Here is a 72,089-nt window from a genome sequence, read left to right as displayed (position 1 = left end):
CGGCTGTTAGGGGCTAGGCAGTAGCCTGACGACCTTCATTCTATGCATTTTAAAAAATTTAAATTGTCAGCCTACTAAGGATTTCAGTTAGGCTGTTGTCAAGTACAAGAATACTATTTTTTAAGATATTTTTGTAAGAACTCTCTTTGCTTCTCAATTCTTGGCATTTAAATTTTGATACTTAAAAAATATGTTCCAAGATTAAGTTTTAGGTCTCTAGGTCTCTTGTACCTAACGAGCTTCAAATAATTTCATATTTGAATATACTTGAAGTACTTACAAAGCGTGTCTTATAGACTTTCATCTTTTCATTTTGTGAACTCCTTGAAGTCTTCTTATATGAAGTTGTTGCTTTGAGTTCTCTTAGTCCCGAGTTTTATTGTTCTTCAAGCTTTCATTCTTGATCACTTGAATTGAAGTAAGCTTTTGAAAACATTTCATGTGATCATTTTCTTCAAGCTTTATTAAATCATCCTTGAATCCATGCTTTAGGCTTCATATGATCATTCTCCATTGAAATATAAGCTTTCATGAATTCTTCTAAATACTTGACCTTGCCTTTTCATGATTGTGTCCTGAAATGTCATCACTTAACCAAATATGTTAAATTTCACTTGTTTGTTAGTATCAAAACAGGACATTAAGCCTTGTAAGACCAACATATATATATATATATATATATATATATATATCTGTGTGTGTGTGTGTGTGTGTGTGTGCGTGCGCGCGCGCGCGCATAAATGTATGTACTTAGTATATACGTATGTATTGGTCAATATGTATTTGTATGTGTATATAAGTATATGTATGTGTATAAGTCTATGAACTTGATATATATGTATGCATGTCAATGTTTATACGTATGTGTGTATATATGTAAGCATGTAGGTAGTATATATATGTATACACGCTAGTTTGTATATGTAGGTGTGTATATTGTAAGTATATATGTGGTATATGTATACATGTATTGGTATGTATGTATTTGTATATAGTATGTGTATACATGTTGGTGCATGTGGTATATGTATACATTTTTTTTTTTTTAACTAAAAGAGGGCAGTACCTCCATTTATTTATTAATATACCCTCACTTTTGGAGGAGGAATACCGTGGTTGCAAGTTAAAACAAACCAACCAAATTAAGACAAACAAAATTAAACAAAACTAACAAAGGAGATAAAAACATAAAAAACAACCAAAATCAAAACAAAATACACCAAACGAAACTCTAGAGTTGAACTAACGACGAACGGAAATGAGACTCCACCTATCCATCCGAAGTATACCTTTCAGATAACTTCGTAGAAGGTGTTGTTCTTCGTAGGTTACATCTTTTCCCATTTCTCCTTCTTTAGCAAGAAAATCAGTCACACTATTGCTTTCCCTATATTGATGGATCACCATGACATTCACTCCTTCTAACTCTGCCACGAGCTCCTCCCAAAATTCCTAAAGATACCACAAAGTACATCTACCTTTCCGAAACCAATCAACTACAATTCGTGAGTCACTTTCAATAATCACATTAACATAATGCAAACATTTACACAAATGAATTCCTTCCCTAATTGCTTTTAATTCCGCACTATTATTCGTACCATTACCAAAATAACTTGAAAAAACCGCTTTTACCATGCCATGGCAATCCCGAATAATTCTTCCACCTCCTGAAGTACCCGGATTGCCCCTACAACTCCCATCACAATTAAGTTTTATCCACCCTACTGGAGGTTTAACCCATGAAATAATTTTTCCAGGCCTATCGCAAACTCTCTCATGCTTAATTTGAAACTCATTCAAAATCTTAATGTCCGACTTCTTCAATTTTTGAAAAGAATTGATGCTCTCAGTAATAAAACTAACCCAGAATCGAACACTTCTCCACATCTAGTCTGCACTTTGATAAACTCCTTCCATTCTCGCTTTACATCTCTGATTCCAGAGGCACCACATAATCAAACATGGAATCAGCCCGATTAAAATACCTTTAATAGACGATTTTTGAGCATAGTGGAACCAATTTGCCATTTTGTTTTTCCAAGGAAGAGATCATTGGAAAGGAATCCCCAATGCCACACTAGCCCGACACCAAACCTATGAAGCCACCTCTCCTAAATAAAGAATATGATCAATGTTTTCCTGACTTCTCTAAATGCAGCAATCATAAGCCGAAGCCATCGATATTCCTTTGGTCTGAATTCTATTATCTACAGTCAAGCATCTAAACCATGTTCTCTATAAACACATTGAGATTCTTCTAGGTAATAAAGAATGTCAAAACCAGTTATTCCACAAAAAAATATTACTTTTGCTCCTCTCCTAAGCCGTTTTTGTAGAAAAATTACCGTTTGGGGTAGGCTTCCAGACAAAAATATCCTGTCCACTTTTACCCGTAGGCACCTGATGCAAAATTTCCTTTGTTTTATTAGCACCAACCAATTCCCGTACTAAATCAGAGTTCCAATTATTATTTAGCCAGCAATCCTTAATACACAGTTTCTTGTTCAAAATATCCTCCGTGCTCATAGATAATGAGCCTGATGACAACCACCTGTCGAACCAAAAGGAAGAGTTCCCACCTCTCACCACAATCTTAACATTATCCATAACTTCTGGAATGGTGGCCATAATTGATTTCCAAAACTGAGAGTCATTTGGTCTCCCCTTCCTTATTAATAAATGATCATTTCTGCAATATTTAGCTCTGAAAAAACCTGCCCACAAATTGTTAGAAGTGAGCAATCTGAAGGCAAATTTCATGAGAAGAGATTTATGAACTTTCTTAAGATCTCTCATGCCCAAACCCCCTTCCGAGGTAAGTTTATATACTTTCCACCAAGAGTGCCAATGAATCTTCCTTTTATTTTTCACCTTTCCCCATAAAAAATTAGAAAGAAGAGAGTTAATGCGAGAATATGTGACCTGCGCAACCTTAATAACAAACATCAAATGAATAGGCATGCTAGACAACACATGTCTTAATAAAATCAATCTTAGAGCAACTTAGATTTCCACCTTGCTAGAGCAACTTAGATTTCCACCCTGCAATTTTCTTTCTAATCTTCTCCACTAGAAGCTCCAATGTCCTGGAAGACAATTTTCCAGACACCGAAGGCGCACCCAAATATGTAACAGGGAATTTACCTTCCATGAAACCCGTGATTCTCAATAAATCACGCTTCCTAGCGGGAGTGATGTATTTTGAAAGGAATAATGCTGACTTAGTCTTACTGATTTTTTGACTTGACCACTTCTCATACCTATCCAGAGCGTAAACTAAATTTCCAATAGACCTCTTCCCACCATTCGCAAAAATAAGAATATCATCTGCATATAACAAATGCAAAACCAATAGGGTCCCAATCAGATGATTAAATTTACCAATTCGACCAGTCTCATAGTTTTTCCTAAGCAACCTTATCAAAACCTCCTCCATTATGATGAATAAATAAGGAGATAGTGGATACCCTTGCCGCAAGCCTCTCGTAGATTGAAAAAACCTTTTAAAGGTTTCGTTCATCAAAACAGAAAACCATGGGGACTCCACACAATTTTTTATGAGCTTGCAAAACCTCTCAGAGAAACCAAAAGCCTTAAGAACCTCCAGAAGAAAATTCCAATTCACTCTGTCATAAGCCTTAGCCATATCGAGTTTTATCATCACATTGTCGCCAACTTTTTTTTTTTCGCAAACACTGAACCATTTCTTGAGTCAGTGTAATATTTTCAAAAATACTTTGCCCAGGAATAAAAGCACCTTGTTCATGCGAGACTAATTTATCAACAACCTCGGTTAGTCTAAAAACAAGGATCTTGGAAAAAATTTTATAAGCCACAGAGCATAAACTAATAGGCCGAAATTTATCAAAGTTAGAAGGATTATCCACCTTCGAAATTAAAACAATAAATGAAGAGGAAAAAAACTTGGAAAGAGTAGTGCCTTGAAAAAAATCCATTGCCGCATCCAAGAGATCCTTTTTTACAATGTCCCAGTAAGATTTATAAAATTCATATCCAAATCCATCCGGTCCCGGATTGCTTTCTTTGGGAATAGAGAACATCGCTCTTTTAACTTCTTCTTCTATCGGCTCAGCACAGAGTAAATTATTATCAACATCTGAAATTTTCCTTTGAATTAACTCGGAGAGATCGCATGGTTCAACCGCTGAAGACTCTAAAAAAAATTCTGGAAAAAAAAAAACAGTTGCCTCATTATGAATTGCTTCCGCACCCTCCAATATCCTCCCATCATTCAGAATCATACGGTCTATACGACTATTATTCCGCTTTTGATTGATAACTGAATGAAAGAATTTAGAATTTTGATCCCCCTCACTCAACCTTTTTTTTTTTTTGCAATTTGTCCTAGGCGAGATGCTTCCCTCTTCTCCCACACCTGAATCTCTACCTTAGTAGTCAAGTAATCAGCTTCGACGTCCTCAGAAAAACCTGCTTGTAGTTCATTTTCTAGATATTCCATCCTTTCCTCAAAAGCCTTTAAATTTTCTTCCACTCTCCCAAAGACATTTCTATTTCATGCACTTAATGCAATTTTAGTTCTCTTAAGGCGAATAGCAAGTTTCATAAGACCCGAGGCTGAGTCATTCCTAATCCAGACATCTTTAACGTACGACAAAAACCTATCATGCGAGCTCCACATATTCAAGAATCGAAATAGGGTAGGGTCATACCGGGAGAAAGGCGTATTTGTATACACCACCATAGGGCTATGATCTGATGATTTCTAACGTAGATATTTGAATTGAGTCGAACCATATAGGTTGGGAAAACCATTATTAATAAAAACATGATCAAGCTTAGCCCAACTACGAGCCACCCCTTCATGGTCATTGCACCACGACATTCATGAGTCTGTGTTTGATAAATCAAAGAGACCACAATGATGTAAGCAGTCATTAAACTCCATCATATGTAATAATGGTCTTGGATTTCCACCAATTCTTTCAGTATCCGTTTGAATCACATTAAAATCACCTATGACCAACCAAGGAAAATCTGATTGGAACTCCTCCAGTTGCCGCCATAACTCTCTTCTTTCAACATAAGAACATTTGGCATAGACAAAACTCACCAAAATTCTTTGTCCATCCTTAAAAGACCACCCAGAAATCTTTTGAGTCGTGATTGAAAACACCTCAAAGGCATCTATATCCTTCCAAAATAGCCACAATTTACCATCCCGATTTTCATTAGATATAAAATGGTGGTGATTCAAAAAATTACCCAGCATTACCATCCACTCCTCAGCCGCGAACAGTTCTGAAATAGCAAACAACCCAATATTAAACTTTCTAATTAGCTTCTTTAACCTGCCTCTAGACCTGCCTAACCCCCTAATATTCCAGAAAGAATTGTATCCATCATAAATTTAATTTGTGCGGTCAGATAAGAACCCTCTGAGATTTCCTCACCGAATTTTTTACGGAATTCCATCCCTGCCCTGAATCAGACTCATACATTTTTTTCTTTGCCTTTTAAAACTGATATTTCACTTCCTCACTCTCAGACGAATAACCCCGAGCCAATTCCTCCTATTGTAAACCTTGGTCCTGACCTTCAATCAGTTTAGAACTATCCACGTGATCCACTTCCTTTTGAGATAGAGGTACATCCTTTGAAACTCGAGGATCATCATCACATCTAACTTCTTCACACTCCCCTTCATTCCTCTCTATTGAATCTTCATTTCCATTATTTTCTAATGCTCTTTGCGGTATACCATAGTTTTGCCTTGCATGATCCTCTTTTTCTTGAACTACAAGAGTTTCTGCTAGTTTAGGGCCCCTATCATTAATCTGCTTCGTCATATGCATATTACTACGTTCTGCTTCTTGCACCACCTTCTTTGCTTCTTTATCCACGTCAAAATTGGTTTCTATTACACCTTCATTAGTCTTTGGTTTCCATATCTTTTTTTCTTTATATTTTCCCTCCTCCCTTCGCTTCTCTCCCACCCTGCAAACAATCGAGGTATGTCCTTGCCTACAACATTTAGAGCAGAAAAAACCCATCTTTTCATATTTGGCCTCTTGCCAAATACATTGTTTCGAACATAAAACAAGAGGAAATCCCTTTACCGGCTCCATTGTTAGGTCAACTTCCACGCAAATACGTGCCCCCGATGCTCTCGTATGATTAATTGTTGCATTATCAGTTCCAAGACAACGACCAAAACGAGTTGCCATTATTTGGGGAAAATCCGTTCGGTAAAGATGCATTGGTAACCCCGGTAAGAAAATCCATTGAGGAGCTAATGGGGATTCTTTTTTGGTATCAAAATCCTTCATCCACTTGAACATTTGAAAAGAATTGTCTTCCATAATTCTACCTTCCCTTACCCAACCATGCAGAAAGTCACGTTCGTTTTTCATGTGAATTAACATGTGATAATTATCCATAACATTGATCGTTGGAATTTCCGTCAAACCCCACGTTTTCACAATCAAAAGCCGAATTTTATCAATAGATGGTCAATTCCTCAAAAATTTCATTAGTAATGCAAAACGAAGTTCTTCCTTAGCCTTAACCATCTCTGCTTCTGAGAAAATAAATTTCAATTCCCCATTGATATTAACGGGCAATCTCATGGGAATTTTGAACGCAGGCATCTCCACTTTTTTACTCACAATTTGCGCATATGACTGCACCCCGGGACTAGCCTGGACGGCATTCCCCGCCGACGGTGCCGCCATCGGCGGGGGATGACACTGTTGTCGCGACGTCCCGGGAGCGCGAGTGCCCCGGGCGACGAAATAAAAATTATTTTAATTTTTTTATGGAAAAACATGGAATGTCGGAGTCACCACTAACCTTTAGTGTGGTTAGAACACATGATGACTACCCCGTTAGGGGTAAAATAGGTCTACATTACCAGAGTTAGGCTCGGGAGTTCGGTTACACGAGGGGAAGGTACGAGCACCCCCTACGCGCCCGTTCTTACGAACAGTACCTAATTAATTTGAAATTATCTTTAAGTTAATCTAATAAGTCTTTAAATTACTCCTTTTTATGAATTTATAAATACATATGAAAAATAAATAAATAAATAAATAAATATATACATATATATTCTCTCAAAGCTTAAGGTACGTGAAGCCCGAAGGCTCATACCCCCCCCCCCCCCGGCGCATTAAAATCATAGGGATAAAATCGAAGATAATTTACAAAATACACTCCCAAATTTTGGAAATCTCCTTTTTTCTAAGTATTAAAATACTAGTTGGGAGGTTTTTGGATCTAAAAAAAAATTGATTTTTAAGTTTCGAAGTATTTTTCTTGACTTTTTCTACTTTTCTGATTTTAATATTTTCTTTCACATTTTGCTGAATTTTGAAATAACAAGAGATAATAAGTGAAAGTCAAATCAAAATATTCTAAGAATTTTCTCCTTATTTTTTTTTGTTTTTTTTTTTATATTTTTAGATTTCACCAAAATTTCAAATAACTAAATAGAAAGGGAAAATATACCACTAATACACCACATTAAACCACGTAAATTTTATATATCCAATAGTAAATTTCTACATAATAATGATACCTTAATAATAAACTACCATAATAAATAATACTTACAATAATACCTTAATAACAAACTATCATATTACTAATGAGAATGACCGAAACCCTAATGTACGATGTAACAACAAAGTATCAAACCCTAAATATGAACAAATATGCATTTAGTAAGCCACAATAACCTCAATGACAAACCCTAAATATGAATATTACATATAATCAAGATGATAAAGAAAAAAAAACCTAATATGAACGTTAAATTTAACAATCACGATGACCACTTTAAATATGCACATAACACCAATAGTAACTCAAAGTAATTAAGCTTGAATATACATTGATAATGAAAACTCTACATAAAAGACATAAACCTAGATACTAACAAATATTATATAAAAATATCCCCCAAATAATATTATATGTCAAAAAAAAATTTACACTTTGAATATTGAGACAAGTTAATAAAACTTCTACCATAATAACAAAATAAAGTAAAAATATTAACATGAATAGGAACTGTAAAAACAACTACTCCTTAAAATGCATTATTATATACCATAAAACACTTTAAACTAGAATGAATAAAAAAAGGTACAATAAAATTCGATAAAAATAAAAAATCCTGCACAAACATGAACAACTAAAATAATAATAATATTCAGTATTTAAAAATATATGGCAAACACAATAAAAATCCAGACTTGAATGAATCTATCTACATACGTATATATGTACATACATGTATGCCTGCAAAAATAAACAACAATTTTAGTGTGTCAAATATACTAAAACAAATAAAGATGTAAAATAAATAAATAAAATAAGTAAATAAAAATAACACAAAATGCATGTGTATGACAGTACGTGTGTGCTCTGTCCATGTACTCTGTGTGTGTGTGTGTGTGCAGGTATAGGAAGGCAGGGGACTCACCGTGGGCTGACGGAACGGGGAAGGACGCCGGAGACGGCAATGGTTGCTGGAGCAGGCAGGAGCAGAGGAAGGTTGTGCTCTGCTCACAGCAGTGCTGGCGTGGCTGGAGAGCGCTCGGGCTGCAGAGGGAGCTGCTCGGATAGCCGCTGGCAGGATGGGTGGCCTCGGGCTCGGGTGAATCTTGATGATTGCAGCAGGTTCGGCCGCTGTGATGATGGTGCTGGGAGTTCTCTGGTGGTTGGCCGGAGGCTGCTGGAAGATGAAGATAGGAAGAGCAGCAGGGCACGGCTTCTGTGGTGGCTATGCTGGGATTCGTCTGGCGATGCTACAGATCTGTGGGAACGGAGGAGATGGTGTGTGGCAGAAAGGTGTGGCCGGCAGCAGAGCAGAGGGAGAAGAAGAAGAAGTTGAAGAAGAAGAAGAAGACGAAGAAGTTGAAGAGCAGCGGCTAGAGTTGCCGCTACTGCCGTGCGTGTGAACTAGAGAGAAGCAAAACAATGTGTTTTTTTTTTTTTTTTTTCGGCTGTGCTCTGCGCCTGCCTTCCCCGTGTGTAGCTTGTGCCTATATAGGCAAAACCGAAGGATGAAAGGGCTAGGGTTTCCGCCCCCAGCCTCTCACCCTCTTCTCTTTTTTATTTTTTTATTTTTATGTTTCCTTTTTTCTTATATACCTTTATGGTAATAATATATATATATATATATATATATATAAGTATAATACTAATAGGGTATGAATGATATAATAATAATAATAATAATAATAATAATAATAATAATAATAATAATAATAATAATAGTAAAATAATAATTATAATAATAATGCTACTACTAGTAATAAATAATAATGAATAATAATAAAAATAATCATAGCAAGGTAAAAATAATAGCAATAATGATAAAAAATACTAAAAGTAATAATGATAATGAAATAATAATAATAAAAAATATATATAGAAATAATAATAATAATAATAATAATAATAATAATAATAATAATAAAGTAAGATAAAAATAATAAAAATAATAATAAAGATAATAGAAATAATAATAATAATAATAATAATAAAAATAATGATAATAAAAATAATAAAAATAATAATGAAAACAAAATAATAATAATAATAATAGTAATAACAAAAATAAATAATTAATAATAATAATAATAAATAAATAAAAATACTAATAAAAATAATAATAATAATAATAATAATATTTAAAAATAACAAAGGTAATAATAATGAAAATAAAAATAATAATAGTGATATAATAATAATAATATTGGGCCTGGGTAAAAATGGGGTGTCTACAGCTGTATTGCAATATATTGATATTAAAGCCAAACTTTTCTAAATGGAAAATAGACTGACCTGCATTGTTTGGAGACACCTTGAGCAGCGACGGCTTGTAGTTTCCGTGATCTGTCCTTGACGGCTCGCAGTTTTTGGCACAGATCGTTGTTTTGTGTTACCCCTCGTGTGTCTCCTCAGAAAACAACAAACCTTGAGTCTTGGCGTTCGCTTCGCAGGGAAAAGCGGTGACGGCGACGAGAGAAACGCAGTGGCAGTGCTGGGAAGCGGCTAGCCGAGCAAGAGAGTGAAGGTCGTCGAAGGTGTGTATTAGGTGTCGGCGAAACAGTTGAATTTGGTGAGGAAAAGGGCGGGTCAGAGAGAGGGTGGTACAATAGGCGCAACGGCGCTGGGCGCGATGGCGCTAGACGCAATGTTGACGGCGTGGCTGTGCTCTCCTTTACCCTAGGCTCCGGTACAAAAAGATATCTCGAACCTCCATGTCCACATCGAAAGGGATCGAACCGTTGGCCAAATCTTCGATCAAGTAGAACACATCTTGAACAATCTCTAGGCCGTCAAGGTCAAGCGTGGCGTCACGATCCTCTGGCCCTAACCCGACATCCGTTTGAGTTCACAAACCCTAGGGCCCTCCCACGGTAGCCGATGGACACGGAGAGAGACTAGTAGTCCAAGAAGTCTCTGTTGCGGACCTTGAGGATGAGGGACAAGGAGAGATCGAGGGCGAGTTTGGGGGAGAAGATGACTCGGACGCGGTTAAGGCGGAGGTATGTATACATGTATTGGTATGTATGTATTTATATATAGTGTGTCTATGTGTTGGTTTGTTAGTGTGCATTAGTGTGTGTTTTATCTAGTCTTCATTGAAAATCTTTTAAAAATTAAAATAATGTGAAAATCCCAAAAATATGAATTTAGTCTCTTGGTTCCTGAAGTCTGTTTTCTAACTTATGATGGGATAAAAGGGGAGAATTATATTGAATAGTGCTTTCTCTCTCTTTAAGCATGACAGAAGTTTTTAACCTTCAAGAATCATATGATTTTAGAAGGAATTGACTCTAACAAAAAAATTAGACCTAATGAACCTTGTTTTGATTGCTTAAGCTAGAGTTTTCTATTTTTATTTTTTTGAAATATTTTCAAAAAATCCGAAAAAAAATATTTTTTTTTTCAATGTTTTTCTTGATTTTAAAAAGGTGGATGATAAAGCTCTAACTTTTCAAAACTCATACATTCCATCACATTTTCCAAACCTTCTATTTCCAAACTCACTCTTTTCGCTCACCATTTTCAAATATTGGTAATACAAGTTGTCCTCTTTTCACAAACTTAGATTTTTCAGGTTCGTAATACAAGCTCAAAAATTTCAACCCAATTGTTTTCATTATCCATCACCATTATCATCATATTTTCATCAAACATAGGGTTCTAGGGTCAATCCCTTTTAAAGTAATACTCTAGGCTCCTCAAAGCCATATTGGAGTGTTCAAATAGTGATTTAATCACTAGAGGACCAAAGCAAGTTATTTCTCTTTCATTTTCTATTGAAGGCAACACATACGTAATTGCAGTAACCATTTTGCAAACAGGTGTCGTTAGGATTACATAAATTCAATATTAAATAATAATATTATAAGTTGATAAGTATTATTGAGCTTGAATTTAATAATTTTGTTACCAATGAATTTAACTAGCGCTTAGCTCAAAATTTTTAAATTGAGCCAAGTTACAATATCCCATTGTGTAAGCTCAACTCAACTCAACTCAATCCTATATATAACAATACTCACACTTTTATTTTATTTTTTTCAGATTGCATTTTCTTTTGAGGCACATTATCTTAAATTGCACTCAATAAGATAATGTCATCCCAAATATTCTCACCTAATTTAAAACTTTAAACACTCAACATAAAAGTTTTCTACTGATAATAAACAAGACGATTTTATACTTACTAATTGCTTAGTAAAATGCTTCATTAAGTGTGTAGGCTAAGCATAACCTTGTTTTAAGTCACCTAACCATGTCAAACTATAAGACTCGTCACATTTTTAAATTCTAAAACTTAACATTTCGATAATCTCCCACAATTTTATGCTTTAAAAATCATCTAAAACCATATTATAAAATAATATAATAATAATTTCTCACGAAACAATTTATCACCTTTGCCACTTGTTGCACCCATAAATATGCAAAACACTTGATGCATACAAATTTTAGGCAGGCATAAGATACCCATCCTTAATCCACTGATAAAAGAAGCTCAAGATTCTTCAAAATCTTGTAACCATGAAGACAGTGACGAAGACCCCAGGTGGTTGTATTTGAATACTAGTACAAAGGGTAAATAAAACATTCTGCTCGATACAAACTCTACGCAACAAAAATGGGAGGCAACTGGTCGCATTCTTACTAAATTAAGATAAAATCTAATACAAAATGTACAAAAAATACACCAAAATGAATCTCAAGTATCAAGGGGAGGGTCTTCATGTCCAGAATCACTGTTTTGATCTCCATAGGTAATGTTGGTAGCATTCTCGTCTGTCAAAGCAGATGGAAAGCACCACACAGAAGCACAATTTTCATCACCTACACAATAGAATTTGTCATCAGTAACAATGTAATACACATTGGTGTTGCTCCTTTTGGTAAATGAACTTCTATTCAACAAGGAGACAACACACATAACAATGCAAAGTGCATGTTAAAGACACAGCAGTGAGGATTTATCACAGCTGAGGCACACAGTTCACTATCACCATTTGGTTCAAGAATCTCATAGTGCATGCTTATTCCAGTTATTCGCAAGCCAAGTAATGCATCCATATATAGGGAGGTCCAAGCAAGGTCCAAGCAAGACGTTCCAAGAAATGTAAGGCAAGTGACAAAGGAGAGGATAATAAGGGAGTTTAGACTTTTAAAAGACACTAGAAATTCACAACCTACAACATCTTTCTATTCAAAATTTTGAAGCACCAGTAAATAGAGTTCTGGCAACATTTTTGTTCTGTTAAAGTCGATCAATTTCTCTGCCAGGGCGCAGGGTAGGGGATGAAGTCAATTGTCTCAACGCTCAGTGTGCAATCATTAAACAAATGACAAAGCTGTTACAAGTTCAACATTTGTCACCTAATTCATAGCATATTGCCTGCAGAAGTAAATCCCAACCTCCAGAAGTAGGTGATGATTAAAGCAACGTGCAGTTTTGAGAGTGGGGGGAGGGGGGAGAAAGAGAGACTAAAATGATTTCACATGATAGACTTCTAGCTTGAAGCTAATGAAGAGTAAACAACTATGCTCAGGCATAGATTAATCCAGCTTACACCTACAACCAAATTCAATACAACTTCAGTGGCCAAACTTCAACTAAGGCCATAACTTCAACCAATTTATAGCTACCAAATTACCAACCCATGCTAGCATATTCCATTGCCTTCAGAGTTGGAATATTATATAGTTTACATCCAAAGTATATAGCATTCACAAAACTGTAATGGGACACACTGAGAACTAAAATGAAGTTTTGTTAAACAGCAAAAAAAACAAATAGGGACAGGAAAGAAAATTATAGCGAGTGCAGAAGCAGAATCTACAAATTAAACTGACAAAGTAAGGGAGTATTTTGCAGAATCAGAAGTCGCTGAAATTACCTTTCAAACTCCAGTCATTGCAGTCATCCGTAGTTCCAAATCTTCGCTGCCCTGATGAAGTGGCAGCCACAGGAAGAAATGGGTGGAAAGATAGAGCATTAACAGTATCTGCATGAAGCCAAACCAAACAATTGGGTATGGACAAGGTATATAAACAAAAGTTAGATACAGTACATCTCCTCTGGACGCAAAATACAAAATAGTGATACCTGATGCAGCTTGAAAACTTGAAATCCATTGCCCTGTTTGAAGATCATAGATATGTACCAAACCATCCTGGGAAAAAAACAACTATATAAATAAAATTGAAGTACTTGGTCCAATTCCTATGAAGCATGGACACAGGCACATGGAACAAGCTAATTAGTAAATACATAATATTATATATTAAACATATTATGCATAAAAATATTATTTTTAATAACTGTACACTATAAAAAAAAATACCATGCTTGTGTGTCTGTGTGTGCATTTTTCTCTTTTTTATTTTCTAAAATTCTCAAGATATTACTTCTTTCAATGTTAAATGTCAACAAATTTCATAGATTTTTTTCAAAAAACAAAAACTGTGAATGCTATTTTTTAATTATGATTTTTCATGAAAAAAGTAAAAGAAATTTATATTAAAAATATATATTAATGTCTAGAGCATATTTAAAAAAAGTGTTAGGATGTCCACCGCCTGTGCACAAAGTGCTAGTGACGTGTGACATTGAAAATACTTCTAAAATTCTGAACACATTTATGAATTGTCAAAATATGAGTCAGAGGGAAGCCCGGCAATAAATATCTGTGTTCACCACAGACAAGACATTGACACAGCACCAATATAGAAGTCTCATTACCACATAAAAAGAACAAAAGCTGAAATGATACCTGACCACCCGTGCCAAGATGCCGACCAAAGGGCTCAATATCAAACATTATTCGCTGATTGGTATATTCTGATGATCTGTAAAGCCTAATCATAAGGAATGCATGAGGAATGGAGGCATTTGTTTTGTTTCAATTTGTTTATGCAGGATAACAGCAAATTTGAATTAAAAAAAAATAGCATCCCAGTTTATTATATGACAATAAAATAAAATAAAATAATTCTGTATGGTATCAATAAATAGTGGAAAACAAATTATTAGCTTACTAGTTAATAAAGACCCTAGGGTTTTGTCATTGGGAAATTGGAGAAATTCTAAGGATAGAAAATAGAAACTTAGAAAGAGAGAATAAGGTTGATCACTTCAAGTGGATCTGCCTCCAAATTAGCCAAAAGCTTTGAATTTTGTTATTGCTTGAATGAAAAAGCCCCATAGGGTTACATATATATAGGATGGGGAACCCCACTCCTATTAGGAATGTGAAAAATCCCAATCCAAGTCCTTACTAAACCCAAACCTATTTCATTTAGAAATTATAACATTAAAAAGAAATCCCATTGATTTGGGAACCCCAACACATTAAATAGAAATCCTGATTGATTTGGGAATCCAAACAGTCCCTCCTCCTTCCAATAAGGCCTGTCCTCAAGGCTAAGCAGCAATACACTCTAAAAATCTCTCCTTAAGGATTGATTAGTCTCCCAAAGTTGCATCTTTAGCTAGTGAGTGAGACCAGTGAACTAAAACTTCTACAATGTCTTGACTGCTATGTTTGAGCACTCAACAATCTAGAATTGCTTGTGGCTGCACTTGAACCTCAGCAAGTGCAATATCAGGCAAGTGGTGCATAGTAACTTGCTCCCCTAACTTCTTTTTTAGGCAATAAACATGAAAATTTGGATGTAACTTAGAACCTATGGGTAAGTCAAGACGATAAGCAACAAGGCCTATATGTTCCAAGATCATATAAGGCCCATAGAACCGAGGAGACAACTTTATTAAAGAACAAACAATTATAGATATGAACAAACAATTATAGATATCTATCTAAAGGGCTGTAGCCTGAGAAAAACTCAATCTCCCACTGAGAAATCCCTTTTACTATGATGCTTATCACTTGTTTCATACGAGCTTAAGCTGCAACAAGATTTTCTTTAAGAATTTGAAGCACTCTATCTCGATCATGTAACTCCTTGCCAACTTGATCAATTCTGGAGGATCCAACTGATTATCTAACAAAGGCAGGAGGAGCTTGACCATAAACAACCTTAAATGGAATAAACTTGATGGAAGAATGATAAGTGGTATTATACCACTATTTGGCCAATGGAAGCCATCACACCCAATCCTTCGGTTTGTCACTAGCAAAGCAAAGAAGATAAATCTCAAAGCACCCATTAAAAACTGCAGTCTGCCCATCTAATTGTGGATGATAAGCAGTGCTCATACTTAAATGTGTTCCTTGCAAATGGAAAAGCTCCTTCCAAAAGTTGCAGGTAAAGACTTTGACACAATCACTAACAATAGACACAGAAATTCCATGCAATTTCACAACTTTCTCAACAAAAGTACAAGCAACACTTGTAGCAATATAAAGGTGAATTATAACACAAAAATGAGCATATTTTGTGAGATAGTCTACAACAACAAAAATAGTAGATTTACTATGAGAAGATGGCAATCCCTCAAAGAAATCCATAAAGAGATATCAATCCAAGCTTCTTCTGGAACAGGAAGAGGCTATAGAAGGCCTAGACTTGCCATTGTTTCACCCTTATGTTGTGGACAAACATCTCATTCCAACACAATCTTGTTGATTTCTCCCGTCATTTCTTTCCAATAAAACTCAAGAGAAATAAGCTCATAGGTTCTAAGAAGTCCAAAGTGACCAACCAATGATGCATGTAATTCTTGCAGTATGGTTTTCTTGTGGGTTGAATTAGGCACTAATAAAACCCTCTCTTTATATAGTAGTTTAAAGAGTCCCAAAAGTAGGAAGGGACTAAAGTTGTCTCTTCTAGTAGCCTTTAGATAATATCTCTAATCTCTGGATTTTGCAATTATTCCTTTTTGATTTGGTTAAGAGTAGTACATGTAGGTACAGAAATAGCTACAAGTTCAACTTGCTCAAGAAGTTATGAGAGTGCATCTGCCATCACATTCATGGCCCTTTTCTTGTAAATAATCACATAATCATAGCCCAACAACTTAATGACTCACTTTTGTTTTCCATGGAAGAGATAGTTGCTCCAAAAAACTTCAAGCACTTGTGATCAATTCAGATTTGGAAATTCTGGCCAATTAAATACAGTGTCCACTTTATAACTACATGCACAATCGATAAAATCTCTTTTTCATACACAAAATATGCTAATGTTTGGGATGGAGAAAGAGCCTTACTAGAAAAAGCAATGGAGTGTCTGTTTTGTACTAAAACTGCACCACTGTCAACTTCTGATGCATCAGACTCAATGATGAACACCTTGTTAAAATCTGGCAAGGCAATAATTGGTGTGGTGGACACTGCGTGCTTAAGTTTGACAAAGGCTTCAGCTTCCTCACTCTATTTGAATGCATCCTTTTTTAGTAGAGCTGTCAGTGAAGCATTAATCTTTCCATAATCCTTGACAACTTGCAGCAGTAACCAGTCAATCCCAAAAATTCTCACAGCATCTTGATCGTTTGTGGGATAGGCCAGTCTATCACCATTTGTATTTTAAAAAGATCAATTGAAACGCTTTCTTGGGAAGCAATATACCCAAGGTATTTCACACACAATCAAACAAAATTGCATTTAGATTTCTTGACAAACGAATCATGCTCACGAAGAGTGATGAGTAAATTTTGCATTGGCAAATGATCTTCAAGATATGAGCTACATATTAGGATATCATCAAAAAATATGAAAATAAACTTACGTAGGTAAGATAAAAAAAAAATGTCATTCATGAGACTCCAGAAGGTGGAAGACTCATTGGTTAACCCAAAAGGCATAACCAAGAACTCATAATGGCCATTGTGAAATCCAAACACAGTCTTCTGAATGTCATCCTCAAGTACCCAATCTATAGTCTAAATCTAAAGTCGAGTAGTCAAAATCTCAAGTCGAGTTTGGATAAATGTTGGGCACCTCCCAACTCATCTAATAACTCATCCACAATAGAGATGGGATATTTATCCATCACAATGCTCTTGTTTAGTGCTCAATAATGGACACACATCCACCAAGAATCATCTTTTGTCTTCATCAATAAGACAAGAGAAGAATATGAATTGACACTTGATTGAATTATGCCAAAATTTAACATTCCTTTCACCACCTTTTCTATTTCTGCTTTCTGAAAATAAGGATAGTGAAAGGATGGGCGTTAGTAGGGACATTCCCTAGAAATAACAAAATATGGTGATCACGCGTTCGCTAAGGTGGAAATTTCTAGGGCTCCACAAACAACTCAGAAATTCTAAAATAAGATATCTAGCCTTTCATCCCAGACAAATTGATGTTGTAACTCCTCTAGTGCTCGAACTTGTCTCAGGAAGCCATGTCCTTCCTTTTTAAGAAGCTTCTCCATATAATGGCTTAAAACATTAGTGACATTACCACAATGTTTGTCTTCAAGAGTCAATCTATTACCTATCATGATGTTCTTCATAACTAGTTTAGAAAAATTCCAAGTTATATCACCTAAAGCCCGTGACCATCAATACCCAAAGCCACTTCATAGTCTTCTAGTAGTAGCAAAAGGAAATCAATATAAAACTCATGATTTTGCATAGTAAGTTTAACTTTTGGACACTTGCTCTAAAATGTCAAGGTCCTTCCATTTGCAACCTTCGCATTAAACTTTTCACATTGTTCCATAGGATAGGCTAGTTGTTTAGCAATTTTATAATCCATGAAATTATTAGTACTACCCTTATCAATTAAGATAATGACAAGTTGGTGTTTTTGGGAAGCCACTAATTTTCATGGTTTAAGAATTAGCATACCCAGCTAAAGAATGAATTGAAGAAGTGATAGATACATCATTTTCATCAAATCCTATACCTTCCTAATTTGAATCAGCACTGTCATCCTCAACCTTTTTTGCCTCCTCCACTGGTTCTATCATCAAAGTTGTCCTTTTTGCAACAATGTCCTCATCACAATGCCAGCACAAACCCTTTGCCATTCACTATTTATATTCCTCTCGATCAATAGTTTGGTAGGAGGATTGCTGTGGGCAAATGATGTGAGAGTGTCTGCTAACATTCTGCTTGATAATGGTCTTGCTAAAGTGACGTCGTTCTTCTCCCAACTTCTCTTCTTCTAAAAGTGCAAAGGAATTACAACGATCATAGTCTGTTGCCACATACTTTGACCTCACGCCGAATGTCAAGTAGGAGACATTCAATAAAAGTACCAATAAGTTGGTTTTCATAACAATCTTTACTTCTATTCGATAGCCCTGCTAAAATTGTGTATGGTACTCCAAGATAGTGCTAGTTTGGCGTATTTTGGAAAGCTCTCCATCAATATTCTCATATCTTGTGGACCCAACTCAAACAAGTAATCCATAAACAAATTCACCCCATGAAGCCATTCCATGATGAGCTTCAAACCAGTCAGACCATTGAATAGCATCACCATCCAGACTAATAGAAGCAATATCAACTTTAGATGTTTCTGGGGTGTGGTAAAAGCGAAAGTATTTTTTGTCCCTAGAAACCAAACCAGTAGGGTCATCACTATCCCACCCAAGGAAATTCCACCTTCATACAAGGACCAGGATCATGCTCTCTTTGGTAACCTCCTTCACGCACATATGGCTACTCCCTGCGATTAGCAAACTTAAGGCAACCATTTTTCTCTCTTTCTAGGTAGATGAACAGAGTAGTTTAGAGAGGGATGACTAAATCTCTTCAAATTGAGGCTTGAACATACTATAAAGTTTAGCCTTCAGCCTAGCTTCCATCTGGGAATTTGTTGAATTTTCTAAGGCTATTATGTATGAGTAAAGATCACAAATTCCAAGATCTTGCCTTTGTCAACAAGTTAACGACATCCACAAGAATGCCGGATCTAATACTAAATGATAAGACCCTAGAGTTTTATTGTAGGGAAATTGGGGAAATTGTAAGGATGGAAAATAAAAAGAGAAAATAGGGTTGATCACTTCGAGGGATCGGCCTCCAAATTAACCAAAGGCTTTGACTTTTGTTATTGTTTGAATGGAAAAAACACATAGGGTTACATATATACGAGGTAGGGAACCCTACTCCCATTAGGAATGTAAAATGTCCCAATCTAAGTCCTTAATGGACTCAATCTCATTTGTGGTTTTGACTTTTGAGTTAATGAAATTTTTACATGTTCAGTACATTATGAAACATTCTAACATCCAAGCCATATCATAACATAATAAAAAAATGTCATAATGCTTTAAAAAAATTTCAAATCAAATTACAAGTATCTTTTATTGCTGACTGTCTTTCATAATAAAGATGCACATTAGAAAATGTGTATCTAACGCAGGACTGATTGGCAGGAGCATAGTTACCAGAAAACACCAGCACCCCTAGTAGAAGTGTTTAAAAGCAGACTGAAATTTCATTTTAGAACACTGAATCAGGTGATCCGTAGTTTTAATTCAATATTGTCCAAATGGCATTTTAATTAGCAAGTGTGGAGAATTATTGGGTTAGAATTCCATTTTCGGTCAAATATTTTAGAAAATAAAATGTCTTCTAGATATAGAAATATGGAAACATCTCCAAAATATACAAGTGTCACAGCACACTTTTCATCATATTGCATTTCGGAGCATGCATTGCACTGTGATCCAATTCCTGTTACATGAACAGGAATATTCTACGTTCTACATAACATTAGGTAGGAGAAAAAGGGGGGAAAAGGTAATTAATAGAAAATTAAATGAAATATGCAAAATTCATTGGAAAAGGCAAAAGCACAACTAGAGTTCTCAATTTCAATATTGCCAGCTCTTTGAAAACATACATGACAAAGCCTTTATATAGGCTGTTAGATTACCACTTTACCTAAACGCTTAAGCTATTAGGTTGTGGGTCAACAATGTATATCAAGCTTTAACACTCCCTTACACATGCAGCCCGACAGAACTTGGAGAGATAAACATACAATAAATAGCAACCATGATAGGAAACACAATAATTTTTTTTAAATACCACACATAAACGCAGGCAGCAAGACTAGAACCCAAGACCTCCTGGTAACCAGCTCTGCTACCATATTAGGTTACCACTTTACCTAAAAGTTTAAGCTATTAGGTTGTGGCCAACAATGTATATCAAGCTTTAACATAAACTTTAACATTAAACCTAAATCATAAAAGGAAAACAAAAAGAAAAATAACACAACATTCCTAAAGAAATTAAAAAAAAAGAAGGCTTAAAATTCCTAAAAAAAGACCTAGTAATGAAAAAAAATATATTCCTCCAATCATTTCTTTCTTCCCTCATCATCCTCTCTTTGTTATGACCATATTAGATTACCACTTTACCTAAAAGTTTAAGCTATTAGGTTGTGGCCAACAATGTATATCAAGCTTTAACATAAACTTTAACATTAAACCTAAATCATAAAAGGAAAACAAAAAGAAAAATAACACAACATTCCTAAAGAAATTAAAAAAAAAAAAAAAAGAAGCCTTAAAATTCCTAAAAAAGACCTAGTAATGAAAAAAAATATATTCCTCCAATCATTTCTTTCTTTCCTCATCATCCTCTCTTTGTTATGAAAGCAACACAAATATACAAGCCATCTGTAAAACATCACACCAAATGCAACCAGCATAAATACTCATTCGAGTAGGAACCAAAGAACATTGTGTAATATATAAAATAGTGTTGTCTACTCGAGGAATCCAACATGGAGCATTGGAGCAATGTATGGTTTATTATGTAATTTTAGCCTAGTGACAGCACGTCTAGAAATAGCATCATGGCATTCCAATCATCAGTATCAATTTTAAAAGTTTTATCCAAACATCATGCAAATGTATGAAAAATATTTGTTTACCTCCAAGCAATACCCCACATTCGAAATCAATAAAATACAACTTGTCAAATTGCAGTGGGTATGATTGTGGAGGACCAGAGGTATGCTAATTCTCCTATGTCCATGGTCATCTGAATGTAAATGTTCACTGTGGGATAGAACTTGATAAAATACAACCTGTTTGATAGATTACAACGGGTATCATCATGGAGGTATGCTAATTTTCTTACATCCATGATCATCTAAATGCAAGTGCATACTGTGGGGTAGTAACTCATTAAAATTAAGCAAACAAAATTTTGGGAAGGAAGATAAAATGAACCTCTTGCAGTACTGAACAACCTGCAATAGAAATATACAACAAAGAACAAATAACTCATCCACTACACCATGGAGAGGAGGAGTTAGGAAATATGCAGTCTGGGCTTGGGCAATATGTAGAGGATATTCCCCTATCATAATTTGGGTAAAAAAGCAAAGAGGATAGGGATTTTCACAAGAAAATGCTGTTTAATGATCAGTAACTGCAGTTGCAGTGCTGATCACAGTAGAGACCAACCATCAACATTCGTTATATCCGACAAGATGCCTAAAAGATCAGAAGTTCCAGCAGACCTCAACTTTATCTACAATCATATTCATCTTGGATGACAAAGGAAGCAGAGTCGGACCTTGTGTTTTTCTCCAATGTCGCAGAGCTTTGTTGATTGAGAGATGGTTCTTCTTCAGCAATAAAGGGCCCCAGGAAGACTGATTTCCAATGATAAAGTTTGACAACTGAAGTCAGAACCCACCGTGATGGTGATGCTCTGACAATAGAGGCTTCGTCAACTGGTGTGTTGGTCTTCATCGATAAAAAATATTTCAACTATAGCAATCTTTTATCTGATGCTTCGTACTTCACTCTTCAAGAAACAACGATTTTCTTTTAATTGAATGGCTCCACAGTTCCAGTCATCCAGTGATTAAATGAAAGGGAAAGAGATTAGGGTTTTGGTTTCTTAATGGAGGTAGAGGGGAAGGATAGGGTTTTTTTTTTCTCCTAGACAAGGGGAAAGATAGGGGTTTAGATGGTGTAATGGGTCACATACAAAGGTATGTGAGGATGGATCAATGTGGGTGAGCACAGTGATGGCTAGGGATGATGATGACAGTTCAGATGGTGCAACTGAAATGATGGATGAGGGATCGAAGTTAGGCTTCGATACCAACTGAGGCAAGACCAATGGATAGGAAAGAGCAGGGGGGGAAAAAAAGGAACATAATGGAAAACAAAGGGGGGATTAAATGGAAAAAGAGATGAAAAGTAAGGGTAACACGAAATGGAATTAATGTTCTCAATTTTAAATGAGGCAGGACTTTTGGTAGGAAAGTGCTCCAATGGGCGGCATGCACTCCCTCAAGGGAGCTTAGCCATGCCTCATCATAAATATAGTGCAGAATCAAGGCCTGAGATAAACAGTCATCAGCCAAACCTAATCAAAGCATCACCCATCAGGATTCAAACGCCTATCATCCCCGGAACCTCATGAGAGTAAGAATTTAGCATAAACCACCACCCTTTCTGATAAATAAAAACTGATTCATGAATCTATGTATGAAGTAACCACTAAAAAATTAATACTTACTTGTACACAATGTCAACAGTGTTGCGTACATCCCAGCACAATATATATGGGTCCTTCAAAAAGTTGCAGATAAAAATTTGTCAAGTGCGCAATATAAAGTAAACATACTCTGAATTATATATTGACATAAAATAAGAAACAATTATAAAATACGAAGTTTATTAAAGTAAAACAGAAATACCCTGTTCTGTAGCCAAGAAAATGGAGGAATGGAAAAGCAATTGGACATTTTTATCCTGTCTAGAACAAGGTCATTAAAATCAGGATTCTATGTAGGATTGCCATGATGGTTTGCAGGATTGGATTGTAGAATCGGGTCAAGGATTGAAATATTCTACTAAAGATAAATAAATATGAGAAATGCATTTTTATGTTGATTTTTCATAAATTTCTATGATCTAAACCTATGAAATTGGCTACTAATGTTGAAGACTCGAAAAATTACGAGAAGAAGAAAAGATGAAGTGTTCAAATTGTTGCATTCCTAACTTATATCAAACCAGATTATAATGAAAATGAAACAATTACTTACCAAAAAAAAACATTTTTTAACATTAATCAGTCAACAAACAACCATACAACATGAACATCCACTTTTCTTTTTCAAAAAGTTCTTAGCAAACAAAAGCTAAACTATAAAGCTACCTTAAATCTTAGATGCCAGCATCCAAGAGACCATTTGTCTCATTGGTATCACAAGGACAATCATCAATGACTTAATCAAGCCCATCACTAAAATCACACTATCATGATCATTATTGTTAAATGCATCAACAAATTGTTTATCTATATATTTTTTTTTATAACAAAACGAATCTATTAATGAAAGAAATAACTACAATGGAAGGAGGATAAGAAATCCTCTTAGTAAAATCAGAGAACTAACAGACTAATAACACAATTACATTAAAGCTGCCTTCCAATCTTTTTTGGATATCTAACAGCATTAGACCCTCAAAAAACCCAATCGAACATGCCCAAAAAAAAAAGACATAAAAAATAGCTTTCTCCCAAAGCAAAGATGGAGAGGTCTTCTTAATTCTGAAAGTTCTAGCATTACTTTTGAGCCAAAGCACCCACATCACTGTAAAAACTGCACAGAACCAAAAACTCCATGTTTTACTCTTCCTGAAACCCAAAATCCTCACCATCAAAAAATCAAAATAGATTCCAGAGCCACCCAAACCTCTTCAAAGATCGTTCCACATGTATCTTGCAACCTTACAATGAAGAAATAAATGGCAAGAAGTTAAATGAGACCCACTGCACAGCATGCAAATGTCTGGAGAAAGCGCTTTGTATGGCCTTCTTATCTATAACACATCATACGCATTGATCTTATCGAGAATTAGAGTCCATATGGAAGCATGGACTTTAAACGGAGCCTTTGCTTTCCAAACAACCTTGTTTAGAAGGAAAAGACTAGGATTTGTCAATTCAGTAAGATTAGAGAATAAAGACTTTGAAGAGAAAGATCCACTTCCCCAATCCAAAGCCTTGTGTAACCTTACAAAATTGGCGAGAAAGAATCCAACACACACAGCAAACAAGTTAACTCATCAACCTCTCTTTCATTGAGACTACTAAACAAAGTGGAAATATTAAGAGCGCCCCCCCCCCCCCAGCCCCAAACAAGAAACAAAAACTGAAATTGTTGCCTCACGAACTAAGGAAAGTCTAAACTAATGCGGCACCAACAAAAACTCACCAGCCCAAGTAACCTCCCAGAAATGAATTTTATCCACAATCCTGCTTTGAATCGTGTGGAGAGAAAGAAAAACAAGCAACCTGTGTATCAAACTTCCAAGGACTTGCATTAATAACATTCTCACTTCATTTGGAATCCACCCATTCCTGTGCATTCCATATTTACTCTTTATTACTTGAAGACATAAAGTATTAGGTTCTAAGGGAAACCTCCATAACCATTTCCCAATTAAGGAGATGTTTTTAGAAACCTCATTACCCAGTCGAAGACACCCCTCAGGCTTGACCTCCTAACAGCATCCCAACTTACTAGCTGATCCCTCCTATTCTTCCTAGTACTAGACCACAAAAAAATCTCTAATAATCTTCTCCAACTTCCTAGCCACCCTAGAAGGTAATTTGGAAAGGGATAAAAAATAGATGGGAATTTTCGCAAGGGAAGCACTAATAAGAGTGTACTCCCTAGTGAAAGATAAGCCTTCTTCTATCCCTCTAATGTTTTGCCCACTCTCAATCATGGGGTCCTAAAACACAAAAGATAGAGGATTACCCCCTAAAGAGGAAGACCAAGATACGACAACAGCCAAGAAAGGGATTCACAACCTGCTAACGATCTAAAAGTCTCTAAAACCCTAGTACACAGATTGATACACTCTTAGAAAAATTGATTTTCAACTCCAAAATTTTCACAAAAATTCTAAGAAATATAAGAATCCTTCAAATTTCACAACATCATTCTCAAGGAAAAAATGGCGCCATCCGCGAAATGAAGATTTGACACCTCCACGTCCTCCCTACCTAAGAAAGACTGTTGATAACCCCCAAATCCTGCGCACGGGAAACCAACCTACTGAAAACATTCACTGCCGAAGTAAACAAAAAAGGAGGTAATGGGTCCCCTTGTCTCAACACCCTCAAAATACCAAATCAGTTCCTAGGTTAACCATTAACACAATCACAAACAAACTAGCAGAGCTGAGGCACCCTCTTATCCACTTACACCAAAGATTCCTAAACCTCTTTCTCTTAAGCACGCTCAGCAGAAAACCCCATTAACCATATCATAGGTGATGTAAGGCAAGAAGTAAGACCTTGGGAAATCCTTGTTGGAGAAAAATTAAGAAGAATTGGGTCAAGAAATTGTGGATTTAGTTAGTAGTTTATTATGTGTTTAGTTTGAATAATACAGTATATGTATATTTTGCATACTCTAAGGGTACGTTTGTAATGTAATGTAGTTTTAAGGGTATATGTGTAATTTCATGTGAAGAAGCTTTCTTATAAATAGTGTTTGAAAGCCATGTTGTAGGCAGTTAATGAATTTGAATTGAAGTGAATGCGATTTTCCCCCTTGTATCTCCTCTCTCCTCTCTTCCCCTTCCTCTCTTCAATTTCTTCTAATCTCATGGCTGCAGATCCTTGATGCTGCCCCTGCATCAATAGGCCTTCTCAAAATCCAACTTAAATCCTCAACCACCTCATTTGCTACCAAAACAGCATCTAAGATCTGTCTATCTTTGATGAAAGCATATTGAGCCAAAGATACTGTATCCCCAAACACCTCTCTAATCCTTTTCAAGAGAAACTTTGTTTACACCTTATAGAGACTACACCAGATCCTTCACCCTTCTGGACCTATTTTTTTCAGGTATCAAAGCAATGAAAGTACCTTGAAAGGATGCCTCTCCACCTCAGTGTCAACCAAACTGAAAAGATGCCCCTTCAACCAATATGAAAGCACCTGCTAGAACTATTATATTATATCAGACTTGAAATGATACAACAAATGGATGCACTGTAATGGTGTGAAATGAATAGGTACAATGTTTGGACAATGTGTAAAAGCACACATGCATTCTTGAAAGAATTTGATGAGAGAGTATGAAACCAATAGGAACAATGTTATTGGCAGCCCCAGTGATAAGATGCCTCCTCACTAAATGTGAAAACACATGACAGAATTATTATATTGTAAAAGATTAGAAGGGATACAAGGAAGAGATGTGATGAAAAACTTTGTATTAAATACAGTATTTGGACTGAGTGAAAACATGCCCATGCTTCGTTCCTTTTATGGCTATATTGATATAACCGATTTCTTGTGAATCGTTCAAACTGATCCAATCTCCTTGCTAGTTTGTTTTCTGGTTTACAACATTGGATGGCATTGCCTTGAATAAAAGAAGGGAGTAGGTTAAAAAATTCCTCTATAAACATTCAAGCAACCTCTTAATATTATTAGCAACCCACCACCCTAAAAATGAAAAAATAAAAAAAGGGCAGCCCGGTGTACAAATAATATCATTATGCCACACTCATTATGCCAAGAAATATCATTATTCCACACAATCAGCATAGCCTAACTCCAAAACAATTAGGGATCAACCCTCATTTTGAGACCTGATGGATGTGCTTATTCCCCATGAAACACATAAAGTTGTGCCATCATAAATCTAAAACTCCTCTAGATCTAGCCTCACTAAGATTACTACTTAGTTGGTAACTAGAGCTTAAAAGAATCTCCAGGATCAGCCAGCTAAGAGGAGACAAAGAGCACTAATCAGATGACCTGCCAAGACAAAATCACCGTCATCATTAATCCTCTCCCTATCATTTCAAGGCAATGGCATAACGACACTCTTTACCCTCAATTCTTAGCAAGTCAGAGACCTGTCAAACACAAGATCTGTGTCCAACCTTGTCCAATATCAGTACAGAGATATCAAACAATCCCTTCAATTGTGTGATAATGAAAATCTTTCATGTATCAAACAATTGACTCTCTTCTACTACCAGTGCAGGGGAAACTCTCCAGTCCAAAATCTACTCTCCCAGCACCAAACAAATAAAGATCATTAATGCACTTAAACTTCAAGGGCAGCCAATGTAGGATAAAACCATACTTTAAATAATATAGAGATTATTTGGATTTTGTATGACCAGAGACTATTTCTGGTATGTGACCATCTAGCCAATCTTAAATCTGCTGTTGAAAGGCATAAATAATATATGGGAACAGCCCACACATAACAATGACTTCATTACAAAAATAATTTGGATACAATCGAGGAATATGCACAAATTTTTACCTTTCGGCCTCCAGTATATAAATAGTTGCCATCTTTTGAGAACTGGACCTGGAAGAAGAATATTTCACACAAAAGCATTAGCCACTGATATTAAAATTACAACCAATTGATGACCATAATTGCTGACTTACATGCGTAATCCCACCTTCTTGGCCATGTAAGACGTACAAGAGCTCCATGTTATCTTCCCTATATATTGCTGTAGTCTGGCTGTAGGAACCCGTTGCAAGCATCCCAGTTCGAGTTGGGCAAAAGGCTAGGGCAGATATAATACCTGCATACGATAAAAAGCTAGAGGGTATCAAATAACATCGACATTACCTACAAGTAAAAATTTTCAAGGGGAATTTGTACGTCAATAAACAATAGAGAAACAAATAACTTGAGGCCCTCTTGGGACAAAAGAAGAAAAATTATAAAGGCAAAAAGAAGAGCACATGAAATTGACGACTAGGTATCCTCCTACAAAAAAAGAAAACAAAAGGAAAATTCTAATGTAAAAAAGTTCACCAAACTAGATGCTAGTGAGCAAGGACGTGCTAGGCCCCAAGCGGCGAGAGTGGTGGTAAGGCAGGGCTTGAAATGAGGAATTTTCTTGACGATATTCTAATTAATTCTGACATGCAGGTGAGAAAAGTTTTTCAAATAAATACTGATGGTAGTTTTAGCATTGAGGAGCTTCTGAATGATCAAAGATAGATTCAGTAAAGAAGGTTAGAGAGAAAAACCCAAGTAAGAAGAAGAAGAAATTGCTGAAGGTTTAGAGTGGCAGTAGGCACCCCTATTTATTTTTGTAGATGCTAACAAGCAAGGACATTCCGGGTCCTAAGGGGCAGGAGTAGTTCAGATTGACTTTCAAGAGGGGATTGAAGAAGAAAAAGAAGAAGAACAAACAATGTGATGATATGAAATATTGAAGCTGAATTACAAACTACCTAAGATACCAACTTTCTCTTGTGCACCTGCATGATTGGTTATGCTCGAATCTTGATAGTTACGCTGGTTCAATTGGACATCGTTTTGGATTAGAAGATGCATGCTCATTTATTTTACATTATATTTATGTGTTTTCTTTACCTAACCACTTAGATGTTCTATTTCTTAGGAAGGTGCATACATGACTTCTCTTAAATACTTTGTTCATACATTTTTAAAATAATTGAGAAGGTAAGGAATTTATCGAAAAGTGTATTTAGCTAGTGTAGCTCAGTTTTTCCTAATATTTATGGGTACTTAGGGAAATGAAAGAAATGGAGAGACCTAGGAGTTATGAAAAAAAATAAACAAAGTTAAGTTTTGTTAGATTGTATGCACGGGATTTACGTGTATCGTTTGTTTGATGCATAGTTACCAGAAATTGCTAAGACCTTAGCGAACCATGCATTGGCACAAACATTCCGAAATGTGGTATATTTTCATTCCAATATGCTAAATATTATAATCCTAAATTTTATCTCAATCTTTTTCACATAATATATTTTTTTATTAATTAAAGTAGAAAATTATCACATTATAATTCCATCACAGTTCTTTACTTATCTCGTTCAACAATATATCTATATAAGTACACCACTAATGCTGTACATTTTAGACCATGTGCCAAAACATGACCTCATTCCCATTCCCATTCCCATTCCACGAACCATAATATTCCACGTCGTAGGCAACATTAGTTTGATGTCATATTTGTTGGTTATAAGTGGAGCATAATGTTTTGTGGTAATGACAAATGTCATAGTGGTATAATTATGATGATTTTGGCTTGAAAATGGAATTAATGTGTCTAAAAAAAAATTTAGTTTTAAATTCAACCCAACCAGTTTTGCAAAAAATAGAACACCTTTTTTTTTTTTTAACAATTTGGGGCAATGTTAAAATGTGAAGAAGAATTTCCAAAAATTCACATAGGCTGCTAAAGGAGTAAATTTTAAAAAGGAAGGGTGAGCCTTGTATGCCAACTAGGTACTTCAGGCAAAGGTATGGTGTCACAAGCCAAACACTTCACACCTTGTGATGAGTCGTGTGGCACTAGTTACAGTACTTTTTTCTTAACTAGTTAGTCAAAATTATACCGTGGTTTCACCAAATGAACAAATTACAACCATAAAATAAAAATTTAAAAGGAAGCAATAAACAAGCATGTAAGCAGACAAGAGTCAAGTGGTAAATTATAAAGCAATGCAATTTATTATTCACACCTCTGTAGGCAATTTGTATTTAGTGAAGGAGGCAAGTAGGCTATATATGTTTACAAAATCTATTAAGTCTTACACTAACTAATGAACATTCACCCTACCCTAAATTGCTTTCTATGTCATTCTAACTCTAACACTAGGAAACATTAAACCATTTGAGGAGTCATACTCCCACTTTTGACTAAGAGATCATCCTACTTGAAGAATAAAGCCTACACTATTATTTACAATATGGTTACCCATCCCATGCACAGAAGACAAGTCGTCACAAGCAAGCATATTGCCCTAAACAAGCTTGGCTTGTGATATTCTCCACCACTTATGCAGTCAATGTCCTCGTAGACTTTGACGCTATGTACTCTTGAACTCTGTCCGCAAATGGCTCCATGTCTTCCGCTAATATCGAGCCAATTGCTTCATCTTCGAGGCCTTCCCAATTCACAAAGAACTCATGCTACTTCTTCCTTGATGATGTGAACTCTCTATTTGCAAGGATGACTACAATATCTCATTAGTCAGGTTGCGACGTCTTCAACAATGCTCTAGTTGACTGACTCCTGCTTGGATCATCAATGTCAACGATGAATGACTTGAGGAAGCTAATGTGAAACACAGGATGCACCTTCATCCAAGCAGGAGATCATTTCTGTAAAACACCTTCACGACTTGGGCCAAGATGGGAATTGGTCATTCATATTTGCGAAGTACTCTCCTATCTCAACATCGCTATGATTTGATTCCTCCTTAATCTGCCCACTTTTTCATCCGCTTGGAAACTTTCTCTAGATAAGTTCGAGTGCTCTCCACGTTGTGTCCCATTATTTAGCGAAGTACACTCTTAGACTCTTTCCTCCATATGGCCTATCAACTGTGAGAGGTAACAAAAGCTGCTAGCCTATTACAAGCTCAAAAGGGCTCTTTACAAGCTCAAAAGGGCTCTTGTTGGTTGTTAAGCTCTTTTAAAACAGAACATCACCATGCGCGTAAACAATGTATCAACGCTAGCATCTCCTTCTCTTGAGATGTGTAGTTCCACTCAGCTTCACTAAGCTTATGGCTCTTATACGCAACAAGATGCCTATCCCATAACTAGACTCCACCAAAGGCATAGTATGATGCATTTGTCTATATTTCAAACGGCTTCATGATGTCTAAATGAGCAAATATGATGTCATGCATCATGGCTTCCTTCTAGTTTTCAAAGGCTCCGCAACACTCCTCCATCCAATTCCCCCCTATGATTTTTCTTCAACAGTTTTTTCAACAAGGCATTTCTCAAGTACACCTCCATGAACTTAAAATAGTAGTTGGCGAGTCCAAGAAAGGAGCTAATTAACTAATGTTGGGATCTTCCAATCTTGAATTGCTCTCACTATAATTATAAAACTTGGACTAGTGACCAACTCGGTGAAGCCATCAAGTTAGTCGAACTGGTGTGTCAAACCGGTAATATAATTATTATATATATATATATAATGATGATGATGATGATGATTAATAAAATTCTAGCACATATTTAATAATAATGAGAAGGAATTTGATTCAATTATTAAAAAATTATAAATTGTAAAAAAGTTTAAGGTTTGATTAACTTACAAAAAAATTAAATAAGAATAAGGGGGTTTGATTCCAATTGAGAATTTATTTAAGGAAAAAAAGTTTAAATTTAATTAAATTACTATATATACTTATATGCATTCACTTGTATTCAATGCTTGTGAGCATATTTATAAGTGAAATACAATGACTAAATATATTATATGTTAAATATAAAAGGGCAAATTGATATTTGGTTCACTAGCAGTGTACTCCTCCTAGGAGGTCAAAGGCTCAACCCCTACACCTTGCACATTTGCAAGCTATATTTTTCCCCTTTTTAGTGAGCATCTAATTCGAACTGTCTAACACACCAAGTTTGGCCAAGTTACACCGAGTCATCCAAATTATGCCTGGATGATTCCAATTCATACCATAACCAATTTGTGGCATCACCTAAACCAAAATTGTGGTCGGTTCTTGTCCCACCTAGTCAAATCGGCTAGTCTGCCCCGAGTTTAAAAACCATGGCTCTCACCTTCTCCATATCCCTTTGAATACAACCTTGTTCAAGAGAAGGAATTTGATGCTCCTTTGAGCAAAAGAGCACTTCTCTTTCTTCACATAAAGGCTATTCTCCTTCAGCCTATCAAACACCCTCTATGAATTGCTCTTCATGTTCCTCCAGAGTGAAACTATAGACAACTAAGTCATCCAAGTATACCAAGACAGCTTGTCGAGGTAGTCATGAAAAACTTAATTCATTAGTGTGCAAAAAGTTGTTGACACATTCGCCAACTCAAAAGTTATCACCAAGAATTCATATGCCTTCTACTAGGTTATGCAAGTAGTCTTCGACTCATCACCATTTGTTAAAGTCACCTTATAGTAGCCTGACCGCAAGTCAAGTTTGGTAAAGTACTTGGCATCACTTAGTTGATCCAACAAATCAACAATCAACGGAATGGGGTACTTGTTGCACACTCACCTTGTCAAGTGTACAGTAGTCAACACGCATCCATGTGCTTTAGATGCTAGTTGCGCACAATCACCTTGTTAAGTGAATGGTAGTCAACATACATCCACGTGCTTCCATTATCTTTCCTCAGAAACAACAACAATGCTTCAAACAGTGCTTTGGAAGGACTTATATAATCTTTTTTCCAAAGTTGCTTCCTTAATTCTATTAACTCTGGAGGCATTCATCGATATAGCCTTTAGCATAAGGTTTCACCCTTAGAAACTCAATCTCACGCCCCACACCTCATCGGGGAGGCAAGTTGTGCAGTAACTTATTCGGCATCACAACTTTTTATTCATCCAAAACATATTGGATGGCAGTAGTTCCTGCTCTTGCCTACCACCAACATGGCAAGATATGATTGCTCACTCTTTCACAACCCTTTCTTGAGTTGCATGGCTAAGATGAGCTTCATGTTGTTCTCTTTCTTTAAACAACTTGCACCATGCAAGGGTGATCTCCCATCAAACAACTGGAACGAGCAAACGACATCAAAACCGCCTTATTCTCCTAAAGAATTCCATCCCAAGTATTACTTTCAAATCATCCATCGGCACAACTGTGAAATTAGCATGCCCTGCCCACTATCCAAGCTTCATATTCACTTTCTTAGCTACTCCCATAGGTTAGGTTGTGGAGTTAAACTACTTTCATGTATCATGGGTCCCTCTCTAAGTTTAAGTTCAGTCTTCGCACTTCCCCTTGTGAGACAAAATTATGGGTAGCCCCTGTATCCACCACAGCACGGGTGCTCTTCCCCAAATCCACAAACATTAAACCTTTAACTTAGGCAATTTTTTGTTCTTTTGTCTACTTCTGCAATACATTAAATAATCGCATTGCACCCATCCTCAAGGTTTCCTCCGTATCCTTATCTTGTCCTTGTGCCTTCCACAATTGAAGTTTGCAAGGCATTGAGTGATGACTTGTGAGACCAATCAGAAACTTTTTTGAGGGTCTTGACATAAAAAGAATGTCAACTTACCCCTACCGCCAATTGTGTTAAATGATTGGGATGACGAAGCTTCCTTTGAAGTTGATGCCTTGATGTTGAATCCCCCACTTTAGGTTTTGTCCCTATTGAAAGACTTTCCATTATTTCCAACCAACATGCCACTCTCCTCGGACAAAGTGGAACTCTCTCTAGCATTGTCAGTTAAGTGTTCCATAGTAGCTTGTGCAATAGGCAAGTCTTGCACTCTTTGTGGATGAAGTTCGGCCATTGCCCACAGTTTCAATTCCTCGAGGAAATAAAACATCTTGTTTTCTAACACATCCCGAATATCCAACATCAAAGCAAAGAATTGTCTCACTTTATCTCTCACTGTACCAGTGTGTCGTAGTTTGTGTTGAACAAAGAATTGGGCGACAAACTCTCTCTTCAAGTCTGCCCAATTATCAATTACACACCGTCCATTTTGTATCTCATCATTACTTGGTATGCCACCCCAGCTTAGCATCACCATTCAAGCACATATTCGCCATGGATACTTTCACCACACCTCAGCATCAAGGGCACCCCCATATGCTCGGGATTCTAATAGCCTTGGAAGGGTGTTGATCTCTCCCCCCTCTCGAACTCAAATGAGTTTGTAGAATTCCTTTGGAGAGAAAGTTGGCGCCTAAGAAGTCGAAGTAGTTGAACCATGAAAGCTCCTTTTTCAACCTGCTCAACAACTCCATTGGCAAGACATAATGACCCCTCTATTCCAAATCTAGTTTGTGAGAATGTTCCCCTTTTTTTCCCTCCTTAAATGGGCCAGCCCCCAACTCATACTAGAGCGAACTGTGCAAAGCCTTAAAAAAGACTTTGCAAAACCTTGTCCTCATCTAAATATGGGCCTCAATAAAAGATTTTAGAAGTTAGCCCAAACTAAAATAAAAGATAAAAGTTTGGCCCACTCCAAAAGACCTCAACTTCGAGCCTAAGGCTGAGCAATCTTTTCCCAATGATGAGGCCCTTGGAAACCCTAGTTGCCGCCCCTCAACAACTCCAGCAACCTAATACTTCCCCCATACGAACACTGTATTACCAAAATAAACACAAAAATCCCTAGTTTTCATGAGTGGTGGCTAAGCAACACCTTTTACCACCTTGTTCCATCAAGGTCCTCCTTTTGCTTTGGCAAAACACCAAAATCTACATGCAAATCTTGCCTTTCAGTGGATCAACCCAATGCCTCCACAAAATCTCGTCTTAGAAGATCCTCCAACACCCTAGATACAAAGATGGAATGATCTCTTCCCTAAGACTCCACCCAATCTCCAAGACCTTACTGTTTGTAATCAACCGAAGCATCACCCAATACCAACAATTATCAAATATTTGCTGCGATAAAACCTCTCCAAAAGAACAAAAACTGGTAAAAGGCCCTCAGCAAACCAACAAGCAGTCAATATGGAAACTGTTATCCATTGATTAACACGAGGATTTTGCTCCAACAAGAATACAAAGTCGCCATGACCATTTTCTCCTTCCATTTTCGCATTTTATTTACAAAATATTATTAATAAATCATGCATTATTATATCTATTAACAATTTCTAATGTTTCATAAAAAATTTCATGCCTTATTACAAATTTCCATTATTTTTTAAAAATCAAAATGAGTATCGAGTCAAAATTGAAATTTTCTTAGAAATTTCCATAATTTTGGAGTGAAATTATAGTCGAAATCAAAGTTTAAAACCTTAAGGAACCTTATTTTTTATATCACAGCTATGGATTCAAAGAGCATATTCATCCAAATAAGGCATATGCCAGAAGCTGCTTTTTTCCCTTGAGTTCATTGGAGGCCCAAGCCTAAGCTGCAACAGGAGATAGCCCATCTCCCATTCTAGAACCCTTCTCATCCTTCCTAGGTTTTAAACCCGAGACATCCAACATGGTAATCCCAAGCACTGATGTCCCCTAGGCTCTAGAAAAACCCAATCATAACATGAGTTCAATCATTTATAAAGCTAAACACAGTTGAGCTAGAGTATATGCAGCATAATATTGTAAGAGTGGAGCCTCCCAGCATCTTTTATCATCAAAAAAGGATATCACATTCTAAAAGCCCACCACTGCAGTGTTACTTGGACGCTTGAATTAAGTTATACGTTATTTCTTACAAAGAATATTGAATTATTATTGAAATGCGCTTGGATGAGTATGATGGTCAAGCAAGATTCTTTTTCTGTCCCTAAACCTTTCCGAGTTGACATAAGATATTGCACATTAAATTTTGTTCCAATTCTAATATGAGTTAACAAAAGACTTCTAAGATCTCCAATAGAATCATAAAGGTATTGGTCTATCTGTGTGTGGGGGGTGGGGGGCATAGAAACGAAGAGAATCTTGAGCACTCTGAAGATCATCTAATCATCAATATACACAGAACACATCTTAGATCCACCATCTTATAAAACAATTAAAAAAAAAAAGTAGCATGTAAAAGCAAAGCAGAAGGAAATGAAATGTAGTCATGGACATTTACGATTCAATTTTAGTAGCAAAGGATCAATTGGATGACTAAGACAGGAAAGGTGCAAATTTATTCAGGTTAGATAAAAAGTTGAGGTAATGCTCCAAAATGGACTCATGGATACCCCATATGGTTTAGTCATCCATTAGAAAGGACATATTGAGGAAAAAACATTGCCTGCAAACTGAAAGTGGTGTGCTTCTAAAGAAGAGGGACACTTGAATGGTTATACATTTCATATTGATGCAAAATTATACACAAAAAAAAAAAAAAAATTTAATGTGCAAATTAATTAAGATATGGAATATTAATAGTCAAACAAAGAAAGAAAATTTTGTTAAAAGGAAGAATATAAAGGGGACAAAAAAAATCCTCTTAAACAATACCAAAAACATTAGAAGAAACAAAAAAAATTTTAAAAAATAAATACAAAAGATCAAACAAACACTGCCAACCAATCATGTTTGAGATCAGAGAAGCCAAACACCCAAAACTGGAAGAGAAAATCCATAGTGATGCAAAAAATATGATCCTGTCCCAAATCAAATCAGGAGGCATATAACGAGTCATGAGAAGTCTGAGCATTTATCTCAAGCTAAATCATCCACAAAACAGAAAAAATTGAAGTTACAAAATGAGCATAGTTGAAATGAGAAGGCTGAGATGGAAAGTGGCAACTTGAGGAAATATATTAAATAACAGAAAGCTGGTTGAGTTAGATTGGATTAGAAACAACGAGCTGTCAGGTCTCACTTAAGTGCAATCATGATCACTGACTATTCTATTATTGTGCAATTTGCTTGAAGTTGGGCCACCGTCAAGACAAGAGTAAGGACAAAAAAGAAGTCAATAGTGCGCAAAGAAAGCAAACAAAAAGAAAAGAGGCCTATGGCTATTTAAAATGGAGTGCGGATTTGAATAAATCAAACTACTAATACATTGCATAGCCTACATAAGCATAAATTTTAATTGACTGACATGGAAACTATAGCCTTCCAATTATAACTACTACTTATGTGCAACTTATGAATTCTACATCATTAGGATAATGAGCTTTGCAGCCTCCTCATATTTTCCCTAAATTGTACGTAATTCCAATCATTTGGTTCAAAGTATTTTATAAATTCTGAGTTTCAGTCTATTTTCATAAAAAACATAGAAACTAATATATCTAATTCTTTTATGAAAAAATTAACATTTTGAGCATAGGATTCTTGTAGTGTAATGCTTCAAGGATCATTACATGAAATCAAGCAGGATGGTGCAAGTGTTAAGCTTGACAAAGCAAAAAAAGAATGGTGGTTTGGGCTTGGATCATGAAAATAATCATCCGTACAATTTTAGTTTTACGATAAAAGTACTTCTAGCCAGGAAAAAGTTCGACAATTAAACTGTTCATCTAAAATATTGTTATTGATTAAATGCCAGAGGTGTAAAATGATCATTTAGTTTAATGGGTGAATCTTAGACCAACTGCATTGACAGAATTGGCCTTCTTTGTGTGTGCCAGAACTAATATTATTCATTTGGTGACAGTCTCATTAATTAACGCAGCTCCTAGGATTTTCACAAAATAAGATGCCGTGCAAACAGAATGCCGCCTCTCTAGAAACACCCAAGCAGCAAGAAAAGAGAACTTGAATAGAACAACTAATGCATACTTTACCCCAAGGGAGAGAGAGAAAGGGCGCTCATTGACAAATTTTGAGCAATAAAAAAAAAAAAAAAAAAGGAGGATTGTCTAAGTAGAAATTTGGTTCCTAATTCCTTCATGGTTACAATACATGACGCAATTATCTTGACAACTTTAGAACACTCCAAAATGCAGAAACAAGCATCAGAAAAACTCAACACTCTATACAATACCCTAAAGGTGTGTGCAATATCTATGCCATTCTAGCAACATAAACTTCAATAGTTCATTACACCTTTTTGTGTCCAAACTACAAACTGGTACCTGATTGTCCTTCTTTATTTCCTTTAAGAGTTGCATGCTGTTCGAATTCTCGACCAGGGCGATGTATATCAAATACTCTAATACACTTATTGTACCCAGCAAATATCCTGCAAAGCAATGCAAGGATTTAGGGAAAATATATTGCTGGAATTTCACCCCATCAACAGCATGCTTCAGATAAAATTTGATGATAACTCAAAAGAAACTGTTGAAGAAAATAAAGAATAGGAAAGAGATTTGTGATAACTGGGGAACCTCCAATAAGATTAGGTCTCCCAATGTACTTACAATATATGAAATATGTGTATATAATTGATTGCACAAAAGAATATATATATATATATATATAGATCATGCTCCTAGCTTGTTACGAATAAATTACAACACAGGCACCCCCAAAGACTTGGTAAACAAATTATCTAATTTATTGCATGAGTGGTCTTGATAAGCTTTTGCAAAAGCTTTCTAAAGAAATTGATAATCAACTTCAATATGCTAGTAATTATCACACGTCAACTCCACAGGCTGGGAATGTTTAAATCGTTCTTCCAGAATATTCTTCCACAAAATCCATTCACAGGTGGTAGGATGGAGTCATGTCTCTGTACTCCAATTCTGCCCTTGATCTTGCAACTAAAATTTTTTTCTTACTCTTCCAACCAGGTTTCCACCAACAAACAATTAATATCCAGTTGTGGATCTTCTGCCAATTCAAGACCATGCCTAGTCTGCATCTAAATATACCTGAATGGCTGAATGAGATTATGACCATATCCTGGTATAGAAGACCTCTACCAAGTGCACCTTTGAAATATGTCAAAATACAGGCAGCATCCTGATGTCCAGTTCCAAGAGTCCAAAAACTAACAATAGTTACAATTTACAAAAGAAATATCTAGCCTGTAAGATGATCCAACTTGCCAACTAGTCTGTGATGTTGTCAAGGTTCAGCTAACAATTCACGCCCATTTGGCATTAATTTTTTATTGTTAGGATCCATAGGAGCATCAATAGGTTTGGATCCCAACAGACTTGTCTCAGCCAACTGATCAAGAACATATTTCTTTATGACAAAACAATTCCTGAACAAGATCTGGCCGCCTCAATTCCCAGCTTCAATGATCTCAAATCTTTATTTGGGAACTGTCTCCAAGAACTGCTTTATTTTGCAATTACATTATCATCCACAAAAATGGTCAGGAAAAGTTTTCCATGTTAAGAATGATCTCCCACACATCACCGAAGGCCAAATTCAATCATAACCACCCTAAGTATCCCAAATCACATGCAAGAAGATTGTTTCATGGCATATAATGACGTCTTTAGAACAATTCTAAGTCCCTGTAAACAACAAGCCACCCAGGAGGTTACCATGTAAACTTCCTCTTATAGGTTACCATGTAGGAAGGCAGTTTTAACATCTAACTAGTGTAATGGCCAATGAAAATAAGCCACAGGTGAAAATGTATTTTCCAATCTACACCATATACTTGATTATAGCCTTTAGTCCTTATTATAGCCTTCAACTAATTAACAAAAGTATACATCCAATGAAACAAGGATTAGATTAGCAACTTGGAATATAGGGACACTTACGGGTAAAAGCATGGAAATTGTGGATACAATGATTAGAAGAAGAATTAATATAATTTGCCTTCAAGAAACTAAGTGGGTGGGGGAGAAAGCTAGAGAAATCGATAAATCAGGTTTTAAACTTTGGTACACTGGAAAAGAAAAACATAAGAATGGAGTAGACATTATTATAGACAAAAACTTAAAAGATAGCGTTGTGGATGTAACTAGAGTAAGGGATAGAATTATAAAAATCAAAATGGTATTAGGACAAGAGATAATAAATATCATTAGTGCTTATGCTCCTCAAATTGGCTTAGCAAAAAATCTTAAGAGACAATTTTGGGAAGATATGGATAGTATTATACAAGGCATACCAGGGACTGAGAAAATATTTATAGGAGGAGATCTGAATGGACACGTTGGAAGAGATAATAAAAATTATGAAAGGATACATAGAGGATATGGATATGGAGACAAAAATGAGTCTGGGAAGATGATCTTAGACTTTGCTATGTCATATGATTTTAGTATAATGAATACTTGCTTTAAGAAGAGAGAAGAACAATTAATAACCTTTAAAAGTGGACAAAATAGAGGTCAAATAGATTTTTTTTTAACTAGGAGGCTAGATCGTGTATCATGCAAGGATTGTAAAGTTATTCCAGGTGAAAGTCTAACGACACAACATAGAGTCTTAGTGTTAGATATATGCATTAAAAAATGGAAGAAAAAGGATAAAATAAACCAGTGTAGGAGAACTAGATGGTGGAACCTAAAAGGAGAAAATATAATAAAATTTAAAGATAAAATGATCAAAGATAGGGATTGGACCTTAGAGGATGGGATAGATTCAAATACTCTTTGAAATAGATTAGCTAGCTCTATTAAAAAGATAGCAAAAGAGATTTTAAGCGAATCAAGGGGAAGATTCTCAAATAGCAAAGAAAGTTGGTGGTGGGATAAAGATGTACAAAAAATCATAAAGACAAAAAGAATTTGGAATAAAACGTGGCAAAAATGTAAAAACAACGATAACTTTGAAAAATATAAGGAGGCAAGAAAAGATACAAAAAGGGCCGTTAGTGAAGCTAAATATAGATCATTTAATAGTTTGTATGATAGATTAGGTACAAAAGAAGGGGAAAGAGATATATTTAAACTTGCTAAAGCTAGAGAAAGGAAGAACAAGGACTTAGGAAATGTAAAATGTATAAAAAGTGAGGATGATATTGTCTTTGTTAAGGACGAAGATATTAAAGAAAGATGGCGAAGTTACTTTAGTAAGTTGTTTAACGAAAACCAAATAGAAAGCTTAAATTTAGAATTGTCAAATGAGGAAAAGACTAAAAATATAAGATTTATTCGAAAAATTAGAGTTAACGAAGTTAAGTTTGCACTAAAAAAGATGAAAAATGGGAAAGCTATGGGACCAGATAACATCCCAATTGAAGTTTGGAAATGCTTGGGTGATAACGGAATTATATGGTTAACTAATTTATTTAATACAATTGTAAAAACTAAGAAAATGTCAGATGAATGGAGGAAAAGTACTTTAATACTTATATACAAAAATAAAGGAGATATTCAAAATTGTAATAACTATCGTGGAATTAAACTTATGAGTCATACAATGAAACTATGGGAAAGAGTAGTTGAATAAAGATTAAGGTTAGAAACGAAGATCTCAGAAAATCAATTTGGTTTTATGCCTAGGAGATCTACCACAGAAGCTATTTATCTTTTAAGAGGATTAATGGAAAAGTTTAGGAAAAAGAAGAGGGACTTGCATATGATATTTATTGACCTTGAGATAGCATATGATAGGATACCTAGGGAAGTTCTATGGTGGGTTTTAGAAAAAAAGGTGTATGTTGTAAGTATACCGATGTCATTAAGGATATGTACGATGGAGTAATGACTAGTGTAAAGACTATAGATGGAGAAACTAGAGAATTTCCAATTACCATAGGTGTACATCAAGGATCTGCTTTGAGTCCTTATCTTTTTGCTTTAGTGATGGACCAATTGACTAAGAGTATTCAAAAGGAGGTTCCATGGTGTATGTTGTTTGCAGATGATATTGTATTAATTGACGAAACTAGGGATGGAGTAGAGGCTGAGTTAGAATTATGGAGAGAAGCTTTGGAATCTAGAGGCTTTAAAATAAGTAGAAATAAAACAGAATATATGAAATGTAATTTTAATAATGATAGGAGGAATATTGGAGACAAAGTTAAACTTGATGATGAAGAAATAAATAGCACTTGTAGATTTCGAAACCTTGGATCTATTATGCAAGCTGAAAGAGAAATTGAAGATGATGTAATGCATAGAGTTAAAGCAGGTTGGGTAAAATGGAGAAGTTCTTCAAGTGTTCTATGTGATCGTAGAATACCCTTAGAATTGAAAGGGAAGTTTTATAGGACAGCTATAAGACCAGCTATGCTATATGGATCAGAATGTTGGGCGACGAAGAAACATAATATCCAAAAAGTAAAAGTTGCTGAGATGAGGATGCTTAGATGGATGAGTGGTATAACATTGAAAGATAAATTAAGGAATGAACATATTCGTGGTAAGTTAAGTGTAGCTCCTATAGAAGATAAGATAAGGGAAGGACGACTCAGATGGTATGGACACTTGCAACGTAGGCCTTATAGTGCACCTGTGAGGAAGAATGACTTAGTTACTGTGGGGGGCAGTAGAAGGGGTAGGGGTAGACCTAAAATAACTTGAGAGGAGATAGTGAGTAAGGATTTAATATCTTTAAATCTATCAAAAGAAATGGTCCATGATCGCATAAATTGGCGGAAAAGGATTCATATAACCGACCCCACTTAGTGGGACTAAGGCTTGGTTTTGTTGTTGTTGTTTGTTTTATACGTACATATATATATATATATATATATATATATATATATACACACACACATATATATATATATAACATTATATATTTTATTAATGTAATCAATATTTTTTTATAATTAACTCGAATTTAATTAAGTCAAGGTTGAGTTTCAAAAATTGAAATCAAGTCAAGCTCTCAACAATTTTGAGATGTACTGAGTTTGAGTGGAATTTCAAGCTTAAAACCTTCAAGTCCAAACAAGTTTGATATTCAATTGTGTCCACTCAACTCAATTCAAAAACATTCCTATTCCCAAGTATCTTTTTATAGACATCTCTTCCTCCATTATTGCTCTCCAACGATGGTGGGAGAGCTTCAAATACAAGCCTTGGAATAGAGATGGATGATAATGTGGTAACAAGACAATAGTAGGATGGGGGCAAAGAATCATAAAAATTGTGAAACACAAAATGAAGAGTTGAGTATCACAAGCAAGAATAGGAAGGTCTATGTCATAAAAGATAGCATCTGGTGATGAAGGAACCGAAGGCGTAGCATAAAAAACAAGAAGATGATCGACCACTTTATGGCATTACTGCATATATGCGCACAAAAGAAGACAATTCACATGACTAGAAGAACTGGGTGAACATGAAGACATGAAGGAACATGGTATAGGCAAAGAAAACAATCTTGAATCAAAAAGTGGATCAAGGCTAGGCAAGGGAAAAGAGTCATCAGGGTCTTTCAAAGAAAACTTGGAGTGGTGCAGAGTGCACTCAAATAACGTCACATAAGACAAAGAAATCACCAAGGGAGGGCAGTAACAACAACAACATTTTTAGGATGTAAATACCCCAAAAAATACACACTTGAGAGCTCAGATTCCAATTTATCAACACCAAGAGTTAACTGATGAGCAAAAGAGATAACCAAATATGTGAGTGGGTAAAAAGAAATAAAGGTTTATGAGGAAGAAGGGGATGGATGACATTTTACCTCCAAGAACTAAGGATTGCACCCTTTTTTTATTAGAAAAGAGAAAGTTTATTAAAAAGAGGCATCAAGTAGATGCCACCCAAGTACAAAGGAAACAACAAAAGAGAAACATCTCATCACTAAAAAGTATCAAGAAAATAAAGGATTACAAAGGGGTCCCTCCCAACCAGCCCACAATGCCAGCTAGAGACCATTGCAATCCAATGATCCATGATAATCAGAATAGGAGAAAAAGTTCCTTCAAAGGCTCTTCTATTCCTTTCTCTCCAGATGCCCAAAAATAGCAAGGCGAATAACAAAGAGATATTTTCCTCCTTTATTTGATTTGATCTCTTTCCAAACTCACAATTCACCTTCTATGATAGTTGCAGTCAAGGTCTTAAGTTTCGATTTCGACTCAAATTTTGAAGCTTCAAAAGTACAGGAATTTTGATGGAATTTTCGATTTCAATGTCAATTTCGATTTGAAAAAATAACGGAAATTAGTAGTAAAGCATGGAGTTCTTAGTGAAACTTTAGAAATGGTTAACGGAAATAAAAATATAAGATTTAGGACTAATATATTACAAATTAAATACATCTATGCTTTGTATGAGGTGGAAAAGTTGTAAAATAGTACAAGTATCAAACATATTTGTAAGATAATGTACATTAAACATATTCAGTTAATACAAATGAATAAATCATTTAAATATTATTTATTATACAAATAATGATAATTTAGACATGAATGGTTAAATGAAATGTTACAGTAAGTTTATTTTTTCATATAATTTCAAAAGTACTTGTAATAATCCTTTGTTTTGATAAAATATATAAAATAAATTAAGATAGAAATTTCACTTGACTCCTAAATTTCTCGTTTGAATTCTGACGAAATTTCATCGTATAGTTAAAATTTTGACAAGTTCGCTAAAATTTTGAGATTTCAATAAATTTCGGATGATTCGTTGAGATTTCGAAAAAATTATGCAAGATGGAAATCGATTGCCATTTCGATTTCGAGGGTGATGGAAATTAGAAATTTCAACAATTTCGTAGAAATTTAAGACCATGGTCGCAATGAACCACTTTTGATTCACTCGAGATGGCTAAGTTCCACAATGTCGTGGTCCCATGAACAATGTAGGACATGATCAACAGATTCCTCCTGCCATAGGCATAAAAAGCATATTGTTGACAAGAGAGAAGATTACCCATGTTAAGGAGCTTTCCAAAGTAGCTTCCCATGTGCAAAAAAGCATCCTTAGTAAGGGCACCCATTTTCCAAATAAGTTTCCAAAGGAAGTTTGTGCTACTCTCAGCCAGAGAGCTAAGGTTCTTGTAGAAAGAGCTTACTAGTCCCATCCTTGCTCATAACCCATTTGGGCTAATCAGAATTGGCCTAACACTAAATCTTATAGAGACTGTTAAAAAAATCTGAAAGAGTATAAAACCCCCAATCAAAAGCATTCCTATTCATAGGAATATTCCAAACAATCCCATGACTGGTGAACTCCATGTGTTGGCTAGCAAGGGGGTTTTTGGCACAAGCAAGTCTTAAGATGGAAGGGGAAAAGGAGTTGAGCTGGGAATTGACCCACTAAATATCATGCCAGACGAACACATCCTCCCCATTGCCCCACATGAAAGTAGATAAGAGAGAATAATTTCTCCCATCCTCTTATGATATATCTCCAAACACCTGTACCATGAGCTTCCTTCGAATTTTTTTAGGTCCAACCCCTATGATGGAGAGCATACCTGATAGCGATGACATCCCTCTAAAAATAATTTTTCTGTCATGAATCTCCCAAATCCATTTTCCAAAATAGCCTTATTAAATTTAGGAAGGGATGAGGCCAAGGCCACCTTTTTGCAAAGGTCGTTTAACCACCCTATTTAACGAGATGATATTTGAAAACCTCACTTTTGTTCCCACAAAGGAATCTTCTTTGGATACCCTCCAATATCTTGGCAACCGAACTAGGGATAGGGAAAAGAGACATGAAGTAAACCAGGAGATTAGGTAGAGTGAGTCTACTGCCTGTTGACAAAAAGTTTCTAATCCAACCAATGAGTTTCTTTTCAAACCAGCCAAAAATGGAAACCCAAATGCCCTTATCCTTAAACTTGGCTCCTAATGGGAGCCTCAGATAGGTGATAGGAAAGGCTCCAAGCTTACAATCAAGGAGACTAATAAGCAAAGGTCCACGATCAAAAGTCTGCATTAGGATAATTTCACTTTTTCCTAGATTCACTTTTAAGCTTGAAACCGCTTCGAAACCAAGGAAGATGCATCTAAGATTAAGAACTTGCTCCAACTCATCCTCACAAAAAATGATAGTGCCATCTGCAAAAATGAGATGGGTTGTTCCTTCCAATGCTACCTCCCTTGAGAAATTTGTCTTCATTTGCATTAGTTATCATGACACTCAAAACTTTCATGACCATTGTAAACAAAAGGAGAATAGGAAGCCACCTTGTCTTAGGCCATGAGATGATTTGAAGAAACCAATAGGGCAGTCATTTACTAGAACCGAGAAAGACGTGGTGGAGATGCACTGATGGATCCATCTGCACCAAGAATCCCCAAAACCCAATCTTCTAAAAATGTACAATAGAAAATTTCAGCTAACATGGTCAAAGGCCTTCTCCATATCCAACTTGCATGCCACTCCTATCTTCCCACTTTAGTGTGCACATCCACAACTTCATTTGCAGTCAAAACAGCATCCATCATTTGCTTAGTAAGAGTGCTGGTACTTTCTGACAACTTCCGAAATTGCATGCAAGCCTACCTGGCAAGACCTTGCATAGGATTTTGTAAAAATTGCCAACCAAATTCATTAGGCGAAAGTCTTTGACATTGCAAGCCCCTAGTTTCTTAGGAATCGAGGAGATAAAGGTTGAGTTAATACTAGACACAAAATTGTAGGTTCTATGAAAATCTTCAAAAAACTCAATGATATCCTGCTTAAGAAGGTCCCAATTCCTTTGGAAGAAAGTCATATTGAAGCCATCGGGACTAGGGGCTTTACCCCCTTGCAACTCTTAAGAGCTCGAACAATGTCCTCTTCCTTAAAAGACCTCTCAAGCCACTGAACTACGGAGAGGCTCAAGTTTCTAAACAAAATGACATCCACTTTTTGTCTCCATCACTTTGGTTTGATGTACACAGCTTTAAAAAAGTTGCAAATGCCTTTATTGATTTCCCCCTTCATCCATCAATATCTCTCCTTCCACTTCTACTCTAGTTATCATATTAAATCTATGGTCCGCATTAGCTGCGCAGTGGAAGAAACTAGTATTTCTATCCCCCTCCTTCAACCAAAGAGCCCTAGATTTTTGCCTCCAAGCCATTTCCTTTAAGGTGATGATCTAGGCAAGATCATTTTTTGAGAGTGAGCCTTCTAGACCTACTTTCCACATTTAGACTCTCCCTAATTTCCTTTGCATCCTACTTCTTAATGTTGCCAAAAAGACTCCTTTTTTAACTCATAATGATGTTGCCAAAAAATTTTTGTTCCACCATTTTTATTTTTCTTTGAGCAATTTCAGCTTTGAGGCAACCACAAAGCTGGCCTTCCCTTCACTTTGAAGCTCAAGCCACCATATTTTGACATGTTCATCAAACCCTTCATGTTTAAACCACATGTTCTCAAAGCGGAAAGGGGTTGACCCCCACTTAATTCCCCCTATGTCAACGAAGATTGGAATGTGGTATGAGACAAGATAAGGGAACACGGATTGGGTAACCATTGGGAAGTGTTCCTCCCAATCAAAGGAAAAAAAGAATCTATCAATCCTTTAGTGAGACCTCGAGTCTGACCACGTGAAAGGGCCACCAATGAGGGGGAGATCGATGAGAGCATAAGCATTGACAAAATAATGAAACTTCTGCATGCAAATAGATTCAGAAGAAGTACCGTTCCTTTCCTGAAGGTAAAGATCATGTTGAAATCACCCCCAATGACACAAGGAGCATAACATTTATTTTTAATTTTCACTAGTTCTTTCCACAAAAATGTCTAGAAGGTGCTTCATCTGGGCCATAAACCCCAGTAAAGTTCCAAACAAAATTATCTTCAGGACTCTTGAACAAACAAGAGACAGAGAAGGCATCAATGGAATGGTCCAGCAATTCCACCACCAGGCAATTCCACAAGATGAGAATACCTCCCACATTATATGTTGCATTCAAGGCAATCCATTTACAATTTGACTTCCCCATAAACTATTGACCAACATGCTATCAATGGAATTCACCTTTGTCTCTTAAAAAAAATATATCATCCCTTTTCTAGTCATTGAGAAATGATCTAATTATGGATCTTTTTCGTTGTTATTAAGTCCCCTTACATTACATGAGAATCATGAGATTAACTTCCTTAGATCAAATTGCCAATCCAGCTACTTCTAGCCTCTCCCATGTAGTACCCTTATGGCATGTCCTAGTTCGCCGAGCAACACTGCCTCACAAAAGACTTTAAGTGCTTTCATTTGAAATAAGTACATACAAGTGACATCCAAATATGCACGTTCTTTCTTTCAAAGACTCCATTTTGTCGTGGAGTGTGAACATAAGTGGATATGCTAAAGTTAGCCATATAGGTGGTAAATTGAGCATTAAAATATGTTCTGGAATTATAATTTTAACGCGTGCAAATGGGTGGATTAAACTGATTTTAATAAAAGAATAAAAGTCATAATAGACATTGAATAACTCATAATGATCTTTCATTTACTAAATCCAATTCATCCTTAAAAACACACAAGAAAGGTAACAAATTAACAAAACCCCACTTAGAATATGTTTAGGATCCAAACATCAAAATGGACTAACAAAGGACTTACAACCCATTTTTTGACTCAGTGAGCAAATGGGGCAAAATAATGCTTTCCCAACAAGACTCGCACTCTAAATTAGATACGTGACTCGGACTAGAACCTACTGCTTCAGCTTTTCCATGAAGGAATGACTAAGTCAACAATGAATTTGAAGGGGCGTAAGCATGGAATAGCAAGCAATGGAAGATGACGCCAAATCAAGTAGTGGAGACCTCCAACTTTGTGTCCACTAATCGTTCTCCTTGCTTTTATATCTTCAATAATGACAGACTTTAGGAAGAATGTAATTGAACAATATAAGGGTTTCATAAGCTTGTTAAAGGTTAAGGGGGAGTTGAGAATATAGAAGATAGAGGATATAGAAATAGTGGAACCCCCTTACAACAAACAACAGTAGTTGATCCACTAACACAATCAAATGATTAGTAGCAGCAGACTCTATAACCCATGGTCTAGAAGATAGGGTAATGGATATGAGACAAACTTCAAGTTTGCCTATATTGAAAAAAAAAAAAAGAGATGCAATAAGGAGACATGCCTAACGCCTTATTATAGAACCTTAGGATATCATCTTCGACATACAGAATTCTCTATTCTCCTAGGGGCAAAATTAATAGTTGCACCATTAGCTACTTGGGGAAAATCCCAATGACGACTAGAAGTGTGACCAAAATCATTCACATAGAGTCCATTTTCATGATATAACTCTACTATGTCCATGTCATACTCTATCACGAAGATGTCCCAAACCACCTTAGGAACCCTACTACAAGGCTACAACAAAAGTGTGTATCCATGTTCCTCTGTGTGATGAATGAACACCATTCTCTCCAAAAACTAGTAGCACCTGAATAAGTTGTGCCAAAGAGGAATGAAGTATGCAAGAATATACATAAGTAAAAGATAGTCATTCTTCATTACCAAGGATCTGTAGTCAAATAGATTCAAATTTAGGCTTCAAACCAGCCATAAGTGAAAAAGAGGGAATTTACTCCACATGAATGCGCTTCATCTTCACAAAGTACTCACCAACACTTTCATCCTTGAAAGCACTCGAAAGGAGATAACTTGTGAGACAACTTACTAGAATACAAGACTTTAACATAATCCTAGATCCACTTACAAGTACCAAGGTGCATATATATTCTACAACATCCTAAGTGAGATTTTCCAACTTACCTAGACTTGTCAAATAAATCTTGATGGTTTTAGATTACTATAAATAGTTACTACCATTCAACTCCTCCTTTCTGATTTGCGAAATGGATGGGGAACAAATTTCTTAGAATTCAAGGACTTCATCCCAATTCCCAAAGAAAATTAGCATAAACAATAGAAAACCAACAACACCATAAAAAACCAAGTATTACCAACAAATAATCATAAGGACGGAGACTTATTATAGATAATCAAGGTAAAAACAAGGCCTAATGAAGCCTCACATGCTGGCACAAGAGGTCATGGTAGTCGGATGGCAATTGACAGATGAGTGAGCAAAGGGGGTTGTCAACGACAATTTTTTGGGGGGTTCACAGATCAGCAAGTTCTTCGGGGACAGATAGTGTTGCTTTTTCAAAAAAAAAAAAAGCTGAAGATGGTCGAACCAAACTTGCAATGATGTCAATGAAGTTTTTGACGAGTCCAATGAAGATTCCAGGTCTAGCTTTGAACATGCACTCCTAGGAAGAGAATCATATTGGTAAAAGGCTTAGCTTTTTGGTTTAGCAGTGGCTTGGCAGTGGCAGCCCTTTAATTGTAGCTGTGATAACATGTTAAAAAGAAAATAAAATGGGAAAAGAGATGTCTGATAACTAGAGAGCTTACAAAATGATTATGTCTCTCACCATATTTATAGTACATCTAACACATAAAAGGACATTCAAGCCCCTTAATGCACAATGACATTATCTTGTAACCAACATGTTTTCACGATGCACATGTTGAGAACTCCACTTGTGAGTTTGTTATACATTGGAAAAATTGAGTGGATGATGGGTGCTTATATACATGGTTGGACCTAAGACCTAATAGGCTTAAACTTTTTGGTCAAATCGGTGTTCACCCATGTGTATTAAGCACACCTATGGACTCCTCCGATATAACAAGTGGTATCAGAGTCGACAGTTCGTAACTCTGGGTGAGCAACAGGCCTGAAAGATGGATCCGAATAGGGTCAAGACGTGAGAGGTAGGATTGGTTCGAAGGCCCACGTGGAATACAATCCGAGACACGTAAGGTGCAGCGATAAAGCCCACTTTAGCAACTGTTGGACAATTAGTCCCATAAGGGAGAAGTTGGCTTTTGTTCAAGGAGGGACAGTTGAAATTCACAAGTGAGGGAGCTTCCGTTCAAGGGGGAGCAATTGGAACTCACAAGTGAGGGGGAGATTGTTGAGAATTCCACTTGTGAGTTTGTCTCACATTGAAAAAAGTGAGTGGATGATGGGTACTTATATACAAGGTTGGGCCCAAGACCCAATAGGCTTAAGCTTTTGGGTCAAGTTGGTGCTCACTCATATGTATCAAGCACACCTGTGAACTCCTCCGATAGTAACAAGTGGTATCAGAGCCGACGATTCATAACTCTGGGTGAGGGAGCGTGTGACCAAGGCCAATAAGGATAATCTAAGCTGTCAAGATGGGTCCAATTAGGGTCAAGAGGTGGGAGGTAGGATTGGTTTAGAGACCCACGTTAAATACAATCCAAGACACATAAGAAGCAGTGGTAAGGCCCACTTGAGCAAACTGTTGGAGAATTAGTCCCATGAGGGAGAAGATGGCTTCCTTTCAAGGGAGAGCAGTTGGAACTCACAAGTGAGGGGGAGATTGATGAGAATTTCACTTGTGAGTTTGTCCCACATTGGAAAAAGTGAGTGGATGATGGGTGCTTATATACATGGTTGGGCCTAAGACCCAATAGACTTAAGCTTTTGGGTCAAGTTGGTGTTCACCCATGTGTATCAAGCACACCTATGGACTCCTCTGGTGCTAACAGCACAAAGGAAGAGTTCACCAAAAAAAAAAAATTTTTTTTTTTTGGACCATATGTTTTTGTCACCTTCTGATTGTATTTACAACTACTTATGATTCTCTTTGAATCTTAGTGTTCTACTGTCCTTGCCCTTTTCCAAATTACCAAGAAACTTTATCCTTCACTACTTATTAGCCTCACTTGTTGAGAAGAAATCTTTTCATATATGGGCTCATAATCAATTGATCATTCACTCGTGTTTCTTTCCCCACTAAGCAATTATACTGCTTGATACATATCTAATGTGTGTCGGAAATTAATTAATTTGTTTTTATTTTTTTATCACGGATGAGACACTTCCTAACATAGCAAGGACACCTCCAAGACACTTCTTGCACCGAACGCAGCATTTTGTTGCCCCCTTTAAATTTGCTAGCAAAATCTCAAAAAAGAGTTGAGAAATCAAGAGACCAGGAGTCAAGGGGTTCTTTGACTTTGGGGCAGTTAGACTTCGAAGTCCTAACGCCATGTGCCAAATTGTAGAGCACCATCAGATGTCCCAGTCCCCAGAATTCCCCCTCTCTGTAAACCCATCACTAATTTGCCTCATATGTTAATCTTCCTTTTTTATTAAAAAATAAAAATTGATGAGACATGCCCATTGCCCACCATCAGCCACGCCCTTGAGTTGTTTTTATTTTTTCTATTGTTGGACCAATGCTATATAGTATGAATGCAGTTGATGATTGCAGAAGTGTAATTTGTAAAATGTGTTTCATAATTTTGCATTAATGGTGCTTATATATCATTTTAAATCAAAATTACCAAAATATTTGCCATCTAAAAGGAAAAACATGCCTAAGTATATATACACATATATATAAATTAATAAATGTATCCTTGATGTGACATGCCCTCCTTTTCTCAAAATTGTTGTATTGTTGTGTCAGTATTATGTCATATTCCTGTCTCGAGTTGGTATTGGTGCTTCCTGGACTTTTGCAAGTGTTGATGGCAAAACTAGATTTTTGTGTACCTTCTTCCAAAACATAATAAAATGGTGAGTCCATGTTTTTTATGTGAATTCATATTGCTTTAGATCATAAGTTTGGGATAATGGCCATAAGGTTAAGCTCCCATCATCAAAACACATGATCGAAGAGTAATGATTCCTAAGAATTGCAATCACTTTGGTATGAAAGTTAGCGATAGTGGCCATGATTCAGTTCCTACAACTTGATTTTCATTACCTAGATGTGACACCCACTAAATTATGGATTAATTAAGATCCTACCATTCAAACTAAATTATTAGGAGTTCATTTATAGTAATTGCTAGATTTCTTTGAACAATAAGCAGCAATGTGTCCATACTCCCTGCAACCTGAAGCATTGAACCTTCCGCATATCCCTACCCTTGCCTTTCCCATGAGTTGCATATGCAACGGCACTAGATGTCATTTTATCTTGCTGAAAAATGACTTGTGTTGCAAGACACTACTCCTCCCAAATTAATTCTCCAAAACACACACCCAATGAAGGAGAAGGATCACGGTTCATCAAATTAGAGCGAGTTGCCTCGAATTCAGGCAGTAATTTCATCAAAAACTGGTCTCTCTTGCTCTATTCATGAACTTCCTGAACAGCAGAGAGAGATGTAGCTGGCACCTTAGCATAAACCATGTCAGCAAATTCATCCCACAAGTTTTGAAACCCAGAAAAATAATCTTGAATGGAGAGATCGCCTTGGGTGTAATTGGCAATCTCATATTCTAACTGAAAACGTCGGGCTATGTTGTCCTAATTATAAACTTTCTTCAAAAATTCCCACATACTTTTAGCAGTCTTGTACGGCCTCAAATATAGGAAAAATCTGAAGCATGGTTCGAAATCGCGGTCGTAGGTAACATTGCGTAATAATGGTCGCGGGTGTTGCGAGATGTGGGCATAACGGTCGTGAGTTTTTTTCACACATGCACAACCATGCCAAAATCGAAAAATAAGCATGAAATTCATTAATACATGATTTTTAATGAACTTTGAAGGCTTTCATTCAACCTACAAATGCTTTTTAATAGGCATTATTTTTATTTTAGAGCGCTGATTACTAAAAAAAAAAACATATTTTTTTATAGTTTATATTACTTTAATGAGAAAAAAGATGTAGAAATGTAATTAAAATGAAAAATCAATTACTTAAGACATAAAATTACTAAAAATGAGTCAATAGACTCAATACTCAATATACACATTAGACATGCATGAATTTAAAAAGTGATTGATATCAAATATCAATAAATAGTTGAAAATACATGCATAAAATATTACAAATTTATAACATAACACATGTCACCACCAAAAAAAATGACGTGGAGGGTCTTCAAAATTTGCATCTGTATCTCGATATTGGGATTGGAAATTATCTCCCCATCCTTGTGGAAATACATAGCTGAATAAACTCAAATTTGCGTCATTTCGTTGTTACTCTTGAAAATGTACTGGTGGTGAAAATCCAACTAATATTGGAAGTGTCTCCTCTTTGACCATATCCTGAATAATGTCCATAAGTTGGGGCTGGGGCTGGCTTTGGCTCTGGGTAGTGTGTAGAAGAAGACTCACTAGATCCTAAGATTCCTAATCCACTAAGATAAAAACGTAAGTCACGAGATGCATAATATGGATATGCTAGTTGAGATCCATATTATTATGATGATAAACCATCTAAACCAAATTCGCCAAAACTACAAACCACACCATATGAATCTTCGGCAGAATCACTAGGGTCACCACGAGCACTCCTCCTTGGTTGTGAAGATTGGTTCCCTGGAAGAATACTAAGTCATGATTTTCAGGTATATCATGCAGTCCATAACGATTAGAAGGATATATATCCCTTACAAATGATGTCCCTATCTCATATCCATAATCATATTCTACACCGCCGCCACCACTACCACCCCCACAACCCCAGCTCCTGCACCACTATTACCATCATCGTCACTTGGTGGACTCAAACCAAGATTGTCATCACTTTGTGTATGTTCAAGGCTTGAATTTGAATTATCATGCATGTTTATTGGTGGTTGATCACCCCCTTCTGCAGTACCACCAACTTCTTCATTTAACCAATTTGAACTGTCCTGACTGTCAAGTAGCGGTGTCTCTCTCTCCTCTAACCATTGATTCAAAGGATCATCTTCTTCGAAAATGTAGTACAAATTGATAGGATTGAAACCATCTTCAATTTCTCATCGGCTTCTTCTCATTATACGTCTTAACTTTAACCTCATGTTGTAATGAAAGAAAACAAGTTTTTGTAGTCTATATACTTTAATGTATTTCTTGTTTTCGTATGGATGAAGCTAACGGTGCTCTTAACTTTAACCTCATGTTGTAATGAAAGAAAACAAGTTTTTGTAGTCTATATACTTTAATGTATTTCTTGTTTTCGTGTGGATGAAGCTAATGTAGTCTATATACATTAGTTCGAAGCTAATGTGATCTGGCTAAGAGCTCTAAATGCTATTCTTTGGAGCTCAGGAGCACACAAGCCATAATGAATCCACCATTCGGCTGCATGAATAATTAAAGAGAGTTTTATGTCAGTATAGCGTATTTTTCAAAAGTCAAATTTGAACATAAAAAGAGAAAATAGAGTCATTCATCCATTATTTAGCTATATAGCCTATATTTACCAGGATTTGTTTGTTTCACTGCCCTTTGAGCCAACGGGGTTCCAAACGTCTCCTGCCTATCTCGATATAGCAACAACTAAAAAAGGATGATTGTGAAATATAATTAATTAATTAGATGTATTAATAATTATTCTAAAAAGTATTACAAAATACTAGAACAATTCATTATTCAATTTAATGGAACCAATACTTACTTGATTAATAGCCCGAATTTGATTATCTATATTAGGTACCAACTTGGTTATCACTTTTTTAACCTCATCCATAACTTCTCTAGCAACTTCAGGCGAAGGTGGGGCACCATAAAGAAATTGTTGGTTCAAAAAATATCCAATAATTAAATTTAGAAACATATTAATCAATAATTTTTTAATGCAACTATGCATAATTTAGAAGTTAAAATAATAAGAAATTGTATTTGATTTACACTTACCAGCAACGTGCAAATCTTGGTGCAATTGGAAACTCCACCGGTTGTCAATAATTTTCCAATAGTCTTTGTAGAACCGGCAATCTTTTTGAATTGCCAACTTTGCCCTATCAATTGCCTCGTATATGAAAGCCATGGTTGGTTTTTCATCACCATCAACCAATTTAAGAACTTTCACTAAGAGTTCCTGTACTTTAATTATATCGGAAGTCTTTTGCCAAAACTCTTTGCCTAAGATAATCTTTTTCGAATCATATGCTGAGCCTAATTTTGCCATCCCAAACCTTGAGTTTTTTCAAGCATCAGATGTAAACATTTCCCTTAATGCTTGTTTATCTTTGACAATAGTCTCCAAAGCAATGAAGTTGGTAGCAAATTGAGTGATGGCAGGGTGATGTAACTCTCTATTATTTGTGAATTTCTTCATGAAATTCACTGTCCATGTGTGGTTGTAAATAAAGGAAGTTATTGTTCTTGCATCTTCAAAGACCTTCTTCACGTTACTTTTCTTACTAATATCTTCAAGAATAAAGTCTATGCAATGAGTTGCACATGTTGTCCAATAGAGATTGGGCCTCTTCTATATTAATAACTTTCCTCCTGCCTTTATTGCAGCTTCATTATCTATCACTACTTGGACAACATTCTCTTCTCCAATTTCTTCAACCACCTCGTCTATTAATCTGAAATGAAATTATAAATTCAATAATTACTACTATTTAATAAAAATATATAAGTTCATAATACTATTTGCATATACAATTAAAATTAAAAAATTACCTGAAATAATATTCAGCTATTCTGCTTGGCACATCAAAGGCATCAACTAATTTATGAAACACGATGTCTCTTTCGCAATAAACTAAAAAGTTTACAATGTGTTTTCTAATTGGTCCTAACCAATCATCACACATAAAGGTTATACCTCTCTCCTTCCAAATTCCAGCAAAAGAAGCTATATAATTTTTCATTTCTTGATACTCTTACTCCAAATAAATTTCAGATACCTCATAGGGTGATGGACCCTTCACTCCCTTTCCAACCTCTACAACAATATCAAGCATAGGATGCATAAATGGAGAGTCAGCTACATTCGTTGTATTCCGATTAGAAATTAGGAGTTTTCCAATTGTTTTTCCTAATTTACTTCTTAAACCTTTCAGTAACTTAATGTTGATTTTTGGTTGTTTTGCACTCTTACTTCTTTCTAAAATAGGATCCATTGCCTTTAGTCTAGCTTCAAGGGCATCGGGATTGATTCATTGTCGTGCTCCAGCTTCTCGACCACTATAAGATCGAGCTCCTGCTCTACTGAAACCACTGGTAGCACCACTGCCAAAGCCACCTCACTCTACATAAATATTACCCCCTCCAGTTGTTCTTGCTCGAAATTTTTGCCTCTCTTCCCACTATTGCTATGATCATATGCTTTCTTGTCGAGCAAATCTCATACTTTCTTCTTCTGAGTCTTCTTCATCGCTCAAATTCTCAAAATCTCCTTTAATTTGGGTTTCTGCTTCATCTTGCCTTTTTTGTTTATCTCTTTTCTTCTCCACATATTGTTATAGATGTTTCATCATTTGTTCTCTTACTTGTATGGTCACATTTGAGCATCCGGCTACTTGACCCTTTTTATGTGCCAAGTGTTGTTTCAAGTGTGTAATACCTCCTTTAATTATCTTCCCACATAACTTACACATAATAACATGTCTATTACCATCCACCGCAGTACCAAAATACCATCCAATATCCTCACTAGATAAGTTCTCATTCCCTCTCTCACGTGGCATCTTGATAGACTTGATTTGATGATCTCTACACAAAACATAGAGAAAATACAAAGTTACAACCTTTATAAAAATAAAAAAAAAATGACAGGTATGATATAATTAGTAATTTAGTAAATATTAAATAGTAAGTACTAAATAGTTCTTCTAATTTTAAATAGTTATTATGTAAAAATAAAATATTATATTTGATTAAAAATAATAAGTAATGCTTATTTAAAATATTTAAATAAACAAAATTATAAAATATTAGATATTTTATTTATTAGTAAAATAAGAGTGTTTATGCATATATTTAAGGGAGGTGTTCTCTTGTTGAAAGGATTTCAATAAATACATATTTTTAAAGTGTGTAAATAATTACAAAAAAATATATTCCTTTTATCTTTAAAAAGATATTTTCATTCTTTTTTATAACTTGATTTTATTTTCATTTATAACTATAAGAAATTAGCATTGTAATTTTAAATGTGAAAAAAACTTTTGCACTACTTTCATTTACATCACTAATAGAGATTCATACAATACAAATTGACTATTTAACTTTTTAAGCATTTTCTCAGTATATGGATTAAAATAATTTTTTACTAGAAATTCTAGTAGTAAAAATTAGAATTATTAATGTATTAACTATTAAGTTAAAATTTTGTTTATTAAGTTATCAATTTTTACTTTATTTGATAACTAAAAACAAAAAATAGATCATGTAAAGATTTTTTTTTACCTAATTTCAAATTTAAGGTCAAAATGATGTTTTAAAACTTAAAAAAATATTAAGAAAAAAGAAATATGCGATGGAACTAGATTTTCATAATTACTTTTCAAAAAAATAAGACAATTAAAATATTCATAAATTAAGAAAATTTTATTTTACAAATGACTATTATTGATTTCTAATTTTTTACTCTATTAAATTACTTTTTTTTAATTCCATTTAACATACATGATACAAGTTACAATTATAACAAAATATAATTTTTTTAAAAGAAAAATATAATGAAAAGTTTAAGTGGCCGGTGGGTGGGTGTTGACTGATTGACTCTTAAAACTTATCTCATACGCTGGAGGGTTGAGAAGTTGAGTCTTGAGAGTTGAGAGTGGAGTGTGCAGCGAGTCTGAGATCGAGAGAGGAGCCTCGAAGGAGTCGAAGCACAAACGGCCGATTACTCCAAGCTCCGAAGCCGAAATTGAAGGGCTGGCCGATGGCAAGTGGCGATGACTAGCAGAGGGAGCTGCTGAAGGGCTATCGGCAACTCGCAGAGGCGGGTGGTTGGGAGAGGGGGAAAGCAGCGAAAAGGCTGGAGGGATTCAGGAATACTGGCAAGCTGTCGGCCAGTGTAACAATCCGTAACGGACCGTTATGAATTGTAACGTTGGGTAACGGCCATTACGGACCATTACGGCGACGTAACGGCCGTTATAGCTGTGAATTTTTTCTGCTCCGCAATATCAGCTCGTATCGGTTTTGGAACCTTCAATTTCCATTACGTAACGGCTGTTACGCTACGTAACGGCCGTTATTTAAAAACATGATCTGAGGATCAACACATCCTAAGATCCATGACATTACTCTAGCATCTTTGACCTTCCACTGAGCCAAATTAGGAAGCTCAGTTGGAGCCAGGTCACTACCATCAATATGGCCCCATAACTCCTTCCCCATAACAAATACGCGGAATTGAAATTCCCAAGTACCATAATTTTTCCCTGTGAACTCGTGAAGCTCACACCACAAGAATCTGAGGTAGTCATGATGCCCGTAACACAACAATAAAAGACAAGACAAAAAAAATGCGAAAAACACCAACCAACAAAGCATAAAGCAGCCCAACCCACAAAGCCCAATACAGCCCAAAAACAATTGACTTAAAATAACCCCTCTTGCATAATACACTAGAAGCAGGTCAAAACAGTCCAACCAGCAAAGCCCAAACACCCCAACGCAAAGAAAACAAGCCCAAAACAATTACCTACCCTAGAAAGAGAAACAACCGTGTGTGCAATACAATCTGTCCAGCACAACCAGCCACCCCAAATCAAGCCTACAGCCTCCAGGTCTCTCAGACAGCTACAAACTCACACCAAAATGTGTCTACAGCACCATAATTATGCCCAGAAACCACTGACCACAAAATTCTCCCAAGAATGTCATGGCAGCACCACCCAAGAATGTCTTGGCAGCACCACAATGACGCCCAAACACTACCGATAGCCACAAAACACACACCACAATGAACCTCTAATGCCTAGAGATTCCCGAAACCAAAGAAAACTGCCTAAGGTGACTCAACAATCCTCACAATCACGAAAGAAATTGACCCAGAAAACCTAATTCAAGTTTCAAGCCCTGACACCATATCAATTGTATTGAATCCCTTCTTTGTGAGGGTTCTTCTCATTATACAGCAACGTTTGAGCTAATTACATGGCAGTTACATGGCTGCAGCTTAATTACAAGGCAGTTACATGGCTGCAGCTAATTATATGGCAGTTACACCTATAATACAAGAAACATGCCATAAATAGTTAGGCTAATTATGGCTTGATATAATCTGACTGACACCCACAAACTAATAAATCTAGGATTACCTCCCAAAGAAACCCCTAAGATAGGTCAACAGTCAATCCAAAACATCGCACCCCATCTCAGAAGACAAGTCTCATGATACACTTAACAGGCACATTAATAACCGCAATACCACACTTCCCCATATTAACCTTAGCTCAGAAACCTTCTAACATGGAGACGACCCAAAATATTCAAGAAAAGAAAACCTATGGTCGTCTAACAAGAAGACAGTATCGTCAGCAAACTGCAGGTGCAAAACCATCACCCCCTTCCTCTCCACTCCCAGCCCTTTCACTAAACCTATATCCATAACCCTGCACCAACCTACTCAAAACATCAGCCGCTAAAACAAACAAAAACGGGGAAAGAGGATCATTTTATCAAATCCCCTTATAGCCTTAAACCAAGATTTAGGCTCATCACTCACATTCATGAAAACTAAATAGCTCACGTTAGACAAGCAACTTCTTATCCATCGGCACTATCTCTCTCCAAAACCCTTCCTCACAAAATTCTTATCCAAGAAGTTCCAACTCACTCTACCGTAAGCTTTCTCAAAACCCAACTTAAAGATGAGCCCATTTTCTTTTTAAATCTAGTTAATCATATTTGAATTCAGCATTCAGCACTTAATTTTTAATTTCACCAAATGCAGCCTTAGAGTCTCATGCTACTGGGAAACCAAGACGAATACAACAGAGCCTTAGTGAGGCTCAAGAACAGTAGAACACTATTGGAATTTGTGCAAAACAAAACTTGATTCCTTATGGGAAACCACAAACTCTTAAAATTTGATTGTAATTCTAAAATTAAAACCAAAAGGAGATATTTTGAATTAAAAAGAGTTATTATCTTCTATGTTCATCAAGATAGTAAAACTCTGACTCCCAAAAATCAAAATCTTTTCATAAGGAATCCTACATGAGGCAATACATATAATCTCCAATGAAAATCTTGCTTACCTAGTCCCAGCGGTGTTGAAAGCAATAGAAAGGGCAGCAGTTATTTCATCCATGGCATCATAAGCCCGGTAAGTGCAACGCAGCTGTCATTCAGAAAGCACTACATTTAGTAAGTATATTCAAAAGGCACCATGAAACATAAATTGAACATAAAATTTCTACAAAGCATAGATCCTAGCAGTAGAATAGATTGACTTAATAAATGGTCGCCTAGGATACACATGGACATGGTGCATAGTGATATACCAGGCCCACCAAAACTCAAAGCAGGTTGATGGACAATTAAATAGCCTATCCCTTTATGTATATTCAAGGTCATTAACAAGATTTTTCTTATGAGTTAAAAAACCAACAATGCCTTTCATGAGAACACATCAGCTATATTGTTTCAGCACCTGGCCTGAAGAAGCATCCCAAAGATGAATAGGGTGATCACGAGTTGTACTTGCAAAGACACAGGTGATTGGATCTGAAAAGTCAAACAGTATTCCAATTACTCTTCAATTTTACAACACTATCATCAGCCATAAATCACTTTTGACTTTAGTAGAAAAAATATATTGTAAAAGAGGAATATCCACTAATATCTTCTCATTATGGAGGGCAAGGATGTACCTGAAGCAGACATGTATGGGTACCAACAGTAGTCATATACAGACTCGCCCTCGTTCACAACAAGATCTGCAGCATATGAATCTGCAGCCACAAGAGTAGCATTATAAGAAGGGCAATAATATGGGGGGGGGGGGGGGGAAGAGTGATTTAAAAAAATAAAAAATAAATAAAAAAATAAGAGCTTAACTAGCTTAGCTGCAAAAGGGGCTTAAAAAATTTAGCATTTTAGCTAGAAGGAAAAAAGGGCAATAATTTTTCTTTTTCTTTTCTTTTTGGGAAAAGAGTTTAACAATGTATATCAAGTTTTAAGACTCCCCCACATGTGCAGCCCAACAGCATGTGGACAGATAAACACATGATAGATACACATCATACACCCATTACCTAAAAGCTTAAGGTTTTAGGTACAGCAATAATCTAACATGCTATCAAAGCTGGTTACCAGAAAGTCCTAGGTTCTAGTCTTGTTGCCAGCATTTATTTTGTGGTATTTAAAATTTTTTTTGTATTCCTAGTAATGGGTGCATCTATTGCAAGTTTAACTCTCTACGTTCTATCAAGCTACACTTGCAGGGGAGTGTTAAAGCTTGATATACATTGTTGGCCCACAAACTGTCAGCTTAAGTTTTTAGGTAAAGCAGTGATCTAACAACTTTGCCTAAAAGGTTAGGGTCGTTTGATATCACTATCAAAAATTACTAAAAAAAAAAAAAAAAGCAAAAATGAAAAACAAAAACCAAAAACATAAACTAAAAACCAAAAACCTGCAACCTATTTGGTTAATATTTGTAAAACTAAAACAAATTAAAAACTGAATTAAAAAATACTCATTTTCGCCTTTAAATCAAATATTATTATAAAATATTATTAAAATAATAATTTAAAAATAATACACATTAAAAAATAACATAATTAAAATAAAATTATTATAATCATTTTACTTAATTGTTATGCTTTCAAACTTTACTTTACAATAAAAATTTTACTATCCATGACAATTGAAAAATAGCAAAAAAATATTTTGTAATTAGCTTAATTATTATTATTTATTTATGAATATTTTTATTTTAATTATATTTAAATTCATATAATCATTTTATTTTAATCTTAATTTAAAAGTGTATTAAAATGAATGATTTAATCCAAAAAAAATCATTTCTGGATACTAAAATTTCTTGCAACAAGTTGCCAAAACAAGTGAAAATCATAAAATTTGGCTTTCAATTTTTTTGCTAATAGGTGAAAACCGACGACTGAAACAAAAAACAAGCAACATAAACAAATACATTTTTATAAGTTGTTTCTTCACTTGCAGAAACAAATATGGAAAAAGAAAACAGCAAGGATACCAAACGGGCACTTAAGTTGTTAGGCTATGGGCCAACAATGTATATCAAGATTTAACAAGTTTTTTAAAAAATAAGAAATTAACTAACTTAGATGCAAAAAAGGGCTTAAATTTAGTATTTAAGCTTACAAATGGAACAAGGTGAAATTTTGTACTTTAGGAAGTTTTGTAAAAAAAAAAAAAAAACAAATTCCTTTCAATTGCTTAGATGTATGTTATATTATTCATTTTATCAGCTGCATGTTAGGATGTATGTTATAATATTCATTTTTTCAGCTGCATGTTATACTCAATTTTCTTTCTTGTTTCTTTACATATAAGAAATCTTTTCCCAAATAATCAAAACTATGAAGACCTCCACAATGATTTATATATGCATCTATTAACATTACCATGCCTTGGCAGGCTCCTTAATTTTGAAAGCACCTGAAAATTTACCTATTTGAAGAAGTTTTTAGACTTAATTACTATGATTTACTTGCAAAAAATGTGAATTTATATAACAGATGTAGAATATCCCAAGACTAAGATGCTAAAAAATGGCAGTCCTTGTGGGGGATATTACAACTTGGGCCCAAGATCAGCAGCCTAGCTCGTACGCAATAAAAGCTTAACTGACTTACTCATGTGGGGCTGTCAGTGAGCCTGGGCCAGCCCAATCAAAGGACCAGACGAGGACCTAAAGCATCTCCATGACATCACTACCCCTGAGGAGGACAAAGTGATAAGGAAGCAACCACCTCAATGGGAGGCTGTCACCCAGCATAGGAGCGCCTAATATTGGTGCAGAGGCTGTCACCTGGCATAAGAGTTGCCTAATATTGGTGCCAAAAGTGGCATTAGGCTGGGTTTTAGAGAATGTATTATGCCCTCAAAGGCATAGGCTCTCACCAAGAGAAAAGATAATCACAGTTCTGTATCCCTAAAATACATTCTCTAAAACCCTAGCTATTGCACCGCACTGCTAACTTGAGCAGCAAAGAAATCTTGCCAAAGCATTTTGCTTGTTTGTGTTATGCAAGAGCCACCCTTTGGCTCTTGGTCAAATCCTCACTGCAACAGAGTGGCACCAATTATAAGGCTGAGCAAGCTTCAAAGCCTCAACATCTGACCATGCGCCACCTCGCACTAGTTGACACAGCACTCTCTTAGAAAGAGACACCACGACAAATCTCATAACAAACATAGGCGACTTCCTCTTAACAGCCCTCGATTCCTTTAAGTGTGGTCACGATGGACCAAATAACACCCTTTGACATTCAAGGGATGCTTGGAGATCTACAGAAAAACCAGAGAATTCCATTGATGGAGCACGACAACCAGCCCTTGATGGGTCACAACAGGAAAGCAAGCTTGATCAAGAATCAGGATTACTAGCCTCATAGTCAGAGAGACAAAGTAAAGAAGAGAAGATTTGCACCAAGAGCTCATCATTGTTCTGACTTCAATAGTTCAATGAATGGTTCAAACAGAGAACAATTTAAGTTAGGAAGAAGATGCATGAGAGTAGGCCAGACACTGACATGAATCAGGTTTGGAGCTCTAATCCTCTGTTCACCAAGGAGGCTATGGTGAAGCACTGAAACCACTACCCAATAAGCTCAAGATGCCTCACATGGAAGCCTATGATGAGACATAGATACAGTGAACCACCTCGACAACTTCAAGGCTCTGATGCTGCTACAAAGAAACTTGGACTCTATAATGTGTCGTACATCTTTGGCCACACTTAATGGATCAGCCAAATCATGGCTGAGATCCACTGTTATTTTGGAATATCTGAACAAAGTCCCTAGTTGTCATCACCATTGTAAGATCCTTAAGCAAGCAACACCAATAGATATGGGAGAGTGCATGGCACAGTACAAAAATATATTAATCTAGAAGAGACGAGAGCAACTAGATGGAACATCATGGGTAGAAGAGAAGAGTGGAAGAACAGGAAAAGAGACACCAGAGCAGAGCAGCCATGGGACATTTGCTTTCAAGTAGACAAGTACAACAACAACACTCCCCCTCAAGCCTCAACATTCGTGTGGCTGGATTCTGATGCAAATATAAGAGATAGTGCATATCAGGTAACCTACTCCCCTAAGGCCACTTTCTCACATTAGATGTTCCAAGCTCCCATAAGGATCACAGACTTGACACAAACAAGTACGTGCCCATATGTGTGTGTGAGAGAGGGGGGGAGGCTGAATCCAAAAAAGTCATCATGAGAGGTTTGTTAAGAATGACACGATAGTAAACCACATGCAAAGGCTTGACTATAAAACTCCAAACAAAGAGCCCATAAAAGGAGAAATTGTTATGATCTTTGGAGGAACAGCCAGCAGAGGAGAAAGTAATTCAGCTCAAGGAAGCTATGCTCAGCACCTCATCCAGACCAAAGGAGTACTTCCAACCAAAAGTACTAGAATAGGCCTGACAGCCTCCCTTCGCAAAAGATGACCTGTGGATCCAAGTGCCGCATGAGGAAGCCTCAGTTGTTATAATTATCACTCAAGGTGCGAATAATTTTGATTGATAACAAAAGCTCACTAACATATCCTCTTCCTCATTGCCTTTAAAGAGATGAAGATCGAGAGGGATTGATTGAAACCTTCCAGAACTCCCAACCAGGAAACAAGTAAGGACATAACTCCCAACCAGGAAACTAGTAAGGACACGGAGGGTTCAAGCTGCAGCACATAACCATTACCTTGCAGCTCTAAGGGGAAAGCAAAGGTTAATGAGGCACTAATGGCGAATGACTAGGATACAAGGAATGGGCATTCAATGTAAAAAGGAAATTCAGAGTAGGAGCAAACCTGTAATCACCTCTAGAGAGAAGCTTTAGGGAAAGAAGTGCAAATCGAAACCAAATTACAACCCAGGCTAAGGAGATTACTGATGCAGCTCCTTGGGGCCTACCCTAACATGTTCACTTGGACTACTGTGGAAGTGCTTGGGATTGAGCCTCAAGTCAAGGTTCGAAAGTTTTTTGATTGATCGGGAAAAAGGGGAATTCATTAAAGGGCATCAAGGGGATGCCACCCATGTACAGAACTGCAAACTCTTACCTGCTGTGCAGGAAAGGGAGAAGGCTTTTTCATCTCCTCACTAGCATGGATTCCATTTCAAGCCCATAGCTGGCCTTCCACTGTTCTAGCAATAAGCCACTGACATGTGACTGAGGAAATGGCCAAGTTCCAAAGGGCTTTGGAGCAGTGTGAGAGGATGTGATCAATAGATTCCGCACATTCAAAACACAAGAAGCACCTGTTCACAAGGGTCAGCACCCTTCCTTGAAAGTCTCCCAAAGTAAGACTTTTTCCAAAAGTTGTCTTCCAAGCAAAGAAAGCAACTTTAGCAAGGGCTGCTATTTGCCAAATGGGCTTCCAAATAAATTTGTTAGAAAATTAGGTGATCACACGGCAAAATTGGAGACTATTGAGGTGCTCAAAAAGTGTAAACTGAAGCTCAATCCAGGTAAATGTGCTTGTTTCTTCTAGAAAATTTCTTGGTTTTACGAAGGCCAACAAAGGTACGAAAGCAAAACTGGAGAAGAATCCAGCCCAAACTGACCTCAATCAAAAGAGATTCAAATCTTCAACAGCAAGAATAATTGCACTTGGTCCATTAGTTGATCTGTGACCAAATCAACCAAATGGTGTTTATCGTTCTTCAAGCTTCTCAAGGGCTTGAAGGAGTTTTGCATGAGGAACGGGGCATGAAAAAACTTTCCAGAGGAGAACCTCAAGCTGCCCCCACAAAGCCCCAACCTAGAGAAGAATTGTTTCTCTATACGCCCATATTCAATACTGCTCTAAGTTCAATGCAGGTTTAAGAAGAGGGGTCGCATTCAAAGACCAATCTACAACACTAGTAGGATCTTACAAAGAGCATTTCAGAATTATATCAACCCAAGAATGTAGCTTCCACAACTTGGAAGCTTCATTGTTACTTCCAAGCACATTGGATTATATTCCTTATCAATCAGCCCTTAGGATAGATCCTGTGAAAACTCTGGGCCAAGCAGGCTGTCAAGTCTCAAGTGGTCAGTAGAATTAGGGGAGCTTGATATTCAATATCATTTATGCGACCCACAAAAGGGCAAGTATTGGCTGACTCTATTGTTTAACTACTTCTTCTAGAGAAAACCAAGGGACAAATGACTACGTGGGAGAAAAGGATGTTTTAGACCTTGAAGATTCTGTATGTCAACAGGTCATCAAGCTCCAACAGCAGCAGACCTGGACTAACCTTGAGCTCATGAGTGGAAGCCTCCTCCTCCTGATTGTCTGGAGGTTTCTCTATCCATGGCTCAAAATTAACTAATGGTGGTGCTGCTCTGCTTAAGCTAAGCAGAGAGCTTATATTTTTCAAGACTTTCCTAGGGGACTATCTTCCTCGCTCATATGTTTTGGATTTTCATGTGTTATACTGTATTGTTCTCTTAAGTTCCTGGATGAAGATCTCCACCACAAAACCTGTGTATTCACCACAAAAGCAGCACATGGATGCACACACATACACACAAGCAAGACTTTCTTATACAATTTGCATAGGTGTTACCAAAAAAACATAATAATACTATTGTATCAAAATGAGCTATCAACAGAAGTTCTAAATTAACACAAAATTTCTTAGACTTGACAACAAATTTTAGTATTTGTCATCAGAAAACTGTCAAATATGTTGCATTTCATGAATATAAAAGGACCACAATGTCAAATAATATTAAAGTAACCCAAGATACCAGGATACCAAATCGCCATCATAAAATAGAACTAGGGAGTATGGACCAGATGACCTTGCATGTCCGAGTACAAACTTACCTTCATCAGCAGCTAAAGAACAAGCATTTCCATGGCAGCTACTTACGCTATCTGGTCTGATGAAGAAGAAGGTGCAGAATGATAAGAATACCTCATAATGTCACAAGACACGCCAAATAAAATGCCATAATGATATCAGAAGCACTAAAGCAAAATGCATCACTGCTGATCAAGACATTTGAATCCTTGATTACATAATTCAGAGCCTCTATCATAAATGATGATATCAGAAACAATATGATGAAGTCAATCAACAAATTTTGAACAGGGATGAAGTCACAGCACAAAAACTCATTTCCAACCATAAAATTGCATTGGATTTCTAACAATCAGGACGGAGAGAGAGAGAGAGAGACATAATTCCCATTATCCACATGTAAAAGTCACGGGTTTAAATTATTGATATCACTACATCCTACTATTAAAAGCACTTATCCTGCTAATTCAACATGCTTAAGGTACAGGTTAATAGAGATATATAGCTCCATAACTCTCAACACAAGTGTGCAGCAATCTTGACATGCGATATGATACTAACATATGCAGAATCACAACTCAACCATTGTGTTGAACTTCATATGAGTTTCAGCATGTTTGAACATAGTAACTATCCATGATAATGAGGTGTATTCAAAGCAAACATTCTTTTTTTACTTAATTTTTTCCTTTAAAAAACCACTATATGCTGAGTATTATTTGATATTAGTAGTTTCAAAATTTTTCATTTAAGACACAGCACATTCAAAGTTGCCCACAACACAGAAATTCAGTCTGGGAAATAAGAATGGGATCAGAGTCTAAAATGCAGAACATCACGCTACAAGTGGACTAGAGCCCTAAATTTTAGGATTTTAGGGAGATGATGAAGAGTTGTGTGTATTTTTCTAGGAAATATAAATTTACTAATTCTACAAAATAGTTGATAAATTATTTTAATTTTAAATTTGTAGCACCGCAGCTAGCTTGGGTGTTAGCATTCCCTCATAACCATGGGCACGTACATACACACACACCCACGAATAATACCATGCGAAAATCTTTAGGCCTAGATGTGTGATATGTCTCTCAGATCCATAAATTTAAAAGATCCACATATTGTAAACCACCCCATAAACTCCAAAGTCTTAAAGTAGGAATGATTGCAATAATAACAAAATGAAGATGGCATATCAATATATCTATGTTTGAAAAAATTGACTGACAACAACAAACATTTAAGATCCAAGAGCTATTAATAGCTTGATATACTAGTCAAGCTTTTAATTAGATGAATATTTATTTTACCAATTTTCTGGTTTGAACTTTTCCTGACCTTCAAATTCTCACTATATTTATGAAATAATTTATAATTTATATTCATTCTTACGAATGTCACTGTGTTTTGGCTGACCCCAAGTCATGAGATACACAAAGGCTATCGACCAATGAGAAAATCAATGAAGACCCATGCTTAGAACTGCAATGCTGCAGAGTTTGATCCATCGTTTTTGAATTTTAAAGAAACAAAAGATGGTTCCAAGGATGACGCACTCGAGCCGTCCGTGCAAAGAAAAAGAAAAATGTCTCCTTTTTTAGCATTCCTCTCACTGATTTCTGAATAATCGGACAATCTGATTCGCATGAATCAGCCCACGTCTTCAGCTCAAAGCCAGCATTCCAAAAAAATATCCACCTTTTGTAATTTTTAATTTTCGTAACATGGATTGCGTGACAGGGATCCAGAGACTGAGCGTGATGAGTTCATTACAGTGAAAGTTAGTCGTGTTCAAGTCTGAGTTCTTCCTCTAGCCTTGGTGGTAAATGAAGCAGCTGAAAGCACAAACCGGAACTCACAGTGTGAAGACCCGAAGAGTGTTGTCTTCAGAGCTTGTAAGGAAACACGACCCATCAGGAGACCTGTACAAACACGGCAACAACAACGAAAAAAACTTCAACACAGCAAAGATTTCGAGCAATCTTGAAAAACCCAAAAATGGGGTTTAATTAAAAAAAAAAACTACCATTTGACGCCCTTGAGAAAATTGTTAGGGTTTGAAGCGGTCCTGAACTGGTGGCAGAAGTGGTAGGCTCTCGCCGGCGGAACATTGAACCGCCAGGAAAAAGTTGGTTGGGTGGACTCTGTGTCTACGGCGGTACCGTCAGTCGAAGTGGGTTGCTGCTGCTCTTGCTGTTCCTCCTCCCCCATTGCCGACGACCACAGCGGAAGCACTGGGTGAGTCGGAACAGCACTGGATTAACCTTGTGGGGGATTTTTGAGATTTTGTTATTACCGCCAAAAAGGATTCGGGGCTGCTAGCGCTAGCACCGGCGGCGTGACTCCATAAAACCGGTGGCTGCCAGCTTATGTGGTTTTTTCAAGCGTGCGAACTTCTGATACGCCTATTCTTTGAACAGTAACCTTATAAAATGACTTTTTTTTAAATTAAATTATTCATTTTATACACTTTTAAATTAAAATAAAAATTAAATAATCACACGAATTTTAACTATAACTAAAAAAATATGCATAAATTTCAAAAAATAATAATAGAGTCAATTACAAAATACTTTTACTATTTTTTAACTGTCATGTCCAATAAATTTTTAGTGTAAAGTAAATTTTTAGAAGTAAAATAATTATAATAAATTTTATTTTTATTATATTAAATTTTTTTAATGTGTATTATTTGTAATTTTATTATTTTAATTATATTTTTATAATATTTGGAGTCGAAGATGAAAATGAACATTTTTTAAATTAAGTTTTAAATTTGCATTAGTTTTATAAATATTAACCAAATAGGTGTTGGTTTCTAGTTTTTAATTTCTATTTCTAGTTTTTGATTTTCGTTTATGGTTTTTGTTTTTCTAATTTTTTGACAGTGATACCAAACGCCCCCTAAATTTATCCTTTTAATTTATTTGAAAATAGACAATTAGACTTACCTAACATTTTTGGCTTCAAGTATGCTCTGTGCTTGTCTCCCTAGAGGATCCTGCACATAGAAAAGTTTGTATGGTCGCTAATGTGCCAAAGTTTTAAGTTCAAGGGGCTCCTAACTCTGTGTGGTAATAAAGCCAAGTTCTTACTTGGAGTCCAAGAAGTTAAGATCATGGAGGTGATTACAAAAGAACGAGGTACAAATAGAGAGTAGGGAAATCTACAAGCATGGAATCTTTTCCACAAAGCTCTCAAATTACTCCGACAAGACTTTTTTCTTCCATCTCCCTCTCTCATTCCATTAAGAAAACCACATCTTCCAAAATCACTAACCTTGTTGAATATTCCTAACTCAGCCCAAATTCAGGAAACCTCTCTTCCTCTTATAAACCCTTACAATATTTTCAGGAGAAAGAAATCTCTCGTAAGACAAGTTCGTACTCTCCTCATATCTCATAACAGACCCCATGTCAAAGAATACGTTCAAACCACCGCTCTTGACAAGTGCCTTATTCTAGCTTCTGCTAAGGAGCAATATGTCGACCTTAAGCTTCATCAAGACCTGATCAACCAATGGACCAAGGAAGGACATATGCACCTTCATTTTGGGGCGATTTGACTCCTTCTTACCCTTCATGGTCGTAAAGGGCTTCCTGTAATAGTCAGGATCACTCTTCTCAATACCACTTCTCTCACCACCCTTTAAGCTGGTAACGTTTGCCTCATCTTCTTTCCAAATTTCAATATTCCCCTAAAATATAAAAATCTAAGGAATTGTATGAAGGTCCAGCTACAGATCACCGGAGCTCCACAGGTTGCCTCTGCATATATGGCTACCCTTCATCACCAGTTGATATATAGACTTCAAGATCATGTTATTGGTCTCCCTCTCCCAAGTCAGGGCACAGATACTATTTTGATCACTGCTGAACGGGAAGAAGACGTACCTACCATTCCTCAGATCCCGACACAAATTCCTAAAGAAGAATTAAAATGATTTATTCCCTTAGAATGGATCTCCAGTTATGAACAGCTTCATCAACAGGCAGCACCAATCCATCTTTCGAATTCTAAGTTCGAAAGGCTCTCTAATGGGACTATTAAAACAATCTACAAGCTAGCGGAAACTACTTCAGCAAGCACTCATCCTGTCTTCCAATCTTTAATGATAAAGTCAGTCACTTTTGAAGACAAAATTCCCATAAGCAAGGTAAAAGTTGATGGAACACCCATTTACACTGACAAAATTAAATGACACTTTATCTAGGACATATATATACCCTTCTATGTGTGACTCAGATTGTGATTCCAATGAATTCTTGCACAGGTGTAAGAAATGGAGCTCGTGCAGACCTCTTGAAATTCATAAAAGGCCTGATGACCCAGACATTCCATCGATAGGACTTCTTGTCCATCTCCCAAACCTAAGCCACTTTGGATATATGAAAGAGCTATTGAAATTCCTAGAGAAGAAGGTTTGCTTCTACCAGAACAAAAATATGTTTCAAATTCCAGTCTATCTATGAAACACTATCAAACTCCATGTTCCAAATATCAGGGTAATCCCAAGATGGCCCATTTCAATCCACAACCTGTTCCTTGTTTCATGGTTTCTTCTTATAAAAAAAAATTTCAACCACTTGAACCAAGATCACACCTGGAGTCAAACCTTCACTCTAGGCCATTTGTCCAACCTACATAAGTTCAACGAGATGGATCCAAGAAGTTACCATCACAAGTTGAACAAGTCCTTAACTGGCAGACTCAAAATGCCAAATCCTAGAATGCAACTC

The 72,089-nt window shown here is 36.1% G+C and overlaps 1 protein-coding gene across 2 annotated transcripts; it reads right to left on the bottom strand.

The window, feature by feature from the left end:
* Positions 1-11,968: 11,968 nt before the first annotated feature.
* Positions 11,969-69,762, bottom strand: LOC131154204 (uncharacterized). 2 transcript variants are annotated; one of them, XM_058106816.1, is made up of 14 exons: positions 69,377-69,762; positions 69,210-69,272; positions 67,377-67,432; positions 61,209-61,289; positions 60,989-61,062; positions 60,594-60,676; positions 37,927-38,033; positions 27,882-28,024; positions 27,751-27,798; positions 22,955-23,007; positions 14,310-14,394; positions 13,643-13,709; positions 13,434-13,541; positions 11,969-12,372 (listed from the first exon to the last, which is right to left on the bottom strand). In XM_058106816.1, exons 1-14 carry the CDS (start codon positions 69,559-69,561, stop codon positions 12,248-12,250), a joined length of 1,278 nt encoding a protein of 425 aa, XP_057962799.1. In that variant the 5' UTR covers positions 69,562-69,762; the 3' UTR covers positions 11,969-12,247. The 2 variants fall into 2 exon arrangements, with proteins under 2 accessions (XP_057962799.1, XP_057962800.1); XM_058106817.1 differs by having other exon boundaries at positions 14,310-14,385; positions 69,377-69,733.
* Between the last annotated feature and the right edge of the window lie 2,327 nt (positions 69,763-72,089).

This window comes from Malania oleifera, chromosome 4 (assembly GCF_029873635.1).
Source record: "Malania oleifera isolate guangnan ecotype guangnan chromosome 4, ASM2987363v1, whole genome shotgun sequence".
Classification (NCBI taxonomy): Eukaryota; Viridiplantae; Streptophyta; class Magnoliopsida; order Santalales; family Ximeniaceae; genus Malania; species Malania oleifera.
Note: the sequence above shows the minus strand (reverse complement) of the source record. Positions and strands in the feature narration are given on the sequence as shown.

Coding starts and splice junctions, on each gene's coding strand:
- LOC131154204 (XM_058106816.1), bottom strand. CDS start 69,561: ATGGGGGAGGAGGAACAGCAAGAGCAGCAGCAACCCACTTCGACTGAC. Junction 61,290..67,376: donor TTCTTTAGCTGCTGATGAAG/GTAAGTTTGTAC, acceptor TTGTGGCTGCAG/ATTCATATGCTGCAGATCTT. Junction 61,063..61,208: donor CCCATACATGTCTGCTTCAG/GTACATCCTTGC, acceptor TTGACTTTTCAG/ATCCAATCACCTGTGTCTTT.